The sequence below is a fragment of the Callospermophilus lateralis genome, chromosome 15, assembly GCF_048772815.1.
Source record: "Callospermophilus lateralis isolate mCalLat2 chromosome 15, mCalLat2.hap1, whole genome shotgun sequence".
NCBI lineage: Eukaryota > Metazoa > Chordata > Mammalia > Rodentia > Sciuridae > Callospermophilus > Callospermophilus lateralis.
In genome coordinates, this window is record NC_135319.1 from 76,578,336 (window position 1) to 76,650,424 (window position 72,089).

Genomic DNA, 72,089 nt, shown 5'->3' on the forward strand with positions numbered 1-72,089 from the left:
TTGGTCAAGTAGATGTCAAGACAATAACTCATTATGTCTAGACTCATTACAAATCTATGAACATGGACATTTCATAATGATAAAAGGTCCAATTCTCAAGAAAGAGGTAGAAATTTTTAATTACATATGCATCTAATAACAGAGCAGCAAAATAATGAAGACAAAAATCTAAGGAGGATTAAACAAAATTATCATTATAGCTGGATTTAACATACTGCTCTTTGGAATGTTGTTATGCTTGATATAACAAGGAGGTTAAAAAGTGATACAGATACAAAAACAATCTAAGTAATGCTATACACCAACTTGACCCAAATAAGAGATTTATAGGTAAATATTCAATAACTGCAGATAAAAATGCTTTACAAATGCTCACAGAGAGCATGATTTACATAGATCATATAGTTGGCCATTAAGTAAGCCTCAATTTCAAAAGACAGAAATATGGTATTTTTTTTAAAAAAATATGGTATCTAACCACAACAGAATTAAATTAGTAATTTATAACAATACAGTACCCAGAAAAACACCTTAATATTTATTAAAAAAACACTTCTAAATAATCAGTATGTTAAAGGAGTTTCAAGTAGAAAATACTTTAGATGTAATAGTAATAAAAACACAATGTGTCAAAAGATCAAAACCTGATTTAAGTATCTATAAAAATTTACAAACACCATACAAAAATGGTAAAATACCAAATAACTTTTCTCTAAGGTTAGAAATAAGGCAAAGATGTTCACTCTTATCACTTCTGTTCAATATCATACTGGAACTCCTAGTCAGTTGAAGGCATAGAGATTAGAATGATGGAAGTAAAATTGCTTTTATTGACATATAACGTAAATATCTTTGCAGGGAATCCAGAATAATCCTACAAGAGAGCTATGTGAATAAATAAGTGAATTTTATGCAGTCACAGGATTCAGGGTCAAAATACAGATGCCAACTGCATTTGTATACGTTAACAATAAATAACTAGAAAATAAAAAATAAAAAATTGCATTTCCAATACCATAAAATATGCAAGCATGTATACAAACTCAACATTAATAATTGTAAAATACTGCTGAGGGAAATTAGAGAAGATTTAAATGAATGGACAGATATTATGTCTATTAATTGGAAGATATAATATTATTAAATTATCAATTCTCCAAAAATTGATGTATAGGTTCAACAAAGTCCAACTGTAATTCTACCAGTTCCCTCTTTTTATTAATTGATGAGTTCATTCTAGAAATCATTCGCCATTGGGAAAGATCTAGACTAGCCAAAAGTCTAGATCTTTCTAGATTATTTCTGGATCGAGAAAGATCTAGAATCACCTTCTTTCTCTTCTGAGGGTCTACATTTCCTGACTTCTAGACTCATTACAAATCTATAGTAATTGAGGCGGTGTGAAACTGGGTAAATATACACATTTTGATCAGGGGAAAAAAACTCAAAGACTCCAGAAATAATCATACCCAATTTTCAACAACGATACTAACATTTCTATATAGAAAGAAGCACATTTTACATGTATGGAGGAAAAAATGAACCTCAATCTTTTCCTCACAGCTTATAAAGAGATCAACTCAAAATGGATCTTGGACTTAAATGTAAAAGACAAACAATAAAACAGATGAAGTTAAAAAAAAATCATGATGGGTCGTTGAAGCCAGATACAAGAGAATACATGTATCATTTCCTTCACGTAAAGTATCAGGCAGAATAGCAGGAAAAAGAATGCTGATAGAATTCAGAATAGGATTTTCCTGTTCTGACTGGAAGAGAACCTCAAGTGAATTTTCCAACATAATGGAAATATTTCATATTCTAATCACGGTGGTGGATGCATGAATGTATATATTTCTCAAGGCTTATTGAATTGTGTATTTCAAATGTGGGCTTTTTATTGTTTATAAACTAAACCTCAGTAAAGTTGATTTTTAAAAAAACAATTTAGGAATTTTCTTATGAAGTAAATCTTCCTTCCACAGATCACATTTGACACTTGTAAATTCATCCCACATTGACACTAGAACACATCAAAAGCATTGAGCTTAATTCTATGTTCAGTATAGTTTCCAGTTTCCCAACACATTGTTAATGACTGTTAAGGCAAAGAGAACAGGTAGGTAGGTAAGTAAGTAGATTTTCTCTTATAATTGCTTTGTAAATTATGATTTGCTTTTATGTCAGAAAAATGAAACATAGTAAAGAAACCAGTGGCATTGGGTTTATCTACTACAAATTATTGATAAGCATTTACATTGATAAGCTATGACATGAAGTTCAATATTTTTTATTAGTTGTTTTCCATAGCTCCTATTTATGTGATAGAAATTCCAATAAAATGTAATCATAGCATATAGTTGCACAACAATATGGAAAAAGGGTATATTAAATCAATTTGATATTCCAAGAAACTGTGGAGCCAAAATACTTTTCGATTGTTGAAGAGGTAGGTAAAACAGGGAAGCAAAATGGGAAGGGTTGGAGGAAACAGTGATTCTTGTAACTCCAATATCATCCTCTTTCTTCATTGGCTTTGACATTACCACTCACATATTATTTACAAATGATTAAAATTAATCTGGGCATGAGATCATGGAGGCTGGAATTGTACTGGGATCAGTGGCTGAACTGTTTGCACTTGAATGTCAATTCAATTCCCAGCAAGGCTTAGGGAGAAGTGATTTTAGTGACAAACCCATCATCTTGGGGACAGACAATGACAAATGACAGTAACAAATAACCAATGAAAAGTTCCGTTTAAAAGGTTTTCATTAGTAGAAGCGGGGAGGCGGGGGTGAAGGGTGGTTTGCTTGTTGTTTATGTGAACTGTGCCCAGGTCTCTAAGTACAGGGCAGCACAGAGTTCCATAATTGCAAATGACGGATGATGGCTGAATCTTCAAAAAACAAGTATTCATGCTGGCTTCAGCAAGAGGGAAGGTCAGATGCTTATCTTTGGAAATTATTTGGCTCATCTCAAACTCTGAAGCCTGAAAAGCAGGCGTAGATTGCTCTAGGAGAGCAGCTTGCAGCTGAGATTTTTCTGGCAATCAGAATGGCAGGTCATTTGGCCATTTGGAAGAAGCTGCTCGAATGAAGGAACATGGAAATTTTCAGTTTGTAATTAACCATTCTTAAAGGCACAAGCTTGCCCCTCAGTGGAGTATGAATATTTTTATAAGGATTCCTTGCTCAATTTGGAGGTGGATCAGTCTTGAGTGTTTGGGCATCAGGAATAGGGTAGCAATAAGATTTTGGCTTTGCCTTGAAGCCTGTCTCTCTGCAATAATATTTCTTGAATCATAGTCCTAGGAATATATTGAATTTCAGAATATATGTGTCTGAGAGAAGAGATAATAAAGTGAATAAATCTGAAAAATGTACCATATGCTTCTCCTTGCTGGTATGTTATAAAGTAACTCAGCCCATGTGACACTCTCTCAGAAATTCTACAGTAAAGAAATCTATTCCTTTACCTCTTATCCCATCCTTGGAGGTCTCAGTATCTGTGATTATTCAACTTCTGGACTTCTTATTTCCTGAATATCCTTATCTCTAGGGATCATTTCCTTTACCACATCTCATTTTCCCATGTTCAAAGCCTTCCCAACTTCAAGCATGTCATTTTCTGACCTCCATTTTCTAACACTCCAGCTCACCTACCCCATAAAAACCCACTCCCCAAATTGTCTTGTTAGCAGTCAAAGGTGGATTTGGACCTGGACAAGCATCAGATCTCAGCCTTAAACAGCAGTGGGAGTGCACACAGGTTCCTTAACCTCTCTGTCCTTTAAACTACTCACCTTTAGGAGGCAAACAGGAACAATACCTACCCTTTGGGCGTCATTGTAACAATTTAATAAGTTAATACAAATAAAATGCCCCCACAAGGCCAAGAACATTCGCTCAATAAATGTGGAGGCCTCATCAGGCTCTCCCATCCACGTACTAACGTTTCCCTCTTTCCTGAGCATTCTCAGTTTCCTCTCTGGCTAGCATAGATTCTATCAATCATCCACCTAATTCTCATTCTACCAGTATATACCCGCAACCTGATTAGAGCTGACCACCAACTTGCTTTCTGCCTTCACCTGAGCAACTGGTTGTTCCTGGAGAAAACCCCCAGGTGTTGACCTATCTCAGTTGCACCTCATGACCTGATTTCATGAAGGAGTCCTTAACTCTACCTGGCAATCCAGCCACACATTCCCAATTTCTAAATTACTATTTCACATGCCATCCTTTTTTTCTTTTTCTGCCTTCTGTGTCACCCAGGATCACTGTTCAACTGATGACTCTTCCTGCTGGGTCACTGAGAAGGCAGAACAAGCCTGTTTTCCCACTACCAAACCCACTGCTTCTCCTCCGTCTGTGCTGAACTGTCTCTTTTCTGTGCCTAAGCTCAGAGGCCAGCTCCTGCACTTGGGCTTGCTCAAGTCTCCTCTGGTTCCCTAAGGAGCTCCCAGTTATACCTGTTCCCTGCCTTTCCAACATAATCAATCTCTCCCTCTCTCAAATGATTGTCATCATGAAAATGCTCTAGTGTTTCTTTTTTAAAACTAATTGAAAAACTTCTCTCAACTTACCATTTTTCCTCTGGCTACCATCCTGTTTCTCTGTTCCCCTATCACAGTATACCTGCTTTATAACTTTTATTATGAAAAGTCTAAAACACAAATAAAAGTAGAACTGTATAATGAGTCCCCATGTACTCATCATATAGACTTGAAAATGATTAACTTCCAGTCATATTTCCTTCATTACTTTTTTTTCTTTGGCTGTAGCACTTTAAAGCAAATATCAGACCTCATGACATTTCACTTCTAAATATTCAGTTCATCTTTTAAAAATAAGTACATTTCCTTACATAATCATGATACTGTTATGGTGCCTAACACAATTAACAGAAATGCTTTCATATCATCTATTATCTAGTTTAGACTCACATTTCCTCAATTATCCCCCCCAAATGTCTTTTTGTCGTTAATTGAACAACAATCCAAGCAGGGCTCATACATTGCCTGTGATTATATCTCCTAAGCCTCTTTATCTAGAACATTTTCTCTACTCCATAAATTAGTGCAAAGTCTAGGTTAGTTGTTTGTAAAATGTTCTCTTCCTAAGAGAGCTCTGCTCCCTTGAGTCCCCTGCCCTGGATTTCTTGCTCCCACACCCCATGAAGACAACCCCAGGACATCTGTACTCGCACAGCCAATGGGCATGTCTCTTTCTTCCCTCACCTGATCTCTCTGCATCATTTAACATCATCTCTCTATTTGAAACTCTCTGTTCTCCAGGATTCTGGGATCCACATTCTCCTACCCTTCCTCCCACCTCAAGGAATGCTAACTCTCAGGTTTTTTTCTGCCTTTTCTCCATGTGACTGACCTCCAAATACTGACATGCCTGAGGGTGCCATCCTAGACCCTCTTTTCTCTTTCTGTCCTCTCCACTCATCTAATCTTATTTGGGTCCATGATGAGATTTTCAAATACCACCCATAGGGTTAACTCCCAAATCTGTCTGAGAACTGATTTCTTCCCAAATTCCCGAGTAAAATGTTCAACCTTTTTACCTGAATTTCCAGTCAAGTGTCTAATGGATATCTCAAATTTCACTCATCAAAAGTTGAATTCAACTTTCCAACATCCTCTCCGGTTCAAATCCTCCTTTTACCCAAATCTTTTAATTTTCAGTAAACAGTGCCATAAAACACCCAGTTTCTTAAGTCAACAATTTAGGAATCATTCTTTGATTCCTCTTTTTTGCCCTTGACTGATGCTCTTACTCCTTTAAAAAGTCTTATTGATTCCACCTCTAGAACATAACCCAACCTTTCTCTTTGTTCCCGTCTCCACAAACACCACCACAGCCCAAGGCACAAACGTCCCTCTCCAGGTTTCTGCACTCCTGATTGGTCTTCTTGCTTCTTTTTCTGGAGCTGTTCACTCCTATTTTCTCACAACAGCCAGGTGTTCATTTTAAGAATGTAAAACGAGAGCCTGCTATTTCCCTGCTTAAAACCCTGCTAAGGTCCCTCCATCCAACTCTGGATAAACTCCGACCCTTCCTCTCACACCCCTTAGAAACCTTGTATTCCACGCTTCTCTTCTTGCTCCTCCCTAGCCGTACTGGGCTGGCATCAGAATGTTGGAGATGGAGGACGCTGGCCACATTGGCAAGGCTAATGAGAGAACTTCCTGAGCCCATCACAATGCCCCAGCTAAGCCATTTCTGATATATTTTCCAACAGACATGTCCATTCAGGGCACAGATGGTGAACTGCAGGCCTAGCAAAATTGGGCTGTTTTCTGTATTGCTTATCCTCTCTTAAAAACACTGCTTTAAATGACACAAATGGCAGTGTTCTCTGTTGGCACTCAGGTCTGTTCTTCCCAGGGCTTTTCACAGCATGTAATTGTGCAGTCATGACATGGGTGTCTCTGTGCCTTGTCTTTTCCAACAGTCTCTAAGCTCTAGGAGGAGTTGGTTTTGAAGACCACTCTATATGCAGTATGTAGCATAGGGCCCCATCCATAAATATTTGCTGAATGAACAAATGCATGAATGTAGTCCTAGGTGACTCAATCAGTATATTTGTTCTTACTGGGAATCTCATGTCAACTTGCATGCTGAGAATGTAGATCTAATGTAGTGCTGTGTGTGTGCCACATGAGAATGTTCAGCAAACATCACATTGAAGGAAAATATGAGAAACAGCAGATCATCCCTCTTCCTCTTTCCATGGAAGATTAGGATCTTTCATTCCAAGTGATCAAGGATGACTAAATGACCATAGTTTGTTTTCTCTTTGTTGTTCTTGTTATATAACTAGACCTCAGGTACACATGATTAGACTAATCAAAATCTATAGATCATAACATACTCTCACCATTGGGTAATGCCTGGATCACATTATGTATTATTTAATTTAAAAAATTGTGGTAAGCTTGCATAAACCTACCACCAAAAACAAAAGCTAGAAGCTCATCAATAAATTATACCTGAGCATATGGTGCCTCTCACCGATCTATCCCCTGCTTTCTCCAATCTAAATTTTCTATTCCTTTGCTTTCCTTCTGCATGGTTCTGTTAAATTTTTATGCATGCACAAAGACATACATTGCTTTACTTACATTGTTTTTAAGTTTATATAAAGGATGTCATGCTGTGCATAATCTTCTGTAGTTTTTAAAAAATTAATATTATAGTCCAATGACTCATCCAAATTGCTACACGGAACTGTAACTCAGTTATTTCCATGGATATATTATATTTTATTGTGTGACCATGGGAATACTTTCTCATTGATGAACATTTGGATCAATAGTATTGCTACTATTGTCAACTTGTCCTTGACCTCTGGAATCCACGTAAGTCAATACTTTTTGAGCATTCCTAAAGTGAGAAATGTACTAGGGGTATAGGAGATACCAATGAGTAAGATATGTATCTGTCCTTTGGAGGTTTACAATCCGGAGATGAGATATAACCACAACTATAGAGGGCAGAATTTGCTAAATACTACAAAGGTGCCACCCAGTGTGGGCAAAACAGGGGAGAAGAGGAGAAACTTTACTGAAGTTCTAAAAGATGTGAAGGTTGGACCATGGTGTATGCATGCATGACTTTGAGGGGTGGAAAAGGAGGCACAGTTGAAGAGGAAAGATATTTCAGGAATGGGAATCATGTAAATAAGACAGAATATAGAAGCAGGAAAAGACATGGATAGTTTGGAAGACAGTGAGTGACACCCTGAAGTGGTTAAAGTCTTAGTTCCCAGACAAAAGGAATTCATTTCAAGAAGTTCAGTTCAGAAGAAAGAAGGGAAGTCAGATCCTGATCTGCAAGCTGGGAAGGTTGGGAAAAGGAGTTGAACTTTTATTTTACTTGGAGCTGGGAGTTATTGAAGGAAACAGTTTTGGCAGCTTTGGTGGCTCTGAGTGTGCGTGGGTCTTGAGTGGGTGGGCTTTGTTAGGTTTGGGTCTTCCTTTATGGCACCGGCTACACCCTGAGGAGGGTTTGTCTGGCAGTCTGGAACATTCCTTTTGCTTTCAGTTTTCACTCAGTGCTCTTCCTTGATAATTTCTACAGAATTTGCAGGCTTGCTTCTGTTAGGAGGCCAGTCTTTGAAGAGGGAGACATTAGTTTTTGAATATTCCATGGTGGGTCTAACACAAGGCTTTCACTCTAAAAATATTGCATTCTTCTTCTGGAAGATGACATCAACGTGCATGCTGCATTTCAATAAACACAGGAAAATAACAAGTGAGAGGAAATGCAAAGCTCTTTCTCATCTCCCAATACGCATAGATACAAAGGTGTTTGTGTTGGGCCAAGTTGTTTTATTTCAGAGACATTTGTGCAGATTAAAAGAAAGAGAAAGATATAACCCTTTTTCTCTAAGTGAATCATTTTGAAGTACACTGCATCTTACTTGTTCTGTTAGAGGAAATGCCACCTTGGTTTGTGCCAGCAGAAGTCATCAAAGTCATCAAAGTGAACTTTTGTTAGATTTGCTTAAAGGGAAGCCAAGCCCCAGGACTGAACTTGCAACACGGGAACTCTGTCCAGAGTTGCATAGATTTGAACTCTAATGTGCTTGTTTCTGCTTTCGATTATGAGTCTGTTTCTTTAAGAAGGAGTGGGGGAGGAGAAGAATACTCAAAGTCTTAAAGAAGTGACTGAACCAGAAAAACTGCATGAAATCAGGTCATTAAGTCATAGTGCACAGTGGCCCAGGAGCAGCCACCTGTAGATTCATACCCAGAGCCAAGCTGAGATGGGTAAGCAACGATGTGATCTGACCTGAAGAGGAGATGTGTAGTAGTGTCAGGGCTGTGGGAAGAAGTGGGCTCTGTAGAGCTCAGAGCCTTCCTGGAGGCTGGTACAGGGCCTGGCACTTGCCTCAAAGGTATTCAGTGGGGGTTGGCTGGTTCTTTGGTTTAAAGGATGGGAGTATTTCAAGAGAAAAAGTTGGACAATTTCCTTGGATAGCAAGAGAATGAGGAGGACAGAAGGGCCTGGCAGTTTAGAAGCACAAGATCCCAAGACACACGTGTGTCAGGGTTGCTGTTGCCTGTGGTTGGTTGGCTGTGGCCATTTCACATCAGCTCTTTATCAGCTATTTATGCTGCAGCCTCCTTTCCATCAAGAGAGGGATGACATGTCGATCTCAGATTGCTTAATGCCTACTGAATGCTGAGTTATTTACTTATTGTTCTCTCCCCTGAAAATATCAGTTCCACAAGGAGGGGGACTTGAGGTGTTTTGTGAACTGCTGTCTTTCCACAGCCCAGAGCCACTGAATGCTGAATACATTGATGGTGAATGAATACATGAATGGATCATTCGATTTGCTTTGTGGGTTAAATGAGCGCACCGTTCACAAGGCTTTAAGTGAAGAGTCTGGTGCATACCAGGCATTCAATAAACAGTATCCTAACCTTTGCTCCTACTTAGCTCTTTTAATTTCTGGGAAGGGGCAAACATATCCAGTGTTTAACTGGGGAGAAGATCCTTGTTTGCCTGCTTCATTCTGTTATGTCTATGAAAAGTAAGGACGGGAACTCAGCATTTTCTAGAATCATCCAGGAGATGCATTTTCCTATGTCTCTTGAATCCCATTCACTCCCAGCCTGCATGTTTTCCCTTCTCACATATTCTTCTCAGTCCCACCTGTCACTTTTGCTCTTACTCTGGGTTCTATCAAGACTAGCTTGCCTTCCCTCTGCCCTTCTGAGACCCAGCCTCTGGTAGGTTTCATCTCAATCATCCCCCCACCTCCTCCAGCAGCTTCTCCTGATGGTCAGTTGTTTGGGCACACATTTAGTAGAGAGCAAACACTGCCCAGACCTCTCAGTACAAGGTGCTAGAAGAACAGAGACTAACCATGTGTCAGAGACAATTTTGAGAAAATCAAAAAACAGGGAGAGATCAGTATTATGGAATTTAGCCTAGAAGAGAGGAACTCCAAGTCCTAGAGGCTTAACCCTTCATTGTCTGAATCCCTATGTTTCTTCCTTTCTCTGAAGCAAAAGCTTTAGTGATGCACTAGTCCAGACAGCCTGTGAAATGTATTCAAATACCGGTTAAGGAATTTCTGCCACCTGGTGTACTGAAAGGGTATTGCAGTGGGACAAGAAATGGGAATTCTACTTGTGGATCCTATGAGTTTCCTAATAGACTACTAACAGTAGTCTACTTTTGTTTGCAAAGCAGTATACATTTTTTCCCAATGGAACCATAACAGGACAATGTACAAAATAGACAAAAAATAGCTGCTTCAAGTAGTGTACAGTGTAGGGAGTTGGGTAGTTTCAGATTAATTTTTTTTTTCTTTTTACTCTAGAATTTTGCTGATGCTTTTCATGGAACTCAGAAGTCCGTGATCCGTAGTGGAAGATCTAAACAAAACTAACGACTTCAAAGGTGAGGCAAGATTATTTTAGGTGGAGTCCCGTTGCTGAACTCCTCTTTTATGCTCAGCTCTTTATATACATTATTCTACTTAGTCTTCACACTCATCCTGGGAAGCAGGCTTTGATATCTCCATTTCAAAGATGAAGGAACCGAACCAGAGGATTGTAGCCAGTACTCCCCTGCCTTTAATGGTTGAGCCAAGACTCAGATCCAGTTCTTTGTGGCTGACTTCTATGCCCAATCTGATGGTCAATTTTTTTTGGTAAAGAGTATGTCCCAGGGCACACATATAGAATATGAGCTGAACACACTGGGAAAAAGTATGAAAGGAAAGGGAGGCTCTAGGATTTGCCCAGGCTTACAGAATAGCACCAAAGACATTAGACTTCTCACCTGAAAGCTTTTATTCCTAAGATTCACTCAAGGAAGCAGCTCTTGAGTGTCTGGAAAATAAATGAATATTTTGCCTTCAGCAGAGTCTGGGTGTATCCCAGAGATGGAAAGCTTTATAAAATATCCCCTGTTGAAACTGATCTTGCAGAATATACACAGGAGAGATGGAAAACCCAATACTGTACTGTTCTGCTCTCCAGATGTACAGGTCTTCCAAGTATAGAAGCTGTTCTCCAATAGAAGCCCTCAGGAATGGCACAAATCAAGACCTCTAGCAATGCAATCACTTCTAATCAGCCTTTAATGAGGATATAAGCAGCCTCAGCTTACCTCTGTCGCAAGGAGACAACCGCACATAAACCTCAATTACTCAGACACTTAAAAATCAATTTCAAATAAAATGTTCAGGTGATGGAACTAAAGAGATTAGAGAAAGAGGGACATACATATAGGCCTGCCATGCCTTGTCAATGCAATTGAGGTAGGCAGTTCCCATAATGTAATAAAACTGACCAACTTTGTGCCCTTAGGAACTAAAGAGGAACACATCTTATCTCCCAGCACCCCCAGAAGCAGAGGAAGATTCCAAAGACCAGAAGAACAGGACCCAATCAGTGATCTCAACACACTCAAGCTGTGTTTGCAGTGTCATCCTCATCTCATTTTATAGTTGTGAAGAGAAAAAAAAGAGGCTACAGTCCACCTGGTCTCCAGCTGCTACACATCCTCATCAACTACCTTATGGTTTCCATAGGTGACTATAACATTTTTGCCAGTCTCATCTGCTTACCATCACCATTCACATTCTGGGAATTTAGTCAATATGATTTTATCCAGCATGTACCACATGTCAGGCATTATGAGGATGTTACAGCCTTTGCTGGAATTCACTGTGTCAAAGAGAGATGAGGCCAACTACCCACCTGACCAGGTATATGGATGAAAAATAAAGTCACTCTGTCTTTAGATACAATAGACAATTTCATATCTCTGAGTCTTTAACCACATGATAAAGTGAGACCCTTAGGGCTCAGCTGTTTGGCTTATTTATTTATTTATTTATTTACTTCTGTGAACTCAAATAGACACAGTACATAGTTCCCCTTTTTTTTCTTCCTTTGCTAAAGCAGGGGTAGGAATCAAACATATGACACTTATAGCCTTCCAAACAGCTAATACATAAGATAATTCCACTGTTAATGAAGTTATCCTTTAATAAATATTCAACACTAATAATTGTGCTGAATACTTTACTTAAATTATCTTTTTTTGATGACCAAAAGCACCCTATAAGGTGGGTATTGCTATTATCTTAATTTTCCCACTTTGAAGATTAACATACTTCATAGAGTTGTGTGAATTGAAGAGGTACAATACCATAGTTGGAACCAATGGGGACAGCTGGTCAGTATGACTCTTCCTGTCCTGAGAATTGCCACCATTCTGCTCCTGTTGTATGCAGTGGTGCCTGTATTAGTCAAGATTTTCCAGAGAGACAGAACCAGTAGGGAGAGGATTTATTGGCAGAGTTGGTTCAAATGATTATGGAGGCCGAGAAATTCCACCACAGGCCTTCAGCAAGTTGGAGACCCTGGAATGCAGGCAGTGTGGCTTAGTTCAAATCTGAAGCCTCAGAGCTGGGAAAGCCAATGGTGCAACTCCCAGTGGAAGGCCAAGGGCCTGAGAACCCAGGGGAGCTGCTGGAGTCCAAAGGTCAGAGAACCTGGAGCTCCAATGTCCAGGGACAACGGGAAAAGTATCCCAGCTCCAGATGGTAGAGAGAATATTCTCTTTCTCTGTCTTTTTTTTTTTTTTTTTTTTTTTTTGTTCCATCTGAGTCTCTAGCTGATTGGATGGTGCCTACCCACACTGAGGGCTGATCTCCTCCACTGGATACACTGACTGGAAACGCTGGACATCCTAGAAGGATTGTTTTACCAGTTCTCTCTGTGGTCCTCAATCAAGTCAAACTGACACCTAAAGTTAACCATTACAGTTCCACTTGAAGTTGTCAAATTATAACTTTAAAAAGCTAAAAACATGACTCACATAAAATAAAACTTGAAAAACACAATAATATGAATATGAATTTAAACATCTATTTAACTTATTCACTAATGGGGGAACCAATAGGATAGTAATGCTGGCTTGAAGGAGATTAGAGAAAGGAAATGATGTATCAGTCAGTCAAAGGGACACTGAAGTGAATTTGCTGATAGAGACACCATTGGTTAATGACTTATAGGCAATAAAGTTGCCACCTTCTGGTTATCTTTCCTACCTCATAAAAATTGACCACAAGACATTTAACTTTGGAGTAGCTGAGCTCTAATAAAACAGTAAGGAGGAAATTCAAACATAGACATACTTTCCTACCTCAGAGGTCAGGAAACTTTCTAAAGAGGCACACAGTAAATATTTTTGGCTTTATAGGTCATGTGGTCTCTGTTGAAACTACTCAAATATGACATTGCAACATGAAAATAGGCTTAGATAATACAGAAACAAATGGATGTAGTTGTTCTCCAATAAAACTTAACAAAACATTATTTATTTACAAAAAACACATGACTGCCAGTCATAATTTGTCAGCTCCTTCCTATATGATTAAATTGATTAAATAATATTAGGGATGCCAGTTAAACAATGCAGGGATGAAGTTCAGTGGTTCATTTTTTCATAATAGTACTAACGTGAATGGGACTTCCTTCATTTTCTGGGACATTGTCCCTGCACCTACACTCTCCCACCTGAATGGAGTGAGCCCTTGGTGTTGATTCAGATGGGCCCTGTGATCTCCCAGCCTACCCTCAGCAGAGTCACGGGATCACTGTGGACAACTGACCCAATCTCCAAATTTTGAATGACACTAAACCATTCCTGACTTAGTCTGGTTGCTTTCTAAGTGGGAAGAGTTGTACGTACTGAAGCTGATTTTCTTCCACTTCACTGGGAAGTGAAGGAATTGAGGTCAGAAGGAACCCTAGTTCGTCACTCCCTTCCTCTCTGTACCTCAGTTTCATTATCTGTGCTGTGAGGTGGTCATGTGCCTACTTCCTTGGTCGTTACTGGTTCTCATGTGATACGTGTGCATGGCACCCAGCTAGACAGATGCACAGTATGTGCACTGTCAAGACTGCCTCTCTTGCCTTTAGGACTCCTCTCTCCTCCTCATCTCAGGCGACTTTACTGCTAAATTACTTTAGCACTGACATAGGGATTGTGCTGGAACAGCAAGTCTGCCTATTCTTGGGTTCAATTTCCTTTCTCTTCCATGTTGATGTTCTATTTCATTGTTTATGTCTAACCTTTGACTTTTATTCAAACTGCTTCTAGTAACTTTGTGCTTTACAGTCCAGTGAATATGCTGACTATTCTTCTTGTTTCTGGGAGCAAGGAAACCCCAGGGAGCTGGAAAACTCAACCCATGACTGCGCAATCCTGTGGATTAGGGCTTTAAATAGACCATCTTAAATCCTCACAACCATTCCATTTTAGGGCCACTAATATCTCTATTTTGTATATGACAAAACTGAGACTATGGTAAGCTAGGTTACTAGTCCAAAATTATACTCCTGGAGTGTTTGGGGCTGAAAACCAGCCCAGTCCTGACTAACTCCAAAGATAATAAATGCTTTTTATCTATGAAGACATGCTCTTTTCAACATGCTCTTTATTCAGCTACTATTTTGCCCCTTAGTTGCTTCCTCTGCTTTGGCAAAACTGATCCTCTGTGGTATGAATAAAGGAAAAGAATAAATTGTTCAGTGCCTAAAATCAAACCAGAAGCTTTTAACATGATGCGCCCAAGTACTTTAATAGCTCATATTCCATTTTGCATTTTTGAGCTTGTCAATAGGCAATATCTCCAGCATGGAGTCTCGTTTTTCAGGAAATGCTTGTCAATATTGTTGGCAGACTCCAGAGGTTTCTGCTTTGACCATGGTAAGAACTCATAAGTCAGCATCAGATAAAAGCAGATGCAGAGCCAGGTCATGCCAGATGATGTATGTCCATCAAATGCAGCCTCAGTCCTTGAACAAAACAGAGCAGTAGGTCTGCTCATAAGAGGTTCACGCCCCACACTGGCAGGGGCCAACCACTGTGGTAACCTAGAGACGCACCAAGACAGAGACAGGACCAGCTGAACTTCGTATGTAGGACACTGATTTTTGGTTTCTGTGCATTGTTTAAAAAATATATATATATATGGTAGTTTGGAGTCAAGGCTCCTCTTCTCTCCATCTTCATTATTGCTCTCGGTCCATGCCCTAGTTCCATGGTGCATAGAGCATGGTCATGTGACTTAACTGGCTCATCAGATGCTCCCACCCAGAACTTTGAATCTCAAGAATGTAAGACAGTTATATAAAGGCAATCAGAGATTAACCCTGGTAGCTGTGCTACAGCTTAAAGTCTATCTTAAAGTCTCTTTGCAGTGTGGCAAACATCCCAAAGTGAAAATTCATGATCCCCTGATTTGATTTCCACAGTTGGCAACAGAGTACCAATGTGCTTTTCAATGTCCACCCAAAAGGTCTAGACTCCCCCAAATATTACCTTCCCTGTTCAAAGAAAACTCCCTCAAAAGAGGCTGTCAGTGTTTCCACTCAATTGGAAAAAAAAAAAAAAAAGACAAAAGGCCTCAGAACTTTATATGTTTAGAAACGTAGAACCAAGAGGTTTTTCAACCATCATTCTAACTTTATTAATCCAAGACAGATGTACACATAAGAACCTAGACTTTCCTTAGTGCCATCAAAAGATAAATTTAAGGCATCTTGTATCAATGCCCATGTTGCACAGGAACAGAAGGTTCACAAAATGAACCAGGTCAATGTTCTGTTCTTCTACCTTAAATAAATAAAAGAAGTTCTAGTTATATAGTGCTTGCTTCTGTCCCAGCCTGTCCAAGGTGTGTTAGCTCCAGCCTTGTCATAAAATGACAAAGGAAACTGGCATTATTGGATACTTGTGCCATTGCCCTCATTCCTCAAATGCATGGTGAGGAAGACACTATTCCATTCATTTCTCAGTGGAGGAGAAAGGCTCAAAGAACTCGCTCATCCTTACAGCTGGTAACTGTGCAGACAAGATTAAAAGTGACTCCAAAATCCATGCACAGTACCATCCTCTCTTCCAGCTTTGGAAGAACTGAAGCCATTGTTGCTGATGAGTTCAAACATAGATGAGACCACTCTGGCCAAAAATGAAAGAATCTACTTTTTCTAAATAATGCTCAACCACCATAGGGTTGTTTTAATCAAACTACATCTCATTTCAAAAGATTTCCTTTATAAGCTATATGGAGTTCCTGTCACACATAGTAGGTACTACGAAAACAAAATGTTGAACTCGATTAGATCATTTCTGACTGGTTAAAGGGCAAATAGTAACAGATGTAGAAATAATTAATCTGGACTTTTTGTGTAGTGTTTTCCATACTTTTCTGTTTATTTCTCTGCTTGACAAAAACAAAAGTCTAAATTCTTTCTGGGCTGTTTCATAACTGATAGATGAACTTGGCTTAATTGTTGATCCATAGAGAATGGTTAGAAATACCAATACCCTTGGGGTTAAACTTCCCAACTTTTGTTGTGGAAATATTTAGTCAACTAATGATCTCTCCCCTGCTGTTAGCTTTGGCAGGATCTGCATCCCTTGTTTTTAAAGAAGCAGGAGAACATAATCCTCCAGTAGGATGCATACCTGTCTGAAGCTCCCCAAGAGCTAGAGTGCTGAGAGTCTGTAACAACAAGGGGGAGGGCATTTCAGTTCCTTACAAAATAGGGCTAAAGCAAAAGAAAGGCCAGAATGGAACTTATAAACATGAGAGTGTGTGTCCACGATTTGAATGAATTCAGCAGAGAGAGAAATCATGTGCAGAAATCCCAAACACTGGGTGGAATTTTTAAAACCGTGATCTTTGCCAGGTTAATACTCAAGTAACTGAATAAATTTCTATTTGAGGCCAACCACGTCCATCCATCCACCTCATCTAACCATCCATCCAGCCATCCTTAATATATATTGGCCTTCTATCCAGGAGAACAGAAGGATGGAAAGACAGAATGTTCCCTTCAAAAAGCCTAATGGTAGCAACACAACTTGTTTTTTGTATTTTTTTATTAGCTAATATTTATTTAGCATTTACTATGTAAGGGCACTATGCTTAAAAGCAGGACAAATATCCCATTCTACTTTCACAACTATCCCACAAGAACATTGCTATCCTCATTCTACTTTCAGAAAACATGTTGTATAATGTATTTATATACAGTGAGCTAATGGCCGATCTAAGCCTCCAACCAAGTCCATCTGAGACCAAAGTCAATGGCATGCTTTAAGTACTTTGTTATACTGTCCATCTAAATAAGGCACAAAATCAGAACATGAACCAGATCACAGCCCCATGCCTGGCAAACAGTGACAGTCATATTTTTAGAGTGTGAAAATTATACTTGTGGTGTGTATGAGTGTGTCTATTTCCCAGAGGATTGCTGTGAACCCTTGGAGAGGGGGTTTAAGGGAGGAAAAAAGACAAGTTCAAAATAGGCTTTAAGAATTCCTGGCAGTAAGTTTGATACTTTAAAAAAAAAAAATGGGTTAAGGGAGAGTATCTGGTAAACAGAACAGAGAGAGCAAAGGTACAGGAAGAAAAATGTGTCCTAGGAGTTAAGGAGGAAGGGGGAGCTCTTGTGGCAAAGAGCTCCTGCTGAGTGGCCAACCCTACAGGTCCACCATTTGAGAGTGATTCTTTTTGGAGATGAAGGAGTTTCCTTTATTTGACACCGATAGTAAGAGTGTCCTATTGAATACCGTAACTCCTAGGAAAGGTAATAAACTAGGCAGCTTGTTCCCAACTGTGAGATCACTCAGGGTCTTGGCAGGAAAGAGATGGCGTGTTGGCATATGCTATCAGGGACTATTTCAAAGGTGTCTTTTCTCTCCCTGGGAGTGAAGGGAGCCATTCTGGGATCCTTAAGAGAGCTGTAGCTGCAACTCAAGTTGCAGATATGGAAAAGGGACATCTAAAAGGAGCTGCTGGGCAGTCCTTGGAAGAGGAGCTCAAGTCAGCAGACACAGGGATGAGAAGAAATAGTCACCAGTATCCTGAAGGTGTCTCCTGTTGGACAGATTCCACCAGGAAGCAGGAGGTCACCTCAGCATATTGCAGCATGACAAAGGGCACTCTCCCAGGGCACAAAGCAGGGTGGGGAAGAGTGGAGAGAGCTGGGAAGGCAAGTGGAGAATGGCCAGCATAAGGGCTCAGAGTCCCCGTGGTGAGCTGAGACAGAAGTAATTTGTCACTGATCACATTTAAAGTAATGAAGCATGCAAATTATTTTATTTTTGCCAATTAAAGCAGATTCAACATTACTCCTGCGATAGCTTTCTCTTACTTGCATTTAGATGTTCTTTCATGCATGTGGGGAAAAGAGCGAGCGGTGCTGTAGGGATTATCCAAAACCCTTGTCACCCTCAGCAGTGTGTTTAATGTGAGTGGCATCCATCATGAGTGCTGTGGGGGTGAGGGGGTGGGAAGGTGGAGTGTTATTGCTTTGATTCAACCAGCCAGCTTCAGACGGGAATTGGTAGTTTGTTCAGATCATTTCCCAGCAGTGAGACTGAACATCTAGATGCAGGGGATGTGTGTGGGGTGGGGTGAGTGTGTGTGCTTACAACATTGGGGAAGGGAATAAGAACAGGGAAGGGAGAAGATTAAGAATTCAGCAGTGTTATGATTTTGCCTGGAGCTGGCCCTGGCCTGGTTAAGAGGACTCTCCCTTCCCCCACCCAGAACATGAAGCCAGTTGTCATTGGAGGCCACAAGTGGCATTCAGTATCATGTCTTCTGTTTGGAGGCAGGAGACCATCACACACACCTCAGAGCAGATTTTAAAAGTAGGACACTATTAAATCCAACCTGCCTTGTCATAGTGGAGGTGGGGAGAGAGGGCTGCTTGGGAATTAGTTTCTAGTGCATCTCAGAATCAGCCTGCCCTGGGGAGCATGCAGGAGTTGGGGTAAAATTTCCTCTGACTCAGGGAACATATATTTTCCAGGGGGATGAAAAAAAGCACAAAAGTGCTATTTTTATGCTCATAATTATCTATTTCCCTATTAAGAAACTGGCTCTCATATGTTATTACTGGCTGGATATTAGGTATCTTCTTGAGGCAATTTAAAAACTGTGTATCTGAGTGCAGTGCCCACACTTGTGGATAGCTATACATGGGGTAGTGTGCATAATGAAACTTGAAAACTTAGCTGCAACACACTGCAGTAGATTAAATAAAGCAAACATAACCTTGGCAAGACTCAACAAAAAATGCTTGATGTTTCCCAGAAATAAAGAGTTCCATAATAATGGTCATGAAAAAAAAAATAAACAAAAATTCTCAAGTTCATCTAACTTACGTGGAAAGTCCACTACAGTTTTCTTAAGAAACTGGTACCAAAAAGATAAAAAAAAAAAACAAAAAAACAAAAACAAAACAAAAAAAAAACCAAACCACTCTGAATTCCAATGTTCTACTTTCCATTCCAAGTTGTTACTTACTAGAGCAACATTTCCATTATCCACATTGAGCAATAGATTATAGAAGAATAAGGAATTTAGAATCCAGTAATAATTTGAAACTCTGAGAAATGCCAAAAATATAATTACTAATCCAAATAGCCCTTTGTATCTGCATAAATAAAAATGGAGATCAATCTCTGGTTAATAGAGATCATTTCCTATTATTCTCATGTTTTTCATGTTGTGACAAGGACTCCAACAGTTGCTTTATACCATTACATTGTCACTGTCATTTGATTCACTCTAGAGAGGAGAGCGGATGATTGATGTGGAATATTCTAGCAAGGCAGATGCAGTCTTTCTCTGCAAACAATTGGTTTAAAACTTAGAACACACTGGAGATTGGTGAAAGGGCCTCTCTCTTACTTTTCCTGGAAGTTTTTATTCAAATTTCAGTGCTTCCGGAAGCTCTCTCCATAGGAAAAAGGTGAAGAAATTCATTAGGACTCCAACAGCAAACAGTAACACAAATGAACAGAACATCGAGTTTTGCTCTCTCTGATTTGAATTTATGCTGTGATCACAAAAGGACAGCAGGTAAAGGGCCACAGACAATGTATGGACCAATCCTGGCTCCAAACCATTCCTACCAAGGCTATTTGTCTCTCATGATCCAAACTCAAAACTGGGGTCTGCTTTGGCTTCATCCGCTTTCAAAGGAACTTAGATAGCAAGTCCTTAGGACCACGTTGAGCAGTTTGCAATAGACCTCAACCAGGGAGACATGGCAGTGAAGCACTGGGGTGTCCATCTGAAGCTCACCCCAGTTCCTTCCTTCTCTGCTAGTGAAAACCCTCTCCCCTCTAGAGGTTAGATGTTCCAGTCCTGGTTTCTCAGCTTCCCCTGCAACTGAGGCCAGGGTATGGTACCCTATTCTGGCCAATAGAGCAAGTTGGCTAGAAGACCTCTAGAACAGCTTTCATGCCTCCAATTCTGAAACACGCCAGCCACCCTGAAGAATGGTTCATACTTGAAAGACTGACAATACCAAGTGCTGGGGAAGATGGGGTCTTGTATGTTGCTGATGAGAGAATAAAAATATCCAAACATTCTGGAAAACAGTTGGTCACGGTTTTATGTAAACCTAAACACTAAACATTTGACATAGTGACTTCACTTCTAGCTTCTCACTCAAGAGAAATTAAAACATATGTCTCTACAGTGATTGCACATGATTTCTTAAAGCGCAGCACATTCATAGTATCCCTAAACTGAAAACTCAAATGTCCACTCGCAGTGAATGCCGAAACACATTCATTACATAGAATATGAAGCATTGATAAAGAAATGAAATGCTGATAACATGCAATACCATGTTCAAAGTTCATCAACACATTCAGGGAAGGAAGGAAGACATAAAACAGCAAATAATGAGTAGTGACATTCATACTAAATTATACAAAAGGCAAATAAAATCTACGCTGACATGATTTTTACTATTTTTTTTATGATGTATAAAACTCAAGCGCAGAAATACTGAGAATGATCACCCTGGTCTCTCTGCTTCCCATTTTTACACTTACATTCTAACTTCTCTGGTTATTTTCTCATATTATCACCTTTGCCAAGTGTTATGGTTTAGATATTAGGTGTCTCCCAATAGTGCATGTGTGAGGCAGTGCAAGAATATTCAGAGGTGAAATGATTGGGTTTTAAGAGCCTAAACCCAATCACTGAATTAATCTCCTGATAGGGATTAACTCAGTGGTATAACTATAGGCTGGTCCCTGGTGGCTAGTGGAGGGGGGTCCCTGAGGGTGTGCCTTTGGGGTATATATTTTGTATCTGATAAGTGGACTATCTCTGCTTCTTGATCATCCTATGAGCCCCTTCCCTTCCCCACACTCTTCCACCATGATGTCTGCCTCACCTTGAATGAGGAATGGAGGAATGAGTTGGCCTTCTATGAACTGCGACCTCTAAAACTGTGAGCCCCCAAATAAACTTTTCCTTCTCTTATTGTCTTGTCAGGCCCTTTGGGTCATAGCCCTGAGAAAGCTGACTAAAACACCAAGTAACCTCAATCTTTGACCATTTCTTCTTGTATAAAATCTTTAACTTGTCAAGATTTCACTGGTAACCATCATCTAGACAAATATTACCAAAGTGAGTGACATGTGCCCTAGAACAGTACCCTGCGGTTATATGTGTTAGCTTATTGAATTCACGGAAAAGTAGTTTCTACCTTCAAGCTGGACACTATTGACATCCTGGGGACTAGATAATTCTGCACATGGGTGGGGGGTGTCCTGTGTATTGTAGGGTTTTCAGAAGCATTCCTAGCCTCTTCCCAAAGATGCCAGAAGCCTCCACGTTCTTTGGTCTTAACAATAGAAAATGTTTTCAGACATTGCCAAGTGTCCCTGGAGAGCAGGGGTTTCATTATCACATCTAGTCAAGTATCATGGCATTGGATCAATTTTACAGATAAGGAAAATGAGTTTTGGAAAATTAATAGCCCATATTCTCTGCTTATAAGGGACAGAACCAAGATACCAATCTAGGTGTGCCTGTTTTCAAAATCTTAACTCATATACTTCTGTGCCTATTCACCCACAATTCCCACCCCATCCACATCCATCATTTGGTGTGACAACCAAGGTCTTCCCATCTGGAGGGGAAATACTGATCTCCTATCTTTGTCTTAATTACTGCTCAGTATTTCTATGTTTTATTTTCTTTCATACAAGATATCTAAAACTGAAAAGCAGAAATACCGAGACCAACCGTCTGGTCTCTTGCTTCGCATCTTTGCACTTACATTCTAACCCTCTCTAGTTATTATCTCATATTGTCACCATGCAAAGCTCTTCCCCTTGCCCAGAGTTCCCCCCTCCCTGTTATTTACCTCTTTGTCAATTCACATATTATGCGGAGCAGTTTTACCAAGGCTTCAGGAGTGAGGGTCATCCTTAAAAAAATGGGAAATAGAAATACCACCCCCCCTCACCACACACACACACACACACACACACACACACACACAAGTCCATGATTTCTTACCAGGCTAGACACAGGAAACTCCAGAGACATTACAATTTTATATTTTAAAGGAAGAAGATGTTCTATTCCCTATCCTCTTCCAAAGATTAAAAAAAAAAAAGTTATACAAGTTATAGTCTTAAAATACGGGAGTTCCAGGGAGCCTTAGAAAGTCTCTTCTTGATCCATTTTAGTTTATAGAAGTGGATGGAGGCTGAGGCCCCATGGTAGCGAGCGAGAAACCGGACATGATACAGATCTTGCAGAGAGCCACATCTCTGGACTCCCAACTCAAGTGCTCTGCCCACTGCATCCTCTTTCTAAAAAGGCCACTAAAGTCAGAAGTGTGAAACTAGGTTTTACGAATGGTTTAAAACATTGTTGAATTTTGCATTAAAGCATATTTAATAGTTTCATTTCTGAAAAAATATATTAAGGGGGCATAGGGGTGGGAAAGATGGTGGAATAAGATGAACAACATTACCCTAGGTACATGTGATTCTACATCATGTACAACTAGAAATGAAAAGTTGTTCTCCATTTGTGTACAATGAATTGAAATGCATTCTGCTGTCATGTATAACTAATTAGAACAAATGAAAAAAATAAATTAAAAAACTTATATATATATATATATATATAAATAATATATATTGTTTCTCCCATTTTGAGAGGGGATTGAACTCAGGGGTACTCAACCCCTAAGCCACATCCCCAGCCCTATTTTGTATTTTATTTAGAGACAGGGTCTCACTGAGTTGCTTAGTGCCTTGCTTTTGCTGAGGCTGGCTTTGAACTCACTATCCTCCTGTCTCAGCCTCCAGAGCCACTGGATTACAAGTGTGAGCCACTGTGCCCAGCCTCTGTCATTTCATTCAATATTTTTTTGTGTGTTTATATTACAAACTTGTGTTCTCTCTCTCTCTCTCTCTCTCTCTCTCTCTCTCTCTCTCTCCTTTAATCTTGAAAGTGAAGTAGGTACAATGATTATTATATCAGTTAAGAAACAGGAACTATTTAACACTCAGACACAGGAATTTTAGGAAATTGGTTGAACCAGAGTAGGAGAGCTAAGAAGGGAAAAAGTGGTTATGGAGGTAACCCAGAGCTAGTGACCACAGGAAGCTGCTGTCACCTCGGGGCCTGAAGCCACAAAGAGAGGGAGGAGACAGTGTCCCCACAGTCCATAAGGAGGCTCTCAGCTCGGCTATCTTCCCAGCATTACTATTGCCAGAGACACCACAGGAAGTGGAGTGAGTGGGAGGAGAACAATTTTTCCTCAGCTTCCAGCCTCCAGCCGCACTAGCACATCCTGTTGGCTGCACCTCTCCAGGAGCCAGAGAGCAAGGGAGCCTGGGAGCCCTGTGATACAGAGCACCGCAGAGCAGAGAGGGATGGAGAATGGGCTGGAAGGCAAATAGGCACTGACCTATACGTTATCCCTGTAATTACCAGCTTCCTGGGCTTTCTGTGATGGCCCCTTAGCAGAACCCTCCTCAAAAGAAGCAACTGCAAGGTGGATTCTGAAAGAGGGGAAGTAGCCTCAGTTTTGCCATTTCCTTCCCTTTATCCTAAAAGAAGAAATACAAAAGCAGGCCTGTAGGCTATTTTTTGATCTGTTTCTTTTTCTAAACCATTTTGCATAGAAACATTTTAAAATAGTGTAATTTTGATGGTTTTCCTTAATATTACAATATTACAATCCTTGAATGATCAGGACACCAAAGTCCTAAGTCAGTATAATTATGAGCATGCTGTTTTAATGAAGAAACTACAAATCAAGTCCCAATAGACCCATAGTGCTCAGATAGGCCATGTCAGTTTGGGGATCCTGAGAGCTGCTGTTCGATTGCTTTTGGACAGAACAATTTTAAGAAGTAAATTGATATTCTGCAGCTGGTATTGCCCTTGGGTCCTCGTAGGGTCTGAGAAGCAATTCTGAATCTGTCTGGGATTAACTATTTCATCTTTTTCCCCAGAGATCCATCCAAGTCCTGTAATCCACAAGCAAATGCCACAAAACACTTTACCCAGGGGACTCCAGAAGGGAGGGTAAGGGACAGGTCTTGGATGAGAGGGTCATCCAGGGGAGAGAAACAGGCTTTGCTGGAGAGGATTCTCTCAAGAGAAAGCAAAGGAGCAAATTCAGCTAGGCCCGAAGCTCCATTGAAGAGGAATTGGTGTGCAAAAGTAGTAGGTTGCTTCCACCTCCAGAAACCAGACTGGATGGAGTTTCAAGGCAATTTGTTAGTATCTTTGGAGGTCTTGCTCCTCAAAGCATAGTTTCAGACTACGAGCAGCAAGAAACCTGGCAGGTCATTAGGAATACAGATGCCTCTAGTGAATCAGAATCTGCAGTGTGACAGGGTCCTCTCTTGATTTCTGTGCCCTGGAAATTTTGGTTTTTGAAAGCATTGTTCAGCTACATGGGTGTGCAGGGGCATTGACATATTCTGCCAGGACTTTAGTGTACTCTCAAGGCCCCCATTCCCCGTGATGAAGAATGACGCTGAAAGGAAAGGACACAGAGAACAGAAATGAACTTGAGTTTGTCTCAGACCTGACTCTCACCATCCACCTGAATCAGGTCAGCTTTCACCTACACCACAGCAAACAGCAACCACTGAGGTTGCAAATGGCATGGTGAGATTGTGGGACCAGAGTTCCCTGGGCTGCCACTACTACTGCTATCAGAAACCATGCCCTGCTGGGCAAGTGGCGTGGGGCCACAGTTTCCTATTCTCACTTTCTAACCCTTCTCCTCTGGCCCTTTCTGCCTATAAGAGTTGGGCACAAGTCAGTTGCTGCTGTCAGCATGGGTTTAAAACCCAGTGCCAAGCAAGTTACCACTGCTAAGGGGAAGATCATTCCAAGTGTTAGGGAATTTGAAGTCACAGTGTAATATTACCAAGTGAATCTCTAGCTTCCAAGCTTAATGGGATGACCAGTTGGAGATGCGGTAGCATTGAACTGTGGTGCCCCCAAATCCATATGTCAAAAGCCTTCATGTCTCTGTATTAGGAGGTAGGGCTTTAGAGGGTAATTGAAGATAAATGTGGTCGTAAGTGTAGGGTCCTTTATCTGATAGGATGAACGACCTTACAAGAAGAGAAGGAGAGAAAGCTCTATCTCCACATGGTCTCGTGGAGGAAAGACTGTGTGTGCACATTGCAAGAAGGAGGCATCTGTAAGCTAGGAAGAGCCTCTACAAAATATTACAATTCTGGCACCCTGTTCTCATACTTCCAGTCTCCAGAACGGTGAGAAGACAAATCTTGTTGTTTAAGATACACAGTCTCTGGTATATTGTTGTGGCAGCCTGAATAGACGAGAAGATGGAGGGTGGGATTCCAGATTCCTAATAAGAAAGGGAACATCTCCATGTTCAAAGCGTGCCTGACAACATGAGGGGTGTTGGTTTCTATTGATGACGAGGGGTAAGTTACACCCCTGAGAAGTCTGTCGCAGTAGTGGGAGTTGTAATTGCCCATACTCTTTGTTACCTATGGAAGGACATACTGAGGGAGGGAGGGTGTATCAACTCACACAATGGGCCACCCGGGGCGTCCAACTATCTGATTTGTCTGAGACTGAGGGGTTTCCTGGGACTCAGAACTTGTGGTGCTAAAACCAGAAGAGTTCTAGGCAAATCAGGAAATGTTGATCACCCTAAATGTGCTAAAAATTCACCTGCTGAAAGATCACTGTAGTACAGCAATGAAACACTTATTTAAAGTAAGTAGAGCCCTGGACCAGGGCCCTGGCCTAGCATTGCTGCTATATAGACTCAGGTAAGGCACCATGACATTCTCAGCCTAACTTTTTCTCCCCTAGAAATGAGGGGCTAGATTACTTGGAAGGAATATCCCAATTTTAATAGGCTGACTTTGGATTTGTGGGTTATTCTGTCCCTTGAGAATTGAGGTGGGGATCCTGTAGTATCAATCCACAGCATAATCTACAAAGAGGCTCTGAGCTTGGTGCAAGAGTTCAGCTGTGCCTATGGTATTGCCTTCATGGAGCTTGGTCCATTGGGAATAAGAGATGAGGAACAAGAAGAGATGGGGCACGTGCAGAGAAGCAAGTAAGAAAGTGTCAGGGTAGACCCTGAGCATCTTCTCAGAAGGAGACTGCCTTAGCCAGGCTTGGAGGAGGCAAAGGTGAGAAAATGCAAAGGTGTAGGAAACAGCAAGCACACAAAAGTGTGAAACGGGAGGAAGGTTGTAAAATTAAAGGAAGAGGATGACTGTGATGAGTGGAGGAGCAGAAGACAGTGGGAAGAAATGAGACTGCAGAAGTAGGCAGGGATCACATTAGGTCAGGTGTATTGCCGTGGCAGGGAGTTCTGCCTTTACCTAGGTGCCAAGAGAGGCTCTCAAAGGGTTTGGAATCAGATCAGTTACAAGAACTGATTAACCTTGTTCACTCTAATTATTGTGTAATTATGGCTTATAAAATAATCACATGCAAAAACAATGTAACACAGCAGTTAGCACATAATGCTCTGTCTCTGAGTTTAGTTTAAAAGTAACCAAGAGCCTCCAAAGGTTTGGCAAGTTCAGGGTGACTTGCGTCAGTAACTCCTCCTTGTCACTTTGAAGTGTAGTGTGCACTTCAGCATGACTTTGATGGCAAATGACAAAATGAATCTGTGGCTCAAACGATCCAAACCTACCCCTCTGGGAGCAGAGTGTTACTTGGAACATATCCTTATAATTAAGATCTAATTGTTATTGATGTTTAGACAAATGTTCTTGCTGGCTTCATCTCTAAGAGAGTAAACTACAGATCCCCCACAACAGCTTTTTCCTAGTGCCAAATGGCACTGGAATAAGTGTTCAAGGAGATATTACCTCTGGTTTTAGATCTTGATGGGAGTTTGAATTAATGCAGCAAGGATCACAGATTTGATCTGTGTTGGTTTAAGGTTTATCCCCTACTTATTACAAAAGCATTTGAGATGGCTTCCAAAATTAAACACTGCAAAACCCAGAGCAATAAAAGGAGGGAGAAAGAGAATACAAATCTCTTCATCCCTCAGAAGGGAATGACTGTCCAACAGATGAACTCAATAACTAAATTCTGCCTTGAATTTTCTGTAAACTGAGACTAGAATGGAAATGGCAGATTACCTGATGTTTACTGCCTGATTAAAAAAGCAAATGAACAACAGAATCACTGTGCAGAGACCAATTCTTTTTCACAGAAAAAGAATTCATTTTGATGGTAGGAGGTACTTTGGGTATCTTGTGGACAATACATTCGAGTAAAATTTTGAAGGAAAAAAGGCAGAAATGCGGTTAAGAATAAATGTTTCTTGGGCCAGAATCTGTAAAGGTTAAGAATGGGATAAATTCACAAAGGAGCTTTTGTAGGAAGGCAAGATATTGTGGTGTAGGTGCTTTGCTTTATGACAGGGATTGCACTTAGAGAACCTGGAAGAAAAAAATATTTCTTAACATGTCCATTAGACCCTTTCTCGAAAATTACAGCTGTTTTAAGCAAGACTTTGGGAGGTATTGAGTTGCAGTCAATTTGGGAAAGTATACATCTCAGGGACTATAGACAGTCAGGACTATTAGAGCATGCCCTAAATGGCTAGGGCTGAAAGAGGCGGAGTTGACCTGCTGAGAGGGGAGCTTAAGATGCAGACTTGTCTTGTTCTGAGCACATTCCACTTCATCATGGGTCTCTCAGAGAAAGGTTGTGTCCTTTTCTGGAAAGAACTGAGAATATTCTTGAGAACTTGTCTAAGTTTTGTTGTGAGGCCAGATATCGATCCCACAGCTCATGCAGACATGCAGAGTGTGGGCAGATATACTGGGGAGTATGTGATAGAGGGATGTCATTTCCTGGGGCTGGTTGTCTTACTTATAACTTCCACTACATTTATTTAAGTCAAGCCTACACAATGCAAGTATAGTTTTGCACTTTTATACTTTCTTATCTATTTTGTTCTAACTTGCTTGTTTTTGTGGCCTTGCTGAATTCAATGGTTGGGCTATATCTATTTCTTCTTTTTGTGAAATTATTTACTATTAAAAAGTCAAGGTTAACTTAATATCAATTATTTTTTGCTAATTGTGTTTATGTGTGTTTAAGGTTTTATTTAGCCATGCAATGCATTATATCTAATCTTTCTAGCCAAGTTATGTTTAAGGTCAATAAACATGACATCAAGGCATTTATATGAGCATTGATCATAACATTGACCAGGAAATCAACTACACCAAGATGCATGGCCCGTGCAAGAGGACCTATTCCTGGTCAACTCCATCTGCTTGGCATAGGTATTCTCCAAGTGAAATGCTTTGAGGCTAATATTAGTCTCTACAAGTGCTTTAAGGAAAAACAAGCCATAGTTCCTACCTGCTAGGATCCCAGCAGGTAATTATTGCATATTTACCAAATGAATAAACAACTGAGTGATGAGAAAGGTTCATAGACCAGCCACAACATAGAGCTGAATATGAAATCCAGGAGATAAATAACAAGTTTAAAGAAGGGGAAACCACACTGAGATGGGTGAATCAGCAAAGGCCTATACAAGGAGTCATATTTAGAGGAGGATGGTAGGATGGTAGAACTCTATTAAACTATGGAGATGGAAAGGAAAACAGATTCTGCTTGTCTTTATCTAGACAGCACCAGTCACCAATTCCATCACATGGGAACAGGCTCTGCTGCAACAAGCCAGTGTGGTGGTCAAATGAGCCAGGTCAGGCCAATTTTCATTTCTGCCCTACTTTAGTCACTGGGATTAAACATCTGGAGGCCAACAGATACCTGTTCAAACAAAGCCAATCACACTGTCTCTCCTAAGAACTTGAAAGTTGGAGACACACGATGAAGAGGGGAATAGAGGGTTAACTAAGGTAAAGCCATCTTGAATGCAGTTTCTAACAAAAAGGTCCATGAGCCTCTTTTCCTAGATCCCTGAGCTGCCTTGGTATATAGAATTCATGACTCTTATCTGCCCAGTTCTTCCTTTGAGCCTGTGAGCCACTCTTCATTTAAAGCCCTCCAACTGCTTTACCTTTCTTCAGACAGTTCAAGTCAGTTTCTGTTGCTTGCAAACAAGAAATTATTAACTATACAACTAACAGGGGAAAGCACGGAGGCAAGAAAATAGGAAGCAAATTCAGAAGGATTGGCTAGTAGGATCAAAGTATAAGGAAATATGGGCTATCACACTGGAAAGAGAGAAGTAAGTTTGTTGGAGGCTTTGAAATTTAAGATGAGGTACAGTTGCTATATTTTACAGATCCTGCATTCAAAATTCATCTACTCATTAAAATTTATTTCTAATCTCAAAGTCAATACTCCTACTGCTGTCATGGTCATTCAGAGACACTCATAGAATGGCAAAAAAAAAAAAAAATAGTCACATGATATACACATTCCCAGTTGAGGTCAAAGGTGAAATAAATTCTTGATTTAACTTCTTTTAAAAAATTTAATCTGACTTTACTTATTTTAAAATTTTAAATTGACAAGTATCATGCATATTTAAGGTGCATTAACAAGATTACTCGTGTAATGATTATAAATTAGCACACCCTCTTTAGCTTTTATTATGAAAACAAGTGTCCTTTTTGCAGACTATTTAGTGGCCATTTAATTTGCAATTTTGTGCTTTTTGTTGAAGATTTCACTGTTTAAAATGCTCCCCTGTGTTGTGTGCAAGTGCTGCCTACTATTTCTAAGTCCAAGAAGGCTATAATCTGCCTTAGATGGAAAATATAAATAAGCATCATTGGGTATGACTTCTGATGTTTTCGGCTGTGAATTCAATGTTAGTGGATCACGAAAGTACATTCAATAAGTACATTCAAAGTACATTAAACAGAAACAGATAAAAGGACTTATGTATTGATTAGTTAATAAAAATGCTGTGACCAGAAGCTTTCAGGAACCCAACCCTGCATTTCCCTTGAGGAGTGATAGAACGTAATTACTGCAACTGATGAGACTTGACTGCATTTAGGTCTAACCATATAAGCAAAGGTGAGTTGGTGACAGTTTTGAATCCAAAGCCAATGCGTTAAAGATTTTGCCATGGGAAAATTACTTGTGTGATAAATGTGTAGTCTCCAAGAGTGAGGTTGGAATAGAGGTAGAAACCCCCAAAGAGGTTTCTCTTGGAAGTTGTCTACTGGCAGAATGAAGGTAAGGACTTAAAGGCCATGGAACCAAAAAGAAGCCACAAAGGTGACATGTGAAGACCAAAGACATAGGAATTTGTAACTGTGGGACCAATTTGAGGAGCAAATTGAAATTTGGGATTTGAATAAATGGAAGAAAGAAATAAAATATGGGCCAGAAGCTTGTGAGGGGAGGAAGGAATGGGTACTAATAGGTGGTCTATACTCAATAAACAGTGGTTGTATCATTAATAAGAACTGTGAGGAGGAGGAAAGGGGTGACCTGGAGCAAGAGGAGGCGAGAAGAAGAATGTCTAGTTGCTTGCCAGAAAACTGGCACTCAGCTGCTCCATTTGAGGTCAGTATCTCAAATGATTGAGCTTTGGGTAGCCCAATTGCCAGTCTCTGCATCCCCAGGGGTGCAAATTAAAGGTGTGACCACAGAAAGTAGAGGGGAGTTTTTAGCTCTCACCAATTAACTTTTGCAATTCCAAGCTAACCATCCTGTTTCTTGGGCCTATTCATGCACTGACTGACTCCAGAGAGGTTCTATCAGCTATCACAGGCTCTCTGGGAATACTTCTTACCAGAAATCCCCAGAATAGAAAAGCAAAACAAAACCCGGGACTCTATCCTGAGATCCATGCCTTGTCTCTTGATTGGAGCTTAGAGGCCTCTAGGGTTGGGGTTGGGGGTTGGGACTTGGAGGTGAGGCTGAGCCTGGAGACCAGAGGTCCTGATGCTGCTGTTGCTCCCTCAAAGTGGAGCTTTGTGGTGACTTCTGCTCTCAGCCTGTGTCCCTATGGCCAACCTCCCACTTCAGAATCCTGGCCTATGCAAGAAGGACTCCCTCCTTCTTCTCCTAGTCCTAGTAATCATCTAATTGTCTGGCCCCAAGGTCCTACAATCAATCACTTTTCCTACAGGTAAAAAGCCTTCCTCATGGATTTATCAGTTGGACAATCATGGACCAGCCTAGGATTGGTTGGTTTCTGAAGGTCTAGATAATTTAGTATAATCTAGTCACCTGGTTAAAGATCTTTCTTGTAACTATGGGACTGCAGGTTGTCTTGGAGGATCTGTGGGTATGTACATGCTTTTATTCCTGGGACCCCTGTAGAAGAAGGTATCAACCCTATTCCTTCCAACTTTGCCAGTGGCCATTCATCCTACAACTCTGTCCTGTGGCCCCAGAGATAATCTTGCACGAGGAGAAATGCCACGTCCGTCAATTGGCAGGCTAGGGGATCTGTCTTGAAGTCCCTGCAGTGTCATGTCCCCACTCCCCGGCTGAGGGGAACAGGGTAGCTCCTCAGAGGTAGCAAATAGTTCATAAAGAATACCAAGTGAGATCCTCAAAGTTACATTTAAACTCAGCATCAGAGTATCCAAAAAAAAAAAAAAAAAAAGGCAGTTACAGAAGAGACTCTCAGAATGACCATTTTCTTTTCATTACTTGCTTCTCTTGCTCTTAAATGCCCTCTGTGTCTTTCCAAAAGAAAATAAAGTTAGGAGAGAAAAATCATTCACTCTCCCCTTCTGATACATTGTAGCTGATTTTAAGGCTCTCCTAAGACTCACTGAGGTGAATTTCTCTAGGTAGCATGAAAAAAGCCTTTCACCAAAGGCACTTACAGATGTAACAATGAAACCAGATACCTTTGCAACTGATTTATCAAAACCCTTGAAGGACCATTTCGAGGCAGGTGGCAAAGGCAATGATGTTGAACAAAGGGAGTACATCCCAAGGCAGGACTGTATTGCATGTTCTAAAGGAAATAAAGTGAGAGTGAAATAGAAGCCCACACAAGGAAACATTTTCCCCATTTTGTTCATGTCTCTCTGCAAGTTTCCGAGCGTGAACCAATATAATTTTTTACAGAGCCCATTCAAAGCCAGGAGGAGATAAATAGAGGCACTCATTTCTTTCAACTTTTCATAAGGATACAGGTAGAATTCTCTTCTGAATTTGAAGGTTATTAAAGAAAGTTACCTTTTGGTTCGTTTAAGTTGGTACAGTTAAAAAGAAAAATCCTCTAAAGTCAAGGCATTTGACAGTTACCCAAAGGGAGCTTCATCTATGGATAATAAAATGCACGGAGGACGTGTAAACGACACTCATTATCTTTTATATTAAAACCTCTGCTGGCAAAGAGAGAGGAAGGGGCTTGCCGGCTAGGAGAACCAGGTGTGTGGACACCTTCCTGCAGGATGTCAAGCTAGCAGGGGATGGGGCTTGGGCAGCCTGTCAGTCAATGGGTTCGCATGGGGAGGGTCCACCAAGAGCAATGCTCTGAAAGGCTTCTGCCTCCATAGGCTGCAGAAGCTCCTGGGGTGATAAGGCCATGTGAAAACTAAAGCCCTTGCTCTCACATACTACCCAAGTTAAAAATAAAGCCCTTGACTCCTAGGGCTTTCACAATGGGGGATATCCAGAGCTCATCTAGTCCAACTCCCCAGTTATATGGCCCGGGAATCTGAGGCTCTGAGAGAACACAAGATATGCTAAAATGATGGGTTTGTTATATTCTAAGTACTGTTCTCACTATCTTAGGCTTACTTGTGTGTAATGTAGTCATGCAATAATTTTTAATCTTCACAAATTTCTGAAATATTGATCCTATACTCTTACTGTACCCATTTTACAGATGAGAAATTAGAGACCCAAATAAGTTAAGAAACCAACCCAAGATCCTACAATCATTAGTGACAGAGCTTCTTGGTAATGGTCTGGGATGATCACCTCAGATCTCTGAACTTTGGCCTCTTTATCTGCTCATTAGGGATGACAATTCCTTCCTCATTGGGTCATTGTAAAATTTGAAAGACAACTCTAGTAGCTCATGGCGTCAGATGAATGTCTGTCTATTAAGTGAGTCTGAACGTGCTCATGAAGCAGGGAAGGAAAGAGGACTTGCTTCATGCTCTGTTTAGTCAGGTTCTCTTTGTTCCTTACTTAACCTGGGCCAAAAGCGGGACAGGAGAAATGTGGAGGAGATAAAAGCAGAGACGAGGAAGAAAGCCAGATGCAGAACAGTGAGAGGGAACATGTGATCTCACATGTGTAGATAGAGTGCAGCTCCTGTTCCTCCTTCTCTAGAGACAGATAGACAGACAGAAAGGGAAGGGAAGGGAAGGGAAGGGAAAGGAATGGAGGAGGGAAGGCAGGGAGGGAGGGTATAGATAGATAAAGGAAGTGCAATTACAGAGCCTGTAAGTCCCTGAAGTTGGCAAGCTGGAGACCCAGCAGTGCTTATGGTATAGTTCAAGTTCAAGGCTGGTAGACTTCAGGACCAAGAAGAGTCAAGGTTCTTGTCCAGGTTCAATAGCAAGAAAAAAAATCTGTGTCTCAGTTGAGGACAGAGAGGCAGGAGGAATTTCCTCTTACTCCAGGGAGGGTCAGCTTTTGTTCTATTCAGACCTTCACCTGACTAGATGGAACTCACCCATGTTAAGAAGGGTAATCTGCTGCCTCAATCTACTAATTCAAGTATTAATGCCATCCAGTAATACCCTCATGAACACACCTAGAATAATGTTTTAGCAAATATTGGAATACCACTGGCCCCGTTAAGTTGACATATGCCAGCAACCATGACAAGCCCATCTACTGTGAACTTTGTACCCATATTCATCTCCTTAAATAATATTTAATTTCCACACAAGGACAATAATAATGGTCATGCTGCTTAACATGATATAACTATTGTGCTTACAACTGAAAACTCTCTTCTCCAGAAGAGAGGATAAAGTCTTCAAATGATGTTTATTATTCTCCTTTCTAGACTATAACTTAAATCCAATTGTGTGAAATTAACAATACTTAAATAAATAAAATGATATAAAGTTAATATCTCTTAAGTTACAAGATAAGGCAATAAAAAAAGATACTTTCTTAATGTCTAATAATACGCACCCCCGCACATACACACATACACACACACACACACAATATAGGGAGAAAATACCCATAACCACAGAGCTTGTTAACTGACTGGTCCTATGCACACAACTGGTATCCACAGCTACCTTCTTGTACTGCCCATTTTGCAGGGTGGGCACCCCAGCTAGTCATTGTTCTTACTTGGTGGGTGGGCCAAGTTTTTATACCAGCGGGGGCTGGGCCATTAGTAGTCCTACCTGGATTGGGTAGTTGTCATTTTTCATTGACCTTAAACACAGGGCAATGTTAATAGTGAGAGATGCCCCCAGAGTGTCTCCCATACACTAGACGTTTTCTTCCTTGCCTCCACTGTGGAGAACCAGCCCAATTTCCCCCGTAAGACTCAGGATTAGTCTCCCCGGCTAGCACAGTAACTCTCTTCTTTGCCTGATGATTCAGAAACACAAAGATCTTAAATCTTAAAAGAATGCTAGGTGGCATTCTTAATTTCTAGTTCAAAAGAATCATCATTGTGGCTTCTACTAAGGGCAGATATTAGTCAGCTTTTTGTTGCTGTGACAAATTACCTGAGAAAATCAACTTAGATGAGGCAGCTTTATTTTGGTTCATGATTTTGGAGTTTTCAGTCAATAGTCACTTGGCTGCACTGTTCCTGGGCTGGTGGTGAGACAGAGCATCATGACAGGGATGGTACAGAGCAAAGCTATCACTTTATGGGGCCAGGACACACACACACACACACACACACACACACACACACACACACACACACCACAAGCATGCAAGGGGCTAGGGATGAAATAAGCCCTGATCAGTATCTATCTCCTAACATTTCTGCCACCTCCCAATAAATACTGCCACAAGTGGGGTCCAATCCTTCAACTCATGAGCCTTTGATCTAAACCATAACAGATTTCTATGCCAGCAGAGTGTCATGATGTGAGAATAGGGACCAAATATTTTGCTAGTGGGCCTCTGGAAGAAATATTGAATGGTGCCTCTTCCATTTCTAATCCTTGATTGCTGGACCCATGAACCTTGGCTACAAGAGAAATAGCACCGTATACTGCATGCTGATTCAGCACATATTTAATCTCCTGAAAAATTTGCTCCAGCACTGCAAGGCTTTGACTCTCCCAGCTGATGCTGTCTGTAACTGTCTTAAAATTTCATTCCTCTGGGGCTGGGTTGTGACTCAGCGGCAGAGCACTTGCCTTGCACATGTGAGGCACTGGGTTTACTCCTCAGCACCACATGAAAATAAATAAAGATATTGTGTCCATCTCAAAAAAGATCTTTTAAAAAAATTTCATTCCTCTGTTTTTTCAAACCTTCTGCTCCAGGATGGGCGGGGCGGGGGGGGGGACATGGTACAATCAGTGGATTGTATGAGACAGGGCTCATTGCCATATTTCATTTGATGTTAAATGAGTTTCTTAAACAGAAGCAATGTTGTGTGGAATAACATGATGGTGGGTAAGGCATTCTGTCAGCTCATGGATAGTAGTTTGGCAAAAGCGCTGTATGCAGAGAGAGTAAAACCATATACAGAACAAGTGTCTACTCCAGTATGATCAAAACACTGTTCCTAGGGAAGAGGTCCAATGTAATCCACCTGTCACCATGGAGCTGGCTGCTTACTCTGGAATAGTGCCGTATGGGGCTCAGTGTTGGTCTCTGCTACTGGCAAACTGGGCACCCAGTGGCGTCTGCATCCAGGTTGCCTTGGTGAGTGAAAGTCTATATTGCTAAACCCATACATAACCTCCAACCTGTCACCATGTTCACTTTGTTCATGAGTCAACTGGGCAGTGACAGGGGTGGCTGGGGAGAAAAGCTGAGGATACAAATATCTTCAGCTTTTTTTCTAATTTAGAAAAATCTATCCACATGCCTCTTCCCCCCAATTTTTGTCTCTAATTTTCCAATCGTGTTCCTTCCAAGTTCATGACCATCCAACCTGCTGACCACAGTCCATGAATCACATATGTGGCCATTTCTCTTTCCAAGAAAGGTGAACAACCAGGTGCACTGCCAGAAGGTCTGCCTACTGGAAGGATTCCCCTTCGCCACTATCTTTGGGGGGTGTCCTGGAAGTGGGTTATAAAGCTTCAGCTATCTGCTTGCAGATAGATACATATTGCAGGGAATCATTATGAACCAGGTGTGAGTCTTCTCTTCCTCTGTCAGCTGAGGCAGGAGCAGGGATCACAAGCATTTTGATCACTTCTTCATGAACTTACTTGTGCCTTCTGGGCCTCTCCTTTCCAGTTACATATGTAGCATTTCGATTTGATGGTATACTAGTGAGGTGTGCCCAGTTTCATGGCTTGGTGGTTCAGATAACACTCAGTTCTTGGTGAGAAACCAAGGATGCATGTAATTTGGTGGATCAGTTAAGTGTTCAGTTTCTAAAGTAGGTCAAGAGTTGTTTCTCAAAAGAAGAGTCGATATCTGCCGAGAATAAAGAACTTTTCTCCAAAATCCTAATGCTTATGCCGAATTTCACCTATAAGCACCGTTAAAGGCTCCAAGCAGCATCTTCTACAGCTACTGACACTCTCCAAACACCAGTTCAGCAGCTGGATCATATGGTCCAAGTGGCAGAGAAGCTTACATGGCAGCCTAGAACTGCTACCGTTACAGAGCTTTTCCTTATTCTGGGCCCTCTCAAAATGTAGCTCTTTGGGGAACTCTTTAAATGGGCTTGAGTAACATATCCAAATGAGGAAAATATTGCCTAAAAAAGCCAAAGAGGCCCATTACATGCCTCTTTCTCAGGTTTAGGCAAGGACATGTGGAATAATTGTCTTTGGCTTTAGAAGAGATATCCAGACTAGCCCTGTACCACTGGACTCTAGAAATTTCACTGAAGTAGAAGCCCTGAACTTTGGTGAGATTGACAACCCATCATCCAGTATGAAATGTCTTATCAATAAGTCTAGAGTGGATGCTATTTCTTGCTCACGAGGACCAATCAGCATAATATTATCCGTGTAATGGAGCAGTGTGATGTCTTATGGAAGATAGGTGTCATCGAGATCCTGGTGAAATAAATTATGACGTAGAACTGGTGAATTAATTACTTTTGAGGTAGGACAATAGAAGATTATGCTGGCCTCAACACCTGAAAGAAAACTGAAAACTGGTGATTCTTACTGACAGGGAGAAAAAAGCATTCCTCAGACAAATAGTTGCATATCACATTCCAGAAGATTTGAATTTGCTCAAGCAGTAAATACACATATGGTAAAACAGCTGCAACTGGAGTTTCCTTTTAGTTAAACTTGTGATAATCCACTGTCATCTCCAAGACCTATCTATTTGCAGAAGCACAGGCCCAAATGGGGATTAAATGAGTTTAATGGGGATGTGGTAGAATTCACTACCCTTGCAACCTTCAAGTCCTTAATGAGGCAACAGTCTCTGAAATCCCTCCAGGAATGCATATTGCTTTGGGTTTGCAATTCTTAGGTAGATGCAATTCTAGTAGTTTACACTTAGCCTTTTGCACCATAATAGCCTTCACTCCAAGGTTAGTGAACCATTGTGGGGATTCTGCTATTTAAGTATATCTATTCCAATTATGTGTCTTAAAACTGGGAAAATAATCCCAGGATATATTCATGAGCCCACTGGGCCTGCTGTGAGGTGGAGCTGGATATATATGATGCATGTATGTGTGTGTGTGTGTGTGTGTGTGTGTGTGTGTGTATTTCTCATAATTTGGGTGAAAAGCATGTCTTCTTCATTCTTCCTTCCAGGGTGGGTGAGTAGGTCTTAAATAATAAATTCTAATCTTAGTCTCTGAACTTCTTCTCTCTATTAAAACAAGTTAGGTCCAACAATTCTAACTCATTCATGTGAGTCACCCTGATGTTCCATACATCAGTCAACAAACCAAACAAGTATTTAGAGCCTTTTATAATTTCATGGGCTAAACTATTAAATGCAGTCTTTCTACTTCGTGGACTCTAGTTAGTTGAACCAGTCCAGATTTATTTTCCTTCTAGCACTATCCCATACTCTTAATACAAATTATAATGTTTATTTTCTAGATTTTCATCTATATAAATTAAAAAACTCACCCAATTCCTTTGCAAGCATAGCATAACTTCTCATTGGTCACACTTTGAATCTCTCCTGTTGAGTCCTGCTGCCACTTGAGTCAGTTCTAGGTCTTGAACAGAAAGAAGTGGCACAGGTGCATCATGAGAAGACCCAGAGTCATCTTGCATGATACCTGCCTAAGGGAAGGGAACAATTACAGCTTCTTCAGGCAATATAGGGTTAATTTCCTCAGGTGGGAGAAGAGAGGACACTTTCCCTGAAGGTGGGGAAGTTTTTTCAACTAGGGGTGGAGAAACCTCTTCCATTGGCAAAGAAGACGTCAGCATTTTAGGGCTCCATTTTCCTAGTGTCATTAAATTTTTCCATACATCCCCATTCCAACTTGCAGAATTCTATTCATTCCCAATCAGTTTCTTTACAATAAATTATAGACATCCTTGAAGCTGAGATTTTAACTTGTATTTTATTTCAGCAAGTTGCAGGATGAGATTCTGAGTTTGATTTTCAGCAATCTCACCCCTTTAGTTATAATACATAAAGAATCTCCTTCAGGTTATACATTGACATTTTCATGCCATTTATGTAGTACTTGAGCTGGGAATTTTAATCTCTGAGCTCATACTTTTCTTTCCCCACTTTGTTCAGTGATGGAACAATCAGCCAATCTCATTATATTCATTAGTTTGAGTCACGTATTTGAAATGATATGTATATCATTATACAATGTCACTCAGTTTCTTGTATTTTATTAGTGTTTGATTAGGAGTATTTAATAGTAATATTTTGTACATCTCTATTACTAGATCATATAATGGACTATCAGTGTTTTTTCTTTTTTATTACTACTGGAAACAGAGTCATTAGCATCTTTAAACCTAATCAGATTAGAGAGCCAATTCCTGGAATCTCAGAACCAATTCAGAGAGCATCCTTAAAACCCTGTTCCTCTAAAATCTACTCTTGTTACCCAAATCTGTAGTAGTCAGAGTTCTCCAAAGAAACTGAACCTATCCAAGAGGGATATGCCAGTGAACAAAAGAGTTCAAAGTGCTTGCACTACTGGGTTACCTCTCAAGGGGAGGAAAATATAAAATAATTAAATATGTGATTATTGAATATGTAAATTATATGGTAGAAGAACATAAGCACATCAGCAAAATATGGACCAGGAGAAGGAGACTGGGCATGCTTGTCATTTTGAATGGGCTCAGGTCTGACACCACAGTTGGTGCCCCTTGAACACTGGCTCAACTACTGCTCCTGTAGAACACCATTGCTATAAATTGCAAAAGCTGACAGATCTCTCCAAGCCTTGGTAAAACAAAAATAAAGGATTGTCTGAAAAATTGAACTCATTAGGCATTTCCAATATTGAGCTTTCTGGTTTCAGACCAATTATAATAAAGCAAGGAGATTTTTCTAGCTTAAACTTTGGCTCAAACACTACAGAAGACACTGGAATGATAGGTGATAATGGGGAGGTGCTAAGGACTGAACTGTGTTCTCCAAGAGTTCCTAGGTTCTATGTAAGCTCTTACCTGAAGTATGTCTGTACTGGAGAAAGGTCCTTTAGAAGGCAATTTAGGTCAAATCAAGTAAAAAAGGTAAAGCCCTAACCTAACACGACTGGTCCCCCTTACAAGAAGACACAGTAAGAAGATGACTGTCTATAAGCCAGAAAAAAAAAGATCTCTATTCCTCTGCTGAACTCAACCATGCTAATACCCCAATCTCAGCCCCCCAGCCTCCAGAACTATGAGAACTAAATTACTGATGTGTAAGCAACCCAGTCGCTAGTATTTAATTAAGGCAGCTTGAGCTGACTCATACAGGAGGGAAGTATGAAAATGAGGCTAGGGAAGTTAAATTCTCCTCATAGGCACATATATATAGTTGGAAATCACATAGAAATATTCAGGAAGAAACTTGAGTTGTCAAAACTGTGTACATAATGTGCGTATAACTGTGATTCATTGCAAGTAGGGTTTCTGGCTAAACAGAATTCCTAAGCATTTGTGAAATTGAAGGAACTGAGTTCATCTGCCTAATTCCTTCTGAATGGATTTGCTGACTGCTCACAGCCTGCCAAACTGGGACTCAGAAGCAAACCCACTCTGGAGCAGAGACTCCTGGTAGAGCAGGCTGGGAAGACTAACTGGGTTAGGGAAGAGAACTCCATTGACACAGTCTGCCTGGCTGGACAGTTCCAAGTAATCTGTAGATAGAAGTTTGAGGAAACTTGGACTGGGTAGAAAATGATGAGCTGCAGGCAGAGTAGAGTGTACCCTCCTCTAGGAACACATAAGTCTGAAGAAGGGGATAAGATGGGAGAAAACCTCAAAGGGCAGGGTCTAGCCATTTAGCTTCTGTGCTAGGAAGGGTGAACCTGTAGCCATGATTGAATTCAGAGGTGAATGAGAAGGGCACTGCACACACTTTTAGCCATACTAACCCAGATTTGAGAAAGACTAATAAATTCACAGCATACGTGAGACTCCACACTTTCTTGTGATTTACAATGTGTAAACAACAAAATTCCATCTCCCTGTTTGCCTGACTGCACTCTAGGATTGGCATGGGATAAGCAAGTGTTTGAGCCACATTTTAGGGAGAACAAATTAATTTTCACTCATTCATTCATTCACTCATAAGTACTTGTGGTGTATCCACACTGGGCCATGAAACATTCTTTGGATTAAATGAGAAGCAAGCTAAACGTGGCTCCTCCTGGGGCTTACATTATTATTTACTTCCTCAACTAATTTACTCTGTGATTTTCTTTATAGGAACATCCATTGCCTACAAAGCCACAGTCTAAAAATTTCCTCACAATTTAGCATAGACACATTTATCAGCAAAGAAGACAGAGTCTTTTTCTTTGTCTATTCTACCATGTGCAAATTCTATTGGTACCAGACTAGAAATTTCATCTGGCTTAGAATATCCCAAGAACCTAGTGTCTCTGTGACTATCTTCCCTGGCCTTCTGAAGAAGGAAAAGTATATGGTGGGGCTTTTGATGCTTTCTTAGGCCTTGAGCTAAAAGATTCTAAAAATCAGTGCTCCAGACTATTTTTTTTTTAATTTAATTAAAATTCATGTTGAAGTGATTGAGCTAACTTTTAGAAAGCTACTTTTGCCTGCCATGCAGTCAGCAGCAATGTCAGTTAGTGTTATTTTACTGAAAATAGAGCTGGTTATGTTTCCACTGTGTTAGCACTCCTACTTCTTCTGCTGATCCAGAGAAAGCCTCCCAGAATTGTACAGGAAAAGAAAATTATAGGCGACATTCAAATGTGAACTTTTACCCACAGTATTGCTTGTAAGCGACCAGGTACTTAAAAAAATCCTCTCATTAAAGCATTTCACATTTTCATTCTTGGTATTAAAAGCAGAACTGGAAGCAGGTAGAAACATGATGCATATAATCAGATGCCTGGGATTTGCCCCATGACTTAGAAAAGGCAAGAAGCCAAGGCCTTGACTAACTTTCAGCCACCAGTGAACAAATTACTTACTAATGCCTGATGGTTCATCTAATCAGCAGTTGGAAATCTTCTCCCTCCAGAAGCCGGTTGTTAAACCATAGTACTCTTTTCCAGTTCTAGGAAAATGGTCAATATTTAACGAGAAAAAATGTAGGTTGTTTCCTCCCAACACTAGAACCACTTCCTGAGCCAGAGGGTGACACTGGAAAGTATTTCAGAAAAGCAAAGTGAGAGATGTTACGGAAATAGCACTAGACATGGAACGAGTGTTTCGTCATAGCTCTGGTCCTGAGTAGCTATGTGACCTCACACCTGTACTTAAGCTTTCGTTGCAACAGTTCCATCGCCGAGATGAGGACCTTGGCCTTACCTGCCTCAAAGGCTACAGCCATGGATTTTCACGAAAAATTTCAAATACATACAAAAGAACAGAAGAGTATATACTCTATCTATAATATATATATACTCTATCTATAATATACACTACATCCAGATTCAATGACTGCCTAGATCTTTGTCACACTAGTTTTATAATTTTCCTTTTTTGGCTAATTATTGTCAAGCAATTCTTAGAACCCCAGCCATTTTACCCCTTTGTATTTCACATTGCATGTCTATAAAATAGAGACATTTTCTTATGTAACCACAATGCCATCATCAACCCCAACTGAATTAATAATACTCCTTTGAGTTCCTTATCCATTATATAAACATTTCCTGATTTCATCAGAAATGCTATTTTATAGTTGACTTGTTCAAAACAGCATCTAAATAGGATCTACGCATTGCATTTGGATATCTCTCTTGGAATCCTTTAATACAGAATAGTGATTCCTCTATCATTTTATTTTTTCATTCTCCTGTTAACTGAAGGAAAGTTTTTGTTGGCGGTAGAACTCAGAATCTTACCCATGTTAGGCAAGTGCTCTACCACTGAGCTACATCCCTAGTCTACTCTATTGTATAACTGAGGGTGGTTTAGAAATTTTCACATTCTTGATTTTTCTGCTTGTTTATTCATGATGGAATTTAACTTTCTTCTCTCTACCGCATGTTCCTTGTAAACAAAACTTCAGCTCTACGGGTTTAATTATATCCAAGTTTGACCTTTCTTAGCAAGAATTCTTTATCTTGTATCAAGTGGTAAAAATGTCTCCCAGAAGAGTAACACTTAAATATATCAGTGTTACTGATCTGAGAAGGAAGGACACTCATCCCTCCATTGAAATATTCTCCACATATATTTTTAAATGATGTTATTCATTAATAAGCTTTGCTTAATTATTTCATTAGACATTGCAAAAAGGTGATTTTCCAATTCTGTCATTTCTTCAATCCTTCCCCATTTATTAACTGGAATTCTATAAAGAAATACTTTTCTTCATTAAATGGGGCTACTTGGTCACATTGAAACACTGCTTATCTGAGAAAGGAAGAATAAATGTTTAATTAGTTTCCCTTGACTACCAGTTTTCAGAGTGTGAGGTCATTGATTAATGAGTCTTCCTGGATTGAGGGAAAGGGCTATCTTTTTTCACTATTATTTCAAACCTATGGATTTTTATAAATTGACTGAGGATTTTTAGCAACTAAGTATACTTGTTTTGATGTTTAAATTATCCTACCATGTCATTAAGAGCCCCTTCAAGCCAGTGTCTGTGTCCTTCGGATGTGACTCAATCGTGTCTTTGCTGTCTGGTATGGAAAAAAAATGGCGCAGGCTCATCTTAGACAGCTGTTCCTCCTCAGGCTCCTGATCCCTTTCAGTGGGGCTCAGTCCTTCTTTAAATAATGGGATCATGAACATGAAGGTATAAACACTGGTGGGCCCAGATCCTTGTTGATACTTGCTTCTGCTGGACCACACTGTCTGTCCAGCAGAGCAAATGTTTCCATGGACTAGGTCCCCCCCCCCCAATCTCAGACATTCCCTAGTCTCTGATCTAATCACCAATACAGGTGGTGAATTTCTTCGTGATGATTTCTGTGTCTAAATCACCATCCATTCCTTGGGACTTAGAACAGATCCTGAGACAGGCTAGGGTATTCAACTTTTTGTTGTAAAAATGGACTTGTTCATTTTAAGATGGCTTTCCTGTCTCCCTCCTTGCTAAATCAGAAATACTTTAAAAAATTCTCATTGAAATTTATGTGGCACCTGACACACTGGCACATAATAGTCATATGTGAATATTGTTGAAAAAATAAATAAATGAGCATGTGATATTATGATGCTGTTCTTTTCCAAATCTATCCGTGGTTCCCCTTTGCACTTGAATACATTTTAAATTGCTCAAAGTTGTGTACAAAGCCCTGCATTATCTGGCCCTTCCTATCAGTCCTTTTGGCTCCATCTTCTGCCACTTTTTCCTGCCCCTACCACCTTTAGCCTCACAGATTTTCAGTTCTTCAAGATGCCTAATTCTACTCTGCTTAGTAGAATCATCACCTCCTCTTCCCTCAAACCTGACACAAGTTCCTTTCTTTCACCTCCCCTTCTTCATTCTACCCACTTAACCCCACCTCACCTTTGTCTTTCCTCTTAAACTAATCTCTTAAGAAGGTCTTGCAGGCCATTCTCCCTAGAACCTCTTGCTATATTTTCCTATGGTATTTGTTATTTTGGTACTATAACATTTACCAATGACAATGATACCATGTTATTACTTGTTTACTGTTTGTATTCTCTACTAGGCTGTAAGCTCCACCAGGGCAGAAAATATCCCTGTGCAGTCCAGCGTGCTCTCTCAATTCCTTAGGAGGTGTTCACACAGTGCCTGCTGCAACAGGTTAGATTGTTTATTAGTAACTGGTAAGCTCTGGGGTATAGGAACCACGTTATTTCTGCCTTTTTAACCTTTTTATCTTCTAGAATGATTTGGATCATTAGAAGAGATTTGGAAAATGTTGGCTGAGAGGTGAGCTATTGTCCCTAATCCACGCATTTAGCTGACCTAACTCTGCAGAGAAAAGCATTTCCTGGCACAGTCTATCACTCCGATCCAGAGTCTGCATTGGAGGCATTTTTCCTCCTCATGCCTTGCAATGCGTGTGTATGTTCTCTCCCCACAATCTCAGCATCTCTAAGCAACTCTCAGGACCAAAGAGCCAGAGGGTGATCTACGTAGACTGCCACCCTTGGGTCTACTTGCATTTGCCTCTGTGTACATAAGTACCTGTGTTTGATCTACAAGATCTGCTCCAGAGCTGAGAAAAGGTTGGGTGCAAGTTGGGGAAGAACTCTTCTATATCCAGAACGACTTACTTGGTAGGAAGTTATGGAACAGCATTTGGAGTCCCTCTCATGTGTGGCTTAGTTAACAGATCTGTCTCCAATTGCAGCTATAGCCAGGAGGGGAAAGTCTAGTGCCACCTACTGGATAGAAGGCAAACTCCTTGGTTTACATAAGAATGACCAAATGCATTCTCCATGAAGGGCACACACTTTGAAAATCTTGTCAACTTCAGTGTGAACTTTTATTACAAAAAGAACCACTCTATTTTATTTGGGACAGAGTGCTCATAAGCGGATCAGCAGACCTAGAGTAAAAATTCTTAAAAACTGGGACCGTGGATACTTCTGTACTTAATCCATTGCTTTGGAAAATTCCATATCCAGAGAGCAGGATTTATTGCAGGAAGGGATAGAATTGGGTGGGACCAAGTGGGGAAGCAGCACCTCATCTCTTTATTGTATCCATTAGCATCTGAATAACAGCCCATTTGGAAAGAGGGTTTCAGAATAAGTTTGCACAGAGGCTAACACCTTAGATTTTGGAATTCAGCAGACCTAGATTCAAATTTTAACTTTGGCACTTATTAGATAGGTAACCATAGTCAAGGTGCATCCCTTCTCTGAGTCTCAGTTTCCTTAACTGTAGAATAGAAGAAATATTAAATAGAAGTACCTAGTTTGTAAGATTTTGGGAGGCATAACAAAGTACTCAGCTCACTTAGCCCACTCAAAAAAAGTAATTTTGAAAATAGTTGCCTCCACAAGAAAACATTTTAAAGTGCTATTTTGAAATGATTTTACCAGATAGTTACATAAAGATATGAAAGACACAGCTCAGACTCTCAAAGGAGCTTGCAAACTGGGAAGACCTGGGAAGACCCATGTTTATGCACACAACTGAAGTACAACTTGATGACTATCCCAATAGAGAGGTGGGGAACAGGAAGAAGCAGTGAAATCTGTTTGGGTTAGAAGCAGAGAGGTGATAATTGGGCTGGGTTGCAGGATGCAGAGAACTACATCCAAGACGGTCAAGAGAAAAAGAAAAGCAGGAGTAAGAGCCTGAAGGAGTCAGGCAGGTGAAAGATGTGTTCTGGAAAAATGGAGTTTCCTCATGCAGGGCAAGTCAGGAGAACTTCAGGTGGGATGAAGCTCAGTGCATTCAAGACCCATAAGAAGGCACAAACCTGACTGGCAAAGGCAAGAATGGGGGACAGACACTCTGCACGGAAGGGTGTTCCCATATTCTAAGAGTAATGGGCATCAAGTTTTTTCCTTGATCCAGCAACCATTTTTCTCTACTGAAAATGGCAGCCCGGTTTTCCTTGGGGGTAATAATATACATACTGAAGTTTTTATCCATGTGATTTGGATGACACATATATTGAGTTTTTTAATCACATCCTCAATATGCTTTGAAGTATCTTTCTCTCTATTTTTCTCCCTTCCCTCTCAGTCCCTCATTGAGCAAAAATTTTAACAAGTGTTTTCTATGCAACCAGCTTAGCAATGATAGGAGGGTCTAATAACAAATAAGTTAAGCTTGGTCCCAGTTCCCACAGAGTTTCCCATCCATTGGTAGAGGCAACAAGGAAACAAGATCATTGCATAACATATTTTAATCACAGTTGTGGAAGCGCTGTGAGGAAAAAAACAAGTATAATAACAGCAACTAGCATGAGGGTCATGTACACACAAGCACACCCACACACGATTACATTTTTCTTCTTCAGTTTCTGCATATTTGTAGGGAGAAAAGTGTCTCTTTTTCCCCTACAAATCATGTTTCAGTGACCTAGACATGGCACGATGTTAGATTTGGCAGTTAATCAAGAATACTGTGAGCTGCATCCGGTTGATCTGAGTCCTAAAATCTCCTCCAATGTTTAGGGAGAAGTTTTAGATGGTGATGTTTTTCTCACGTTTGAAATAACATCCAACACATCTACCTTTCTCTTATAATAATATTCTGTAAGACAAAGAAAGTGTCTTTGAGGAGGTTTATATCTATACTAGGCAGCATATGTGCTGTTTTATCAGCCTACAAAAGAGCATTTGCTGTCTGCTGTGGAATCTACCTCTTGCACTGCAGCGTCAGAGTAAAGACCCGGAAAGACAGATGGAGTGTGTGTGTGTGTGTGTGTGTGTGTGTGTGTGTGTGTGTGAGTGTGTGTGTGTTACTGCACACTGCAGATGACTGGGTTGCTTTTATTCCTTTGAGTGGCACAATGTTCAGGCTGCATGGTTCTTGATGTGCTCTCCTGGAGTTGATCCCTCTCCCACCTACTCTATCCTCCACCCCCCAAAAAATAAGGAAGGAAAAAAGGGAAAGGAAAGGAAGGAAGATAAAGGACAGATGGTCTGTTTTTCTGTATGGAGTGACTTATTAATGTTGAAGCTTTGCAATTATAATTTTGTCATAATAACAACAACAATAATAATAATCGGGAAAATGTCACCTATTATGCCTGACTTCCTCCTTTTATGAACTTTTTTACTGGGCTGGGGACTCTGTATCCCACACAGATGTGGTGCTAACTTGTGTTACAGAGAGAGGCTATGCCAGCCCTTGTACTTGTGGCCATGTCCACAGCAACGCCTCCTTCTTGGCAGCTGGCTAGCTGCCAGTCTCTGTGAGACAGCCTGCTGATTTCTAAATATAATGCTTTGCAAGAGCTGGAATCAAAGCAGTCAGTACTAAAGTGTTCTTTCATCTTTTTCTCTCTCTTTCCATACATTCTGGGAGGATTCAGCAGGACCAACATGACCAACGAAATGCAGAGGCTTTGTAACAGTTTTAATACACACATGGATGGCTTTCAGATCTTAATTGACTAAAATGATTTCACTGTTCATTTACATATTAGTTTTAGGGCTGCAGACGAGTTATGATCACTTTGTTCCCTACCTGTTGAGTCTATTGCTTTCTCCTTCCTCGGGATTAACATACATTCATATCTGAAAGACTTGGTCTGGGGGACTAGAGAAATAGTGATTTTGCTGAGAAATGTATTAATAACAATAACACTTATGTATCAACTACAACAGTGAGGTAGCCACACATTAAATAGTATGCATTTCACAAAACCGTCTTCATCTATAAAAAGACAAGTGGAGTCTGAGCCTATGGAGGAGAGGCCATGGATACAGATTCAGCAATCATTGATTGTGGCAAGAATCGAGCTGGGCTTGTAAGGAATTGAGACCTTATCCAGGAAAACAAGTTTGAACACACATGAAAGATGAAAGGGTTGGATAAAGAGAAGCTGAAAGATAGAGGTTTAATTTCATTTTGTTACATGTGGATTTCCAGTTTTCCCAGCACCATTTGTTGAAGAGGCTATCTTTTCTCCGACGTACAATTTTGGCACCTTTGTTTAATATAAGATAATTGTAGTTATGTGGGTTACACTCTGTGTCCTCTATTCATTTGGTCTACAGGTCTATTTTGGTGCCAATACCATGTTGTTTTTGTTACTATTGCTCAGTAGTATAGTTTAAGGTCTGGTATAGTGATGCCACCAGCTTGCTAAGGATTGCTTTGGCTATTCTGGGTCTCTCATTTTTCCAGATGAATTTCATGATTGCTTTTTCTATTTCTGTAAGGAATGTCATTGGGATTTTGATTGGGATTACACTGAATCTGTGTAGTGTTTTTAGTAGTATGGTCATTTTGACAATATTAATTCTGCCTGTCCAAGAACAAGGTAGATCTTTCCATCTTCTAAGGTCTTCATTAATTTCTTTCTTAACGTGTTGTAGTTTTCATTGTAGAAGTCTTCCACGTTTTTTTGTTAAGTTTATTCCCAAGTATTTTTTTTTTTGAGGATATTGTAAATGGGGTGGTTTTCCTAGTTTCTCTTTCAGTGGATTTGTCATTGATGTGCAGAAATGCTTTAATTTATGGGTGTTTATTTTATATCCAGCTACTTTGCAGAGTTCACTTATTAGTTCTAGGAGATTTCTGGTGGAATGTTTTGGGTCTTCTAGGTATAGAATCATATCATCTGCAAATAGTGATAATTTGAATTCTTCTTTTCCTATCTGTATCCCTTTAATTTCTTTTATCTGTCTGATTGCTCTGGCTAGAATTTTAAGGGCTATGTTGAATAGAGGTGGCGAAAGAGGGCATCCTTGTCTTGCTCCAGTTTTTAAAGGGAATGCTTTCAATTTTTCTCCATTTAGAATGATGTTGGCCTGGGGCTTAGCATAGATAGCTTTTACAGTGTTGAGGTATGCTCCTATTATCCCTAGTTTTTCTAGTGTTTTGAACATAAAGGGTTGCTGTATTTTATTAAATGCTTTCTCAGCATCTATTGAGATGATCATATGATTTTTTATCTTTGAGTCTATTGAGGTGATTAATTACATTTATGGATTTCCGTATGTCAAACCAACCTTGCGTCCCTGGGATAAACCCTACTTGGCCATGGTGCACTATTTGATATGTTTTGATATACTTGATATGTTTTTGGATTTGATTTTCCAGAATTTTATTGAGAATTTTTACATCTATATTCATTAGAGATATTGGTCTGAAGTTTTCTTTCTTTGATGTGTCTTTGTCTGGTTTTGGAATCAGGGTGATATTGGCCTCATAGAATGTGTTTGGAAGTGCTCCCTCTTTTTCCATTTCATGAAATAGTTTGAGGTATTGGTGTTAGTTCTTCTTTAAAGGTCTTGTGTATCCATCTGGTCCTGGGCTTTTCTTGGTTGGTAGGCTTCTGATGGTGTCCTCTATTTCCTTTTTTGAAATTGATCTGTTTAAATTGTGTATATCATCCTGATTTAGTTTGGGCATTAGAAATTTGTCAATGCCTTTGATATTTTCTATTTTATTGGCATACAAATTTTCAAAATAATTTCTAATTATCTTCTATATTTCTGTAGTGTCTGTTGTAATATTTTTTTTCAACATGGATGTTAGTAATTTGAGTTTTCTTTCTGCTTTTCTTTGTTAGCATGGCTAATGGTTTATCAATTTTATTTATTTTTTCAAAGAACCAACTTTTTTGTTAATTTTTTCAATTGTTTCTTTTGTCTCAATTTCAGTGATTTCAGCTCTGATTATAATTATTTCCTGTCTCCTACTGCTTTGGGAATTGATTTGCTCTTCTTTTTCTAGGACTTTGAGATATAATGTTAGGTCATTTATTTGTTGACTTTTTCTTCTTTGAAGGAATGAACTCCATGAAATGAACTTTCCTCTTAGAACTGTCTTCATAGTGTTCCAGAGATTTCGATATGTTGTATTAGTGTTCTCATTTACCTCTAAGAATTTTTTAATCTCCTCCTTGGTATCTTTTGCAACCATTCGTGATTCAATAACATATTATGTAGTCTCCAGGTGTTGAAGTAGCTTTTATTTTTTATTTTGTCATTGATTTCTAATTTCATTCCATTATGGTCTGATAAAATGCAGGATAAAATCTCTACTTTTTTGTATTTACTAAGATTTGCTTTGTGGCATAATATATGGCCTATTTTAGAGAAAGATCCATGTGTTGCTGAGAAGAAAGTGTATTCGCTCATTGATGGATAATATAATCTATATATGTCAGTTAAGTCTGTTATTGATTGTATTATTGACTTCTATAGTTTCTTTGTTTAGCTTTTGGAACTAGGAATTAAACCAGAGACCTTGAGCCTAATGGAGAAAAAGTAGGCCCAAATCTCCACCATGTTGCATTAGGCCCTAACTTTCTTAATAAGACTCCTATAGCACAATACTTAAAACCAAGAATCAATAAATGGATGGATTCAAACTAAAAAGCTTCTTCTCAGCAAAAGAAACAATCATTGAGGTGAACAGAGAGCCTACAGAATGGAAGCAAATCTTTACCACAAACATATCAGATAGAGCACTAATCTCTAGTATATATAAAGCACTCAAAAACCTTAACACACACACACACACACAAAACCACACAAAAAACGAATAACCCAATCAATAAATGGGCCAAGGAACTGAATAGATATTTTTCAGAAGAGGATATATAATCAATCAGCAAACATATGAAAAAATGTTCAACATCTCTAGCACGTAGAGAAATGCAAATCAAACTAACATTTCATCTCACTCCAGTCAGAATGCCAGCTATCAAAAATACAAACAACAATAACTATTGGTGAGGATGTGGGGAAAAAGGCACACTCATACATTGTTGGTGGGACTGCAAATTGGTGCAGCCAGTATGGAAAGCAGTATGGAGATTCCTTGGAAAACTGGGACCCAGTTATTCCTCTCCTTGGACTATACCCAAGGACTTAAAAACAGCATACAGGGACACAGCCACATCAGTGTTTATAGCAGCACAATTCACAATAGCTAAGTAGTGGATCCAACCCAGATGCCCTTCAGTAGATAAATGGATAGGGAAACTGTGGTATATATACACAATGGAATATTAATCAGCATTAAAAGAAAATAAAATCATGGCATTTTTCGGGTAAATGGATGAAGTTGGAGAATATAATGCTAAGTGAAGCAAGCCAATCCCCAAAACTCAAAGGCCGAATGTTTTCATTGATATGAGGATGCTCATAATGGCCATGGGGTGAGGGGAGCATGGGAGGAATGGAGGAACTTTAGGTAGGGCAAAGGGGAAGGAGTGAAAGGGAGGGGATAAGGGAGTAGAAAAGATGGTGGAAGAGTGCCACAGTCTGGCTGGGCACAAATCATGAGCCACTGAAGCAGGAACAAACTTTATTTCTGAACTCCACCAGCAACTCCTCCTGAACGCCATGCGGCTCGTCCAAGAACCAGCCACCGAAAATATATCCTCTGGAAATTCCTCCTCCTGCACTTCTCCAACCAATGGGAACTCCCGGGGAATCCCCAGGAATCCCCACAAGAACTCCAAAGTAGCAAAAGAACTCAAAAGTAGCAGTCAAGGCAGATAGTAATGCCTCGCCTGTCAATCAATACTGTTGGCAAAATGCCAGAGGCCAAACAGACTCGGCCATGGCTCTCAGCAGAAGAGTTAGACATCATTACCCTAGGTACATGGATGAAGGCACGAATACATGGATGAAGACATGAATGGTCTGAAAATACTTTGTGTACAATCAGTGACTTGAAAAATTGTGCTCTACATGTGTAATATGAAATAAATTGCATTGTGCCATCATGTATAACAGGTTAGAATAAATAAATAATTTAATTTAAAACAAAACAAAACAAAAAAGCAATTTTAAAAATGTAGCCTACCTAATAGAACACATGAACATATTCACATATTTACATGAACATATTCAGCTGATTTTTTTTTAAGAAAGAGTGAGAGAGAGAGAGAGAGGGAGAGAGAGAAAATTTTTTAATATTTATTTTTTAGTACTTGGCAGACACAACATCTTTGTTTGTACGTGGTGCTGAGGATCGAACCCAGGCCGCATGCATGCCAGGCGGGTGCGCTACCACTTGAGCCACATCCCCAGCCCCTCAGCTGATTTTTTTTAGAGATCCTAGAGCTGTTGGGAGAGGGCACCCAGAAAAACAGCAGGTCAACATTGGGCCCCTTGAACACTGTCTCAAACTAATCTTTGGATCTCCTACATAAGAACCAGTTTGGGGACTTATGAAAATGCAAAACCCTACACTCCACCTAAAATCTACTGAATGACAATTTCTAGAGCTGGATACTAGAAGGTTTGTATTTTTTAGAAGCTTCCTGGTTGATTCTTTTACACCCTAAAATTTGAGAACCATTGTCAAGTCCACAAGGATAACTTGCCATCATCTCATTGCCTGAGGGAAATAGCCCTTAAAATACTACCTCTTAACCAAGTTTGATTAGAATATGATTTTACAATGTGCTATTATTAACTTTCATCGAAAATGTACAACATTTCCTCAACCCCTCTGGTGTGTTTAAATTGGGCACTTGCTTGTTTTGACATTTCCATTTTTTTTAATAAAATGTTTCCCCTCTCTCAAATGTTTGAAGCTGGTAATGAGAACAGGGAAGTGTTGGGAAGCACACAAGTGAGGTAGTGGGGGGTAAACCACGTCGAAGAGAATCAGCCTTTATACTAACAACAGCAAGCCCTCACTGATGGCTTTTAAACAGGGGCAAGAAAGAGCCCACATTCCATTGAGCATTAGGGAAAGCTCTTTATGGGACAAGGAACAAGAATGATTGGGAGGAGTGAAAACAGGGAGATGATAGGTCTGGGACAGGATAAGGTGAGCCAAGATGCTGGTTTTGCATTAGCGTCTTGGTCATCAGAAGGCAGACGAGCACAACTGTGAGATGGAGCAGGCGGAAGTCATGAAGCTTGGTACTGACTGGACATGGTAGAGGGAGAAGCAGGAACAATGACCTCCAGGTTTTTCCACTTGGGCAACTAGGTGATGGTGACATTTACCTCGACAAGAAAGCCCGGATGAAGATGGGCAGGTTGGTGTGGTGAGCAAGAGGGGAGGGGAAGTCATTAGTGGAATTCTGGGTATCTGGAGTTCTAAGCCGTGACAAACATTCAAGTAGACAGAAGAAATAAGCAGACGGAGAATTCAGGGAAGAGCTTTGACTAGGATAAAAAATGGAGCTGTCAGAGTCTCCAGAAAATGAAAGATGATCAAAAACAGTGGAGGAGATGTCGTTAGATGGGCACAGTGGGAAAACTGGGAAGGGAAGTGGGTCTGGTGTAGCCGCCTGAAGAACCGCAACATTAAAAAAATAAGCAGAGGGAGAGAAATGTATAAAAGGAACTGAAAGGAACACCCAGAAGGGCGAAGGAAAATGTGCTAGTTTTCCATTGCTGTGAAATGAATACCTGAGATAAACCACTAAGAAGTAAGAGGTTTATTTTGGCCCCTGGTTTCAGAGGCTTCAGTCCATGGTCACTGGACCCTATCGTTTTGGCCTGTGTGAGCATCAAAGCCAGGAGTTCAGGGGAGGACAGAGCCTCAAGGTAGCCAGGAAGTAGAGAGGCAGAGGGAGTCAGGGGTGAGGGAGCCAGAGGGAGGGAATAGAAGAGAGAGAGGAAAGAGGGGGAGGGAGAGGGGGAGGGGGGAGAGAGACAGACAGACAGACAGAGACAGTCCAAACCCTTCAAAGGCACACAATCAGTGACCCAACTTCCTCCAGCCAGGCCCCACCTCCTAAAGGTGGCTTCCCCTTCCAGGAGTGCCATCGACTAAAGATCAAGTCTTCAACACATGAGGCTTTAGGGGACATTTAAGATTCAGGCCAATAGATAAACTATACCATTAAGGGAGGAGAGCTCCTTTAGAAGAAGGTGTGAAATGAAGTCAGGGGTGGCTGCATGTTCATATCTACAAAATATTCCTGAGCAAAGGAGAAGAGAAAGACTTCATGTTGACCTGGAATAAACTGCCTCGTAGAAGCAGTGCCCATCGTGATAAAACACAGGGAAAAGTTACAGAGAAGCCTTGCCTTCCCCGCATGGGTTAATTCATGATTAATGATGTATGTCCAGACACGTGGGGGAAGCTCCATGCTGAATATGAAGTCTGAGCATTTGGGGGGTGCAATTCCTTTATGACAATGACACATGCTAATATCAATTTTAATCATTTAAAATCATTTAATTATTTTAACCAATTTTAATCACCACTGCACTCTGGATTATGATTTTTTCATTTCAGTGAATATTTCTTCTATTTAAGCTGCATTGCCCAGGATTCTTTCACCTATTGTTATTATTATTCCTCCTCCTCCTCCTTTTTTTCTTCTTCCTTCTCTTTCTTCTTTCTTTCTTCTCCTCCTCCTCCTTTTTTCCTTCTCCTTCCTCTTCACCCTTCCTCATCCTCTCCTTCTTCCTTTCTTCTTCCTTCTTCTTCTTCTTTTTAAAGACATCTGGTCTTGCTCAGCTAGATTGGCCTCTTAGATTTTGCATCTCTTTCAGTCTGATTAACCTCTCCCCTCCCTGTGCCCTCTCTCTTCTCAGTTTACATGGTTCCATGATAAAACATGCTGCCTTGACCTAAAACCCTTCTTGGATAATTTTTCATGGACGATCAGAGCTCTTCAACTTTCAAATGGCAAAACATTACACAAATTAAAAACTGTCAAGTTAGAACATTCCTTAGATGTAATCTAGTCCCCTATTTCACAGTGAGCAAACATGAATCCTAAAGATGTGAGTTAACTAAACTGAAGTTTTACGGCAGTGAAAGTAGCTCAGGCCATACCAGCCCAGGACTAATTTTTTTTTTTTTTTTTTTTTTTGTAGTAAGTGCTCTTATTTCCTCACTACATGGTGCCAATGGTCTTTCACAAGGTGAAACTTGGTCATAATGACAATGAGACTCAATTCCAGGATTTCATTTTAGCTGTTGGGAAAGCAGACTCTTTCTCCCATGGTAAACCATCTTACCGTAGAAGGGCTGCATCTGTCTGAGAACAGAGCTGGCACAGCAGAAGGTAAAGGCAAAGGGCAGAAAGAAATCAGCTCTTGGTGTCATGGTAGGAGCCACTTGTCAAACCATGCCTTCAAGAGCTGTACCATTAAGGGTGTCACCTAAATGAACTCCATTTTACATAAACCAGTTTAGCTTGTTTTCTGTCACTGAAAATAGAAAGGTTCTGATTAATCACCATTACTTCTTCCATAATCCCTTAGTTGTGACAGCCAGATGACCCCCAGGAAAGTGAAAGGCACTGGTTTTGAGAAGTCTGAAAACTGCAGGGAAATTGAAAGCCTCCTTTTATTTCAAGCCAATTTCTTGGACTCAGATCACTTCCTAAGAAAGCACTGGCTTGAACAACTTTACCACTCAACCCTGTTGGGTGGTATGGTTGCTTCATTAGGAAAACTGGGTAAAGGGGCAAAAGTCCTTTTGATTCTTGAACAAGTAATCACTGGTCTCTGGGACTCTTGCTGGGAATGAGTTGGTTCATCTCTCCCAGAATTCTACCATGGAGTCGTCAAAACCTTTCCACTGATTAACTCAAAGAATATTTTTAGACATAAGAGTTGATTGCTCAACAAGAAAAGGTTCCAAAGTTTTGGCATGGTTCTCTTCATTTTAAGTGTGGGTTTCAAACAAGAGATTCAATATTAAATATCTTCAAGAAGTAATTTGGGAGTTGAAAGGGCATAGGTCTAGAGGGTCAAACAATCTAGTCCTGACCTATCTTATTTAACTACTTTGCTGTCTTTGGGCAATATTTAATTTGCCATGAATTATAGGATTTGACTTATTTGTTTCTTTGATGATTTCATGTGAAACAACAGTGTGACAGAATCATTGAGAAAATGAATTTTGAGGTCTGTATTCTCACACTGTAATTCACTACCTTACGTAAGGATCCTAATCCCTTGGATCATCTATTTCATAGTTCATAAATTTGGATAAACAAAAGCATTTACATTTTAAGTATCTTTAAAGGGAAAAAATAAGATTGTGGACATGAGTTTAACTCAGATCATGAGTTAAATGAATTTCAGCAATAATTATCACCAACTTATAATTTTATAAAAGTTCCCAAAGATGTAATGAAAGATATACTCTTCTAAGGCCAGGAGCCTTATTGCTTGGAGTGCTCAGGTACTTCTTAAAACCTCAGAGTCTAGGACAAGTGCACACAGGAGATGGAGGTAGGGGTGAGCTCCTTTATATTCTTTTATCTTTTTCCCACTAAAAGAAGTTAACATTTGGTACAGAAATATATGTGTGTATACACACACACACACAATACCACATGGGAATGAAAGAATAGCTTTTTCCTGAATAGGGCCATTCAATGTATATGTTATTAGAAAGAAGGTGAATATATTCCAATTGTCTCGACATCACTTAGCATCTGACCCTCTCTCTGGTCCATGACTTTCCCAGAGCATGGACCCTTTACAATAGCTTAGTAGGAAGTCTGTGGGGAGGCCAGTCAATTTTCCAGGACTCAAAATCTCCCTGCTGATTTTGGGTAGCATCAAGGATAATAAATATACTTTCCCACTGCCCTTGCAGGACCCTTCACAGCCCTACAGGATCTGACTAAATAAAAAAAAAGTTCAGTATCAGCAAAACATTATCTAAAAATGCAAATTTCTGTATTGGGTGATGAAAAGGTATTAGATAATGAAATTTTCCCTTTAAAATGTATTTTTTTAGAAGATAGATAGAAGAGAGTCAAAATTAAACATCTGAAAAGGCTTCCGTCTTTTTTATAACATCATTTTTCAACATGCTTCTTGGAGAAATGTGACAGGAAACAATTGCTTTAGAGAACAGTGAAATTATACTTAATACTGTATACCAATGAGAATACAACCTTCCTCTGCAGCATTTCACTTCTAATCAGTCTTAAGTAATACTGAAGAGACATTCACTGGGAGAATAATTTACTCTTCACACAAAAGAGAAAAAAATCTAGAATAATTGACTACATTTACATCTCTAACCCAAACATGAAGCATGAGGGAAACCAATTTTTTTTTATTATATGAGATGGTGAAAAAAGAATAATTAATTTATCAGCTTGTAGGACATGAAAACATCCAAGGACAAACCATTGCGATTTAAAAAAAAAAATACAGGAAGGAAAATAAGTAGAATGCAAATACCTTGATCTCAGAGCATTTCTTTGCTTTATGTCCTAAAAAAATAAGACACTAACCTCATCCCAGTCAAATATAATGAGCATAGATTTTTGCAAGGGTTGTACCCTCAATTGGAGCTGTAATCTTCCCTCCCACTGGAAATGTTCTCTATCACACCCTCTTTCCACTGCACACTTTTTAAATTTAATTAATTCCTCCACACACAAAAGAAATAATGCTTGCAAAACATAGTTCAAAAAACATTGAGCTTATGTAGAATCTTAGCATGGGGTTAACATTTTTGCCCAAAGTTTCCCCAGTTCATCTCGAAAGTTTATTTTTTCTGAAAGTAAAAAGTTAGCTCCCCAAGTCCCCAAGGCCCATATGAACTGGAAAGCTCATGTCCTAATTCATTAGTTCTGCAACATTCCAATATAAACCATAAACACTTTTCTCACATTTTTTCTTTATGGTGGGGGTTGTGGTAAGCATATCCCACTCTTAGGGAGTCTGCTAAGAGACAGGTTGTATTCCAGAAGTTCATGTATCAACCCTTTGTCTCACAGCTTATCTTTCCCTATAGAAACAATATTTAAACAATGTTTGGCTCATTCTAAATATATTTCAGAGCTATTTAGAGGATATGGTTTTTTTTTAGTTTTAAAAAGAATACACTTTCTGAGATCTTTTTAAGAATAAACCTATTGGGAATGTAAAATAGTGCAGCTGATTTGGAAAAATCAGTTTGAAAACTCCTCAAATGATTAAACATGAAGGTACCATACCACCCAGGATTTCCACCCCAGACATTCACTCAAGAAAAAAAAAAAAAAACTCTAAAATTTGTACATAATGCTTATAGCAGCATTATTCATTATATCCAGAGATAGAACCAATTCAAATGTCCATTGAAGGATGAATGGATAAACAAAATCTGTTATATCTGTATAAGGGGTCATAATTTGGTAATAAAAAGAAATGAAACATATGCTACAACTTGGAAGAACTTTAAAACATTACCCCACTTGATTGAATCTAGTTACCAAAATCCACATATAATATTATTTCACTCATATGTAAGTCTGGACTGGAGAAATTTATGAAGACAGAACTATTAGTGATTTCTTACAGCAGGGGAGGAGGTGGGAGTAGGGGATGATAGCTGAAGAATACCCAGTTTTCTTTTAGGATAACATAAATGTTCTAAAATTATGATGAGGAATACACATACCTATAAGTGTAGTAAAAACCAAATATTTGTATATTCTAAATGGGTAAAGTATGTGGTATGTAAATTATATCTCAATAAACACTCTTTTTTTAAAAAAAAAATCTGCTTATTCTCTTAACCAAAGGACAGCCTGATCATTAGCAGATTTCCCTTATGACACCCCCCTTATCTTACTTAGATTTCAAAATCAAAATCTTTTAAAATTTGTTCTAATTAGTTATACATGCTATCAAAATAAAAATCTTAGTTATAGCTGCATTAACTTTGTACTATATCTAAATCTCTTGATAATTCGTGCAGGTCAGTTACAACTCAACAAAAAATGAGTTAACTTTGCAACAGTCTCCATGATCTCTTCATGTAAAGGTAGTGGTATTCTAGAGAAAACTGTTTGGGTTATTATTTCTTTTCACTACAGTCACTTTCTATATGGTCTATAAAATTTCCTTTTATATACCTATATACTGTCAGCATCAGCACTGAGAGAAATCTATAAAACCTTTTTTAAAAATATCAGGGAGTGAGTACAGTGATTTGTTCTTTGATATGCTTCCAAAACACCAAGGAAATGCTAAAAAAATAAGTGAACTAGACTTTTCTAAATGAAGTTGAACCAAGAGAGTGATAACAAGACATCATTACAGTTGATTTTCAAATTAATACAGGTAGATCTAGCAGGGTGAGCATGCATGAACACACACACAGACACAGACACAGTATATACATAATGCATCCCCAAACTGATACCCATTTTAGATCTGAACTTCTGACAAACTTGGAATTGTTAAGAGAAACAATTTAACTCTGATGCTAAACTCCAGACCTGCTTATTAATCTTATGTATTATACTGTCCAGTTGAGTAAGACTGAAGGATGTCAGAATTAGTTAAGAAACAAGAGAACTGAGCTCTCGAATTCTATTTAATGAAGATTCTTATAGCCGCAATGTAAATAGGTAGGAAATCAAAGTCAAGAAATCTTAGTCCTATACTACAGGAAATAGGATCAAGTTAAGATGAGGACTGATACCTAAGGAGATAGGAGAAATCAAATTAAAAAAAAAATCCATCTTGCTCTCCTTTCCACAGACTTGAAGGGCAAGAAGCAGAGAGGGAGGGAAGTTATAGTTCTCGCATAGATTTCCTGCCCCCTCACAAAATTGACTTGTTTTTAAATGAATGTGTGTAAAATTTTCATGACCTAAGCCATTTTACTTCTTGACTGATTCTAGATCATCAGAAATGTCTTAAAGAAAGCAATATGGCCAATGGGGAGAAAAGGCTTCTAAAACTATTAGCTGCTGAATGGCCTTTAATAATTATATAATGGGTTACATCAGTTGAGTCCAAAGCCCAGCCTGCAAGTCCTTATGCTAAATACTCTCCATCAATTATTTTACTATAGTCCCATGACAACTAAGATGTAGGCATTACTGTTATCTCTACTTTTCAGATTAGAAAATTGAGTGACTTGCCCAGTTGATAAATGGCAGAGCTAGAACTTAAAGTCAGATTTTCCAGCCGTTTAAGTACATGCTCTTGAAGTATCATCACTTTATACTACTTCTGCAAATTCCCTGAGTAACATAAATCGCCCTTTTCAAACTATCAATATAATCTATATTAAATATTATAATTAATAACATTTAACAAGTTCCTAGATACACAATATTAATTTCTAAACACTAGAAACAAACAAAAAATAAAATTGTATTCATCATGCCATCACAAGAAAGAGGAATAAATTTAATAAAATATGTGAAAGACTCTATATTAAACATTTTTAAAATATTGAGTTAAAGATTATCTAACCAAATGGTGAGATATACCATGTTCATAGATTAGAAGATTTACTATGAAGTCAGTTTAAATTTATCTACTATTTATTCAATGCAATCTCAAGCAAGACTCAGGTTGTTGCTCTTTATGCAAAATGAATGCTGATTTTATAATTTATAGGGAGAGAAAAGGGTCAAGAAAATCACAATGAACAACAAAGATGAAAGAATTATGGTACCAGCAAATAAGTATGTAGTAAAGTGATAGTGATTAATATAGTATAGTAAAGCATTGGCACAAAGAGACACAGAGTTCAGAATATGAACCTAGGAACAGACCAACACATATATGCTCACTCAGTTTATGACAAAGATGAAACTTCAGTGTACTAAAGGGAAGAATGGTCTTTTCAAATGGGTCAATTGTACACACTTGAGGAAAAATAAATCTTATCATACATGACATAGTACACAAAAGTCAATCCCCCCCAAAAATTGAAAATATAAACAAAAAGTTTTAAAATATCATGAATGAATGTCATAATCTTAGGCTAGGCAAAAATAAATTTTAACTGGACAGAAATAGCATGAATGCTAAAGGAAAGATATTAATTAATTATATTAAAATTAAGAACTTCTGTTCCCAACAAGACACCATTAAAAGTGCAAAAAGGAAGTGACTTTGGTCAGTAGCTACTAGAGCTGAACTTTGTGACCCATCAATTTTGCTTTAAGTTATCCACCTAACATGTCCACAGAAAGATGATGTGCAAGAGCATGAATGAAATTCACAAGCATAATAATAAAAGAGAGATGTCATATACAGAGAGCACATACTCTATAAGTCTGTTTATATAAACTTCCTGAACAGTAAAACGAATTCTAATAATAGAAGTTAGGATAATAAGTGGATTTTAGTGACTGCTTAGTGCCTGAGAAGAAAAATAAGGACTTAGTAATGTTTTCTTTGTTATCAGATGCTAGTTTCAAGTATTTCCCCTTGACAAAAATTCATCAAGGTGTACACTCTTATTATTCATGTCGTTTTAAATGCATTTTCTATTTGTCAATAAACAGATAAAATGTAATATATGAGTCTTATGAATAAATTCCCATTTGTCTTGGAAAGATTAAGACTTTTGAGGGACAAATGTGTCATTGAATGTTGCATTTCCAGCTAGAGTATTGCACCCACTAAGTACATAAGTTAGTGAGCGGATTCATTGGTTACTTGGAATGAAATGGAATAGAATGTGCTATACTCCTCTTAGTGAAGCATTAACTTTGTTAGTTTTGATTTATTCTACTACATCTCTGAGGTCAGTGATTATTTGCCATGGTTGGGATCAAAATAAGTCAGAAGATTTCTTCTCTATCTTAGTGAGACACACTTGAACAATTCCCCCTTCTTCTTCTTTTTTTTTTAATGTTTATTTTTAGTTGTAGTTGGACACATCTTTATGTGGTGGTGAGGATTGAACCCAGGGTCTCGCATGTGCGAGGCGAGCACTTTACCACTGAGCCACAACCTCAGCCCCCAAATTCCCCCTTCTTATCAGCCCAACCTTTGACAAATCTTAATCTCACCCTCACTGACTCTCTCAGGCTACTGCATGATTCTTTCCCTTAATAAGAAATGGGAGGGCTGGGGTTATGGCTCAGTGGTAGAGCATTTGCCTAGCATGTGTGAGGCACTGGGTTCAATAAATGAATAAAATAAAGGTCCACTAACAACTAAAGAATTTTTTTTTAAAAAAGAAGAAGAAATAGGAGAGAGGAAAGAAAAATTGGCAGAAAACACTTAGAAATCTAAGAGATGTCTTGGTCTTTCTTTCCTCTGGCCATCCATTTTCAAAATGGGCGGGGGGGTGGGGGAGTTGGGAACAAAAAGGAAGATACAATATTCAGAGCCATAGACCAAATTAATGGCATAACTCCGATCAAAACCCAATCCTTGAGACTGCTATTCTGTGCTCTTCCTACTGCACTGAGATTCTGGTTGGTCTTGTTAACAGTCATTATTTGAAGTCTGTGACCTGCTGTGCTCTCCTTATTAAAATCCCTCTTCTTAGCCTGCAACCCTGCAATCATCTTTAGAGTGAAAATCATGCTTGGCCTGACCCACATTAGGCTTTTCCTGGTCACCTGCTAGATAATTCAATCAGCCATAATCAATTACTCCACATATTATCCAGTGTTACATGTTCTCAGACCATGTAAGGAAGAAATAATGGCAGCATGAAATAAAATAAGATGGTCCTTGGGAGGAAAATCTGTGCCTGCATAGGCAGCCTCAGGCTGATAGACTTTAAATTCCCCAGGGCTTATTAAATCCCTGGATGAATGTAGTCTACTTACCATGGATGAAGAACTCAAAGCTGATGAACTTGACCAAGGGCACGTTTTTTGGCTCCTACTTCAGTGGTTCATTTACTTGGAGCTGAAAAATCAAAGGAAACAAGTGATATTTCCATATTACTCCAACTCACGTTTGTTTTCCATCAAATTTCCACTGTTCCCCTTAAATGGGTACATTTTATTTTTTGGCTCATTATTTATTATCATTTCATTTATTTAGAAATGGAAACTTCAAGCAGTTTGATTAAGAGATTAAATAACTGGACTTTTTCGAGCTAAAAATAAATCAGCAAATCTAGGTATGAGTTACATTAGGTTTCAAAATACTTGGGTTTTGATCAAATCTCTAAACACATTATTGCAGATGATAGCCCCTTCTATTCAAATTTTAAACATGTGTGTAGTTAAAGGGAACTCCAATGTGAAGTTTTCAGAGTTACCACTAATGATACATGGACTTTCCAAAGAGCGTTTCTTTAAAAAGTAAAAGACACTCTTTCTAAAATAGAAATAAATGAGTGAAGAAATTTGGATCTTAAAACATACAATCATTTAATCTTTGTGCCCTAATTATCCCCCCAAGAGCTATAGTACCAATTCAGTCAAATGCCCTTAATTTTCCCCAAGAAAAGTTTCTGAAAAAACTACTATTTGTTGACCACTTAACAATTGCTGTGGATTTGATGTCTGGTGACTATTTGTTTTTAAGAACAGCTCTTTGATGAAAGAATTATTAGTTGTTGAGAGGTTGAGTCACTTGCTCAATATTTCAAAGGAAAAAAAAATGGCAGAGATGGGATTTCACACCAGGTCCACTTGATGCTAAAGACTGAACTTTCAAAAGAATTGTTATGAAGTGTCTTTGAGCTGGCTTAAGGCAAGAGCTACAAAATAGATAGCATGAAAATATAACTTCCATTACTTTATCTTAGTCTGTGGAAGAAAAAAATAAGAGACAGAGCAGAAAAAAGGAAAAGGAAATAAAAACACCAGTAAATGGAGCCCCCAAAGACAAAGTGAGCATCATCTTTCATCAGACCACAAAAGCATTTCTTCTAGCACCTAATGGGGGAAGGATCTCTGAAAGAAATGCTCATGGGTTAAAATGACTTTCAAGAAATGATTGAAGTAGACCAAAGACAATGCATCAGAAAAGATTGAATCCTGATGAGTCATATAATTTTGCTTCAGTTCAGTTCAACTCCACACACATTTATTGACAACCAGGAGGCACTGGAAAAACCCATCCAAAAAAACATGATGGACAGACCATTGAATCAAGAAAAACAGCAATGACTAGAATCATAAGTTTCTAAAGAGATGAAAGCATTTATGGAATTTCAAGGGTCACAAGCCAGGACAGAATCTGAAGTTACCATTGCCACCTCCATTTCTGAGATACAAAAATTGAGTTTCCGTGAAAGAAGAGGTCAACTCAGGGTCATGCGGCCCACTGAAGCTAATGTTATCTTCTAGTCTTTGATTTCCCATTCTAAAACTTCTCTGTTAGACATATTTCACACAAGTGACACAAATGTAGCAAGCTATGTGAATATAATAGATGATTTATCGTGCTGATCAACATTCATCATCAGATTCTGATTTCCTGGAGACCTCTAAGGATGTTAGGGCCACACATACACCCCTTTATCTCCCAGTTTAAACAAGACCAATGGAAGACAGAATCTCAATTACCATTCTTCCTCCAGGGGAGCCACCATTCTTCCTCCAGGGGAGCCACTATGGGGAAGGAAGATACTGCAACATGAAAAGGGTTGAGTGGAATGCTCAGAAGAGGTTTCCAGAAGAATATAATGACAACTCAGGGTTCTCTTGCTTGCATGATTGAATGCCAAGTTCTTTAATTGGTCAAGAAATTTCCAGGAAGCAAGAGAGCAAATACAGCTCCAGGCAAAGTGGCAGAACAGATTTCCATTTTTATGCCTGCTCTTTGGGGGCACTGAAAAGAAAGCCATCAATTCCTGGAATTCTAATCCCATAGATGAGAGGTTTATGGAATAACCAAAAAAAATCTATATCTATATCTATATTTATATGTATCTATATATCTATATCTATCTATCATCATTAAGAGAGTGGATCTTACCTAAGATCACTTGAGAAATTTTTACTATATCTTCAGTCAATCACATCTGATAAATAAAATGTAGTTATAACAACAACTGCATTTATTAAGATGCTATTCTGCATCAGGTGTTAAAATGACAATGACAATGGTGACAAGACTTTACAGGTGGCTGTGAAAGTAGTTGTATAATATTAGATGTGAATCAGAGAACATGAAATGTTTAGCTCTTTGTATCATTAGCCTGCAATACTGATTTCATTTTGTTTTTGATTAACATGCAATCATTCCATTTATGGTATATAATATTTCAATACATGTGTGTAGCATGTACTGATCAAATCATGGTAATTAGCATTTTTGTCTTATCATTTCTTCATGTTTAGAGCCTTCAAGCTCCTTTCTTCTAGTCCTTCATAAAGCATGTTAATAAGTTATTGTGACACTGTGAAACATTGTTTCCTACTCCTTCTATCTAACTATGTATTGGTACATGTTACCCAATCTCTCTCTACATCCTCCCAATCCTTCTCAACCTCTCAACTACTATTATATATCCACATAAACTTGTTTCAACTTCCATTTATGAGAGAACATGGGGAATTGGCTTTCTGTGATTGACTTATTTCATTTAACACACTATCCTCTAGGTCATGATTTTTGCTACAAATGACAGGATTTCATTCTTTGTTATGGTTGAAAATATTCCATTGTGCATATGTATTACATGTTCTTTATCCATTCACCCCTTGACAGGCACCTGTGTTGAGTCCATATTCTGACTTTTGTGACTAGTGCAACAATAAATACAAGAGTTCAGACATCTCTATGTTATGCTAATTTTATTTCTTTAGAGATATACCAGGAAGTAGGTTCACATGTTAGATCTATTTTGAGAGAAACCTCAACCATAAAGACTCTTTTAATTTACATTTCTTCCAACAGTGTATAACAGTTCCCTTTTCTCCACATCCTCCCCAGAATTTGTTATTGTCTTTTCAATAATAGCCATTCTAACCCGAATGAGATGGCATCTCACTGTGGCTTGATTTGCATTTCCCTGATGACTAATGATATTGAGCATTTTTCAAATATTTTTTAGCCATTTGTATTTCTTCTGAGAAATGTATGTTCACATCATTTGCCCATTTTAATTGGGTTATTTTGGGGGTATCTTGCTGTTACTATTGAATTTTTTGAGTTTGTTATATATTTTGGATATTAATCCTTTGTCAAATGAATAGTTTGCAATTTCTTATTTCCATTCTCTTCACTCTGTTGATTGTTTCCTTTACTGTGCAGAAGTTTTTTAGTTTAATGTAACTTTGTCTATTTTTACTTTTGTTACCTATCTTTTAGGATCTTATCCAAAAAAAACTTTGTGTATACTAATATTCTGAAGTGTTTTCTGTATATTTTCCATTTGTAGTTTCATAGTTTTCAAGTCTTATATTTAGGTCTTTGATCCATTTTGAGTTGATTTTTGTATAGAGTGAGAGACAGAGGTCAAGTTTCAATCTTCTACATATAGATATCCTGTTTTCCTAGCCACATCCATTAAAGAAGCTATTGTTTTTCCCAATGTATGTTTTTGGTGCCTTTGACAAGATACAGGTGGTTATAAATGCATTGGTCTATTTCTGGTATTTCTGTTTTATTCTATTAGTCTACATGTCTTTTTTATGCCAGTACTACGCACTTTTATCTGCTACATTTCTGTAGCATGTCTTGAAATTAGGTAACGTGATGTCTCTAACTTTGTTCTGTTTGTCCAGGATTGCTTTGGCTGCTTGGGGTCTTTTAATTCATATAAATAATAGGATTACCTTTTCTAGTTCTGTGAAGAATGTCATTGGTATTTGATAGGGATTGCCTTGAAACTATACATCACTTTGGGGGCTATGAACATTTTAACAATATTATTTCTTCCAATGCATGAACATAGAAAGTCTTTCCATCTTTGGGAATGGTTTTTAAGTTGTTTTCATCAGGGTTTTGTAATTCCATTGTAGAGGTCTTTCACTTTCTTGGTCAAATTTATTTCTAGGTATTTTATTTTCTTGTAGCTGTTATGAATTGGATTGCTTTTATAATTTTTCTCAATAAGTTCATGACTGGTGTATTTTAAGTACTACTGATTTTTGTATGTTTATTTTGTATCCTGCAACTTGAATGAATTTGAGTATCATTTCTCATAGTTATTTTTAGCAGAATCTTTAAGTCTTTGCATATATAAGACTTTTATCATCAGTATACAGTGATAATTTGATTTCCCCCCTCCACTTTGTATACATTTTATTTCTTTCTCAGACGTGTGCTTATAAGAAAATTCATAATGCTATATACCTGTGACTCTGGGTAAAGTCTGGTTTTAAAGGGTGAGCTTGTTTCCCTCCTGCATCTTGAACCATAAAATTCAGCAGTTGGGCGTAGGATATGCCAAAGACATGAAAAGAATTGGAAAGTGGAGACCAGTCATTAATTAAAGGAACCAAAAGGAACCAGAAAATAGGTGCAAAACTGTTGCTTTAAAATGACTATAACATTTATTTGGCCACAAAGATACTTCTGGACCAATTAATCAATTCCCCCACCCTTTTCTATTCTAAACAGTCTTACTTCACCTAAAGTAATTGCCTCCCAAGGATACAAAACATCAGGATGGCAAAAATCGCTTCTTGAAAGCAGAGACTAAGGCTTTCTTTCAGATGTTCCTGAAGACGGATGAGAAAGAAGAAGCTGGAACATAATTTTACTCTTGATCAGCCACAAAATTCTCAGCCAAATAAATTACCAAGGAAAATCAGACCAGAGCCAGGATGTCAAGTGCACCATTATTTCTCATCTCTTCCATTACCTTCAATTTTTTCCCTCTTGCTGGATAGCAGTGAACTTGCCCGAACAAGAATGGTCTTAGCAGCAGAACTTCACTGGGTCAAAAGGACTGAGCTGGTCATAAAGGCATGCAAAAGGAACAAATCAGAACATCAGACCACATAAAATGGCCCGCCACTTACCTGACATTTCCTATCTTCTGTTAGGCTCTCTGTTAGTGCTCAATAGAAAATTGCCATCTCAGCCAAGGCCGTGGCCAGTAAAGGAACTTACTTTTTGAAACTTTTTTTTTTTTTCCTGAAGAAGTAGCTAAAATAAATTAACAGTATTCCAGTGAGGTTTGGAGACTTGAGGTGGATTTAGTGGGTGAGACTCCTCTGTTCTGTAGAAGTAAATCTGAGAAGCCATCTTGGGCACAATTTTGGATCAAGGTTTCTATGAGATTAGGGTAGTTCCTACATATTCCATTTGTTACCATGTGGGAAATGTATGTTTCTAAGAAAGAGGCCTATGTATCTTAATGCAGTTTGCTTTATAGTCCAGTTTTTTAAAAAATCAACCATTGTACAGCAAATATGAGGAGGCTCTAGGCTTATGAAAAGGGATTTAGCCCCTGGTATCCCCAGGTACACTTTGACCCTGAAGAAGGCAGCTCTAGAATGCTGCGTTCAAATCTCAGCTCAGTCTCATGAATGTGACAGTTCTTGAGCCTTAGTAAACCAGTGTCCACATCTGTGATATGAGAATATCTGAGTGGAGCATTTTATGCTAGGGATGAACTCCTGAATGTTTCTTAGAACTCAAAATTTGCATAATTCAGGACTCATGTTCCCATAGGAGTGCATGTAAAATGAAATGCACATTATTTCAAACTTTATGCATGGAGTAAGTCTTTATACCTTTCTACTTTGAATTTGCATAAAGTAAAACCTCATTGTAATGATAATAATACGATTGCTTTATGGCACTTTTCTGAGCAGTCAGTGAGATAATCCATACATAAATGCACTTAGCACCTGGCACGATGCTTATTGAGTTATCAATGTCAGTGTAAATATACTATTACTATTACTAGTAGTACTGCTATGACCATTACTGTTACCTCGGCCTTTATCATCTCAAGAAACATTGTCAAATTCTCCTTTATTCCAGCACAATCATTTTTTTTTCCAAAAATCTAATTCTTTGAAAAATTGGTCCCTCCAGAATTGCTTAGACTGAATTATGCTTAGAAATGAGCATAATCACACCAAAGGTTATTATGCAAAGGAGTGCTTTGAAACATGGCACTGTTGTCTTTGCTTTTTGCTCTTGAGGATGCTGGTCACTATGTCTCATGAGAGAAAGCACCGGCTGGCCTAGTTTCCAGGAGTGGTATAGAGCCAGGGGATCATTTCAAAATTGTGATCTCTGTGAATTGGGAAGCTGACAAATCTTACCTCTTAGACTTCCAAAGAGAGGGCCTCCAGCTAAATTTGTAGGCTATCTAAGACATTTAGGTATCATTACACACTCTCTTTTTTCTTCATTTGCCCCATTTTAAATTTATACCTATTTACATCTGCCCTTCAATACTATCTGCACTATTTTCTGAAGAAGTAATAAAGTATAACAGGATTACTAAATGAGGGAATGAATGAGTGAGTTTTTTTAAAAGAAAAAAGAGATGAAGAGGAGCAAAAGACAAGTTTTGGGGCACATTCTTGCTGATTATGAATCTTAAGGCTGTGGGAATTGCTGAAGTAGATCTTCATCATTTTCTGCAGTGGGCCTCCATCTTTTCAGCAGGCCTGACTTCAACCCATCCTTTCTGTCTTGGGAAGAACACACAACTGCACACTGTGGAGGTTGTGGAGGAACTTATATTGCTTCTGGCTGCCGGGCATTTGTCCCAGCAAGAGAGAACTTGGCTCCTCTGTACCCTCAGTGATGGGCCCACAAATGGGTTTCCAGCCTCAGCTAGGGGACATGAGCCACTCTGGAACTTCAGGAACTTCTGCTAGGGCTGCTAAGGGGCACATCTAAGGGACACATCTCAAGAACACCTGAGAACACAGTGAAGAGGAGAAATGAGAATCCTGGAATTTGGTCAACTTCTCTGTGCTTCTGAATTCGACTGACAGTAAAAATCTGCCTGTTTGTGGACTTTTCTGTTATATAACAACAAAATTTACTTTCATTTTTGTGTAAGTCAATTTGAGTTATTTGCAATAGATGGAGTTCTGACTATTATCCCATCTCAAGTACTAATAGTCCAGCTGTCTTTTTTTTTCATACCGAATATCAAGTGAAGTATTGTGATAAGAAAATTTGCAAAGTCAGGGTTGTCAACCAACTCTATCAATCTCCTTATCACCTCCTCTACATGCCCCATCACTGTTCCAGCCTCTTTCCTTGTGGTTTGCAAATCTTAAAATTGAGAAATTTTTAGTTGGGATTTCTGTCCCCAAATTTCTGCAAATTAAAGGGAAACGAAAGGTAGAAAACAATCTATCTTCAAATCTGCAGGCTACGGACAGCTGGAAAGAGCTGCACCATTGCTTCAAGAGTTTGAAATGACACTAAGAATATTCTGAGCATATGTGATACTTTCACCATGAAGCAATCACACCATATAGTTCTTACAGCTTCCCGGCAACATCCATTGTATGATCATTATAGTATTGTTAAAAAAACAGTGACTGCAGCAACTTTGACTTCATCTTTGTGAGAAGATGTTCTGGAAAACATTACAGAGATTTCTGTCATCACCAACTTTATACCTGGATTCTGTGATTGCTAATAAAATACCAGTGTCCCAGCGCACCTTCAATTCACCTTCTACACTTGGGCCATTGTGAGCTTCTTAATGTCTACAAAATACACACCTGATGGAGTCTTTCTCTCTGGGTAAAGGTTGCTTTCCTTAAATGGTCAGCAAGGCCATGAAGCATCTGGCTGCCAGCTACCTCTCCAGTTTCGTGTAGTATAGTTCTACCCTCACGGCTTGGGCTCTAGGTCCCCAATGTATCACATATACTGGCTCCTTTGCTCACCATGTTCTCTGCATTTCAAAACTAGGTCATATTCTTTTTTTTTATATGTTTTCTTAGAATTCTGCTCCTTTCCATGAAAACTGTTGTCTCCTATCATAATTGAACATTGATTGCCCATGTATAGGCTCAAGCTTCTCCTACCATTCAGCTCCAGAAGAGTAGATCGTGGCCCTCTGTGGTCACTGTCGCTCATCTTGGTACCTACCACAGAAGCTGGAATTCCCTATGACCAATTCCCTGCTTCTATTGCATTCATCTTTCAGCAGCATTTGACACTGGTGACGACTCCTTCCTCGAAACATTCGTGACTCAGTCTCTGGGGTTCTACCCTTGTGGACTCCTTTCCTCACTTGTTCTCAGTTTTTTTTCCCTCATGCACCTTCTCTGTCTCCTTATGTATCCTCTAAAGCGTCTTCCATTCTGCTTTTATAATCCAACTGAGAGAGATCTCTTTAGAGGGTGGAAAAAGTCACATAGAAAAAAAAATGTCCATTTCTATAATATTTAAAATAACAAGAAATATGAATGCAACTTAAATGTCCAGCTCAAGTTGGAATGGTGTAGAATATGGTAGTGACATCCTGATTGTGGAATATTATGCTATTAATAAAAGGCAGAAATAGACGATGTCTGGGAACATAAAAAAATTGTATGAAACATTCTTAGACAAAGCATTCCATGAAAAGTAGGGTACAGTAAGGATGTTTAAATTATGATTACAGTTTTATAAAACTATCTCGCAATATATCTGGTAAACATGGAAAAAAATAAATGCTATGTTAGATGGCAGGATTACGTATTTTTTCTTCTTATTTTCCAAATATTTATATTTTATAAAAAGATTGTGGGTGGAGAGAGAAAAACTATAGCATAATTTTAAAGCATAACAAAGTGAATACATTTGCAGAAATGTCATAAAAAAATGAAGCCACTGAAAGCCATCCAAAAAATTTTCATGCAAGACGTTCCCCTAAATTGCAATACTGTGAGAGATAGCACAGCTCCATGATACAAATACCAGGCACTTGAGAGGCAG